General features: G+C 39.7%; 2 protein-coding genes and 1 long non-coding RNA gene across 11 annotated transcripts; all 3 read left to right on the top strand.

Annotated features, from left to right (window-relative positions):
- The first annotated feature begins 20,441 nt into the window (after window positions 1-20,441).
- Window positions 20,442-34,806, top strand: cfhl3 (complement factor H like 3). Of its 4 annotated transcripts, none has more exons than XM_068216249.2 (13): window positions 20,442-20,590; window positions 20,694-20,861; window positions 20,961-21,066; window positions 21,180-21,256; window positions 24,819-25,001; window positions 29,063-29,245; window positions 29,325-29,498; window positions 29,597-29,772; window positions 29,861-30,053; window positions 30,167-30,346; window positions 32,600-32,779; window positions 32,863-33,045; window positions 33,135-34,806. In XM_068216249.2, the coding sequence occupies exons 1-13, from the start codon at window positions 20,521-20,523 to the stop codon at window positions 33,158-33,160; spliced, it is 1,899 nt and encodes a 632-aa protein (XP_068072350.1). In that variant the 5' UTR covers window positions 20,442-20,520; the 3' UTR covers window positions 33,161-34,806.
- Window positions 34,807-42,598: 7,792 nt separating this feature from the next.
- Window positions 42,599-50,510, top strand: LOC141380328 (uncharacterized). Of its 4 annotated transcripts, none has more exons than XR_012398196.1 (10): window positions 42,675-43,144; window positions 43,218-43,387; window positions 43,466-43,642; window positions 43,875-44,004; window positions 47,061-47,189; window positions 47,428-47,463; window positions 47,562-47,688; window positions 47,882-47,996; window positions 48,089-48,323; window positions 48,721-50,510. It is a non-coding gene; the product is annotated as an uncharacterized lncRNA (long non-coding RNA). The 4 variants fall into 4 exon arrangements; XR_012398197.1 differs by having other exon boundaries at window positions 42,988-43,144; window positions 43,247-43,387; XR_012398198.1 differs by lacking the exon at window positions 43,875-44,004 and having other exon boundaries at window positions 42,599-43,144.
- Window positions 50,511-53,309: 2,799 nt separating this feature from the next.
- On the top strand, window positions 53,310-67,593 carry cfhl2 (complement factor H like 2). Of its 3 annotated transcripts, NM_001007418.1 has the most exon segments (12): window positions 53,310-53,408; window positions 53,598-53,765; window positions 53,852-53,957; window positions 54,057-54,133; window positions 54,885-55,073; window positions 55,294-55,467; window positions 55,600-55,770; window positions 55,852-56,007; window positions 56,358-56,537; window positions 63,499-63,666; window positions 66,614-66,790; window positions 66,883-67,593. In NM_001007418.1, coding segments are annotated over 12 exon segments (1,821 nt in total). In that variant the 5' UTR covers window positions 53,310-53,338; the 3' UTR covers window positions 67,068-67,593.
- The last annotated feature ends 4,496 nt before the right edge of the window (window positions 67,594-72,089 follow it).

The following is a 72,089-nucleotide window of genomic DNA, read 5'->3' as shown; positions in this document are numbered from 1 at the left end:
CCTAAGAGAATATATATTATAATATATAATCCCTTAAACATTTAGTGTGGACAAGACATGGTTGGAAGCAGCTTTACAGAAAGTTATGTATTTAACAGATTTTGTTTTTAAATGGTAAGAAAAACAACTAACAAGGCAATTTAGAAACATTTTCAAATGATGGAAAAAGAGTTTAACATGTCTCCATGAAGAAAAATTTTGGAGAGCATATTTGATACAAGTTAAAATGCACACCTATAAATACACATTTGTTTATTGAAGTAAGTGTATTACAGAAAGGCATATTATTCAATTTTCAAGTTTTAAAAAAATAATTTTAAAGTTTTTTTTATTTCAAAATGTTCAGCAGGTTTTAGTGACCTTGCACTATTGTAAAAAACTTTCAGTTTATATATATGTAAAAAGGCCTAAACATGCAAGACCATACCAATATTTTGCTCTCCAACTAGCATGTCTGATTCCTCTGCATGTAAACTCATAAACAGACATCTGCGTCTGGATCCTGAAAACAGCCAGATTCACGAGTACCGATCGAGTCATAAAATGTGATTATCGGCCGATGCTGGCCGTTTTTTTTTTTTTTTTACCTTTTTTTTTTAGAATTCTGCTTTGAAGGATTCAAACTTAGTAACATATGTTCATTCTCATGCCATGTGGAGAAAAACAACAAAAAACATTCAACAACATCAGCTTCAGCTTCCAGTGAAGCGCAAGAAGCTCTATGGAAGATTCTTAAAGGATGATGATCATGAGCTTTCATGCACTGTTGTTAAACAAAAAACATGGAGACAAGACAAACACATTCTAAAATGCATGTGAAATTCCAGCGATTTACATGAAATCATTTGTATTAAATTAAAAACGAATGCAAAGCAGCAGCGATTTCGCTTGACTTCTGGCCCCCGCTGTAAATAAAAGTGCATCAATATGCTGCAAAGCTCCTGACCTCATGAATCTCTTTTCTGCAGGAGATAGAAGAGCGGTCAGGCATCTGCGCTGGTGCTTTAGCGCTGCCTCTACTGGGTCTTTTCATCTCACGCCATCGCTTTCTAAATTGCAGTGGCGATAATGGAAGCGGATATAGTCATTTTCAAATGGACTTGCACTTATCATTGATAGTTTCGTTTGCCAGGGATGTAACTTTTTGCGCATTGTCATTCACCTCACGCGTCACTCTGGTGGGCTCTTGATCGCTGGGCTGTGGGCCAGGTCATAGAGTGATTTAAGGTTTCTTTCATAGTTTAAGAACTGCTGGTACATTGGCTTTTAGTGTGCCGAGTGCCGCTGGAGGTCATCCGTGAGAAGCCCGTGCTGAGGTATTTATGCCAGCTAACACGTCATTAGAAATGCACTCCACACGGATGAACTTTGATAGATGGTTTTAATAAGCAATGAGCCACTCAAGGCCGTGCATTACAATGAATTTTACCACAGTTTAAGGTTGTTGAAAACCCCCTTAATCATGGTAAAAATCAATGTAACATACGGGTTCAAGTGCCTTATGGCTTTCATTAGACAGAAGCGATGGCAGCATGATAAAAGACAGCGATGTTCAATAAACCATTAAAAGAACTAATAATGCCAGTAAAGAAGGTTTGGCCTGATCATTTGTTGTCGCAACTAGGCTGCTTTCAGTTGCCAAGCAACGTATTATCGTGGCACATTAATATAGATGTCAGCTGATGAGCTCAAGAGTTGTGTGTCTATCAGTTATTTTACTATGATTATGAACACAGTACATTCACACATGACAAAGTTTTATTAAAATAGCAAAGTTTTTCTTACCGTAATTATTAAAATGAGTTTTTGCACAAACAAACACAATACTGTAAGTAAATAAATAAAGAAATAAAATGGTGGCACGGTGGCTCTGTGGTTAGCACTGTCACCTCACAGCAAGAAGGTTTCTGGTTCAAGTTTCACCTGGGCCAGTTGGCATTTCTGTGTGGAGTTTGCATGTTCTCCCGGTACTCACGTGGGTTTCCTCCGGGTGCTCTGGTTTCCCCCACAGTCCAAAGACATGCGGTACAGGTGAATTGAATAAACTAAATTGGCTGTAGTGTGTGAATGAGTGTGTATTGATGTTTCTCAGTACTGGGTTGTGACTGAAAGGGCATCCGCTGCAGAAAACATATACTGGTTCATTCTGCTGTGGCAACCCCTGATGAATAAAGGGACTAAGCCGGAGGAAAATGAATGAATAAAAACATAAACAAAATAAATAAACTGCACACTAAAAAATGTGGTTATTTCAACCCAATTCTGGGTGTAATACAGACTGAAACAACTGCTGAATAAATGAAGGGTCTTGCATTTTTTGGGTTAGTCCATATTTTGCCCAGTTTGAGTTTTCAAAACCCAACATTTCTTATGCTGTGTTCACACCAGATGTGGCACGAACTAATAAATAAATAATGCTATTTATGCATAAATAGTCACTTGAACATTTTGAGTTTAAATTTACTTTAAATTCACATTTAAATTTGTCAAATTCACTTCACAATAGACGCAGATTCGCACCATGGGCAGGGCTTTTGTCTACCCAGTGACTCTAGCTTCATTGCTAAATGGCTAACATGGATTTTAGAGAGACAATAGCTGTGTTTATGTGCTTTAGGAATGTTAAAAAAACAGCATAGATTAGTTTAGCTTTGTGTTCACTAAATCCTGATTTCAGAAGTATACCCAGGGCATCTACTGTGTAAAACATATGCTGGATAAGTTGGCAGTTAATTCCGCTGTGGTGACCCCTGATGAATAAAGGGACTAAGTCAAAGTAAAATTATATATACATATATTTTGCAGAGATGGGCTGCGGCTGGAAAGGCATCCGCTGCACAAAAACGTGCTGGATGAGTTGGTGGTTCATTCCGCTGTTGCCAACCCACCCCAGATTATTAAAGGGACTAAACTGCTGAATTAATTGATGGACTTAAATCTAAACATATTAGTCCAAATTTTGCCCAATTTGGGTTAACTGAGCATTAATTGTGCAAATAAAACAAACATAACAAAATAAAAAAGGACACAAGTAAACAAAACACAAAGCAATCAAATATTATACAAATTGAATCTTTTAAAAAGTAAATAAAATCTAATTATTAGCGTTTACAAATTTCATGTTTATTTTTTAACACACATGACGTGTTCAGTTATTGTATATGTATATATGGCTTTAATGATGTAGGTGCAAAGTCTAAAGCGCATAGCGCAAAAATTAGGGGATGTCTGAATCCACTTTTGCTATTTTAAGGACGGAAAATATGGTTTGCGCCCTGATGCATGGTCTAACCGGGTTGTGTTTATTTTTCTAATGAGTTATGGGTGAATTTTGAGAATAAGGTGCATTAAACCAATCAGAGTCTCATTTCACATTAACTTTAAGTCAGTTGCGTTGCGCCATGGCACATTTGCTATTTACATGGCGGACATTGTATGTTGAAGAAAAGAATGCTTAAAACAGTTAAACAGACCATGTGCAGCATGAGGATAATGAATAAGCCTCCTCCATTCAGCCTCTTTACTTTCTCTTTGTTTTACTTTTACTCTTTACTTTTCTCCTTTACTTTCATGGAGTAAGGAAACGGTGTTGTACTCATTCCACTGAAGACATCTATTAGTCTACATATTTAATTTTGTTTGTAAAGCGCAATAATTTGTTTTAAAAACTATTTCTAAATTCAGTTCTAACTTCATGGTGAAGCAGTGGCGCAGTAGGTAGTGCTGTCGCCTCACAGCAAGAAGGTTGCTGGATCGCTGGTTTGAACCTCGGCTCAGTTGGCGTTTCTGTGTGGAGTTTGCATGTTCTCCCTGCCTTTGCGTGGGTTTCCTCTGGGTGCTTCGGTTTCCCCCACTGTCCAAAGACATGTGGTACAGGTGAATTGGGTAGGCTAAATTGTCCATAGTGTATGTGTGTGTGTGTGTGTGTGAATGTGTGTGTGGATGTTTCCCAGAGATGGATTGCGGCTGGAAGGGCATCCGCTGTGTAAAAACTTGCTGGAAAAGTTGGTGGTTCATTCCGCTGTGGCGACCCCGGGTTAATAAAGGGAATAAGCCGACAAGAATGAAAAATGAATGAATTCTAACTTTAGCATAAGTAATGCGCTCTGCTCTGGACTTTAGACCTGCTTTTAGTTGGTCAATGGTGCTGTCTTTTTCAGTTCTTCAAAAATGTGCCTTGACACACCTCCTTTTCAGACCAGTACACCCATGAGTTCACAAAGTGCCCTTATTGTGTAGGGTGTAGGATAGGGCCCATAATCTTTATTTGCACCCAAAAATAATGGAAAATGATTTGCCTTGACAAGTCAACTCATACATTTTTATTATTTTAACAAGCTTTATGAGCTTTCAGCAGTACACCAAATGTCAGATACCGCTCTATATGTGCTCAATTCCAAAGTTAGATCATTTCAGCACTACTTGAAGGCAGCGCACGGCCATCAAGCCTAAGAAAGTTTTAGAGAGATTCAGGTAGAGCTGATAAAAATGCGAACAGACCTCCGGATGGCAGATCCAGGAGAAGAGCTTGGCTTTAAAGAGAGCAATAAACAAAAAAAAAAGTGAGTCCGTGGCTGACAGCTCTGAGTAGGTACATCTTGAGATGAAGTTTTTGTCATGCCACAGACTATAAAGCTCCAGAGACGAGAAGCCCAATGAACTGCTCAGCAGGCCAGCATCACGTTCAAAGCGTAGTTATCTCACTAGTGCTCTGAAACATGCTGTAAGCGGACACACAGCTGTCATCTGCTCTGACAGTAATCCCTTATAAGAGCCACTACGTGCGTGTGTATCAGGAGCTACATGTGTCAAATAGTACAAACTCCCACTGCGTGTGTTTACGTGGCTGCAGATTGTGGACTTCACCATCATTTGAGGAATTAAACCAGCAAACTATTTTAATGACAGGAGGACTTGTACTAGATTTGAGTTGACAAATATTACACCTGCAGAGTCGAGCAACTTACTATTGATGTTAATGGAGAATGCAGCTCATGTTTGTGAATTACTGGCAGACCAGAGAAGTGAAAGTTCCTGAGTGCTTCTTCATGCATTAATAGATGTGATGTGTTAATACTATAAAAATAACCATTGGACAATGTTGTCACTGCGATGTTCTAGGATTGGATATCAAAAAAATAAAAATAAATAAATAAATAAATAAATAACAAGTACCAAGGACCAATGTTAGGGTAACTAACAGTTGCTTAGGATTTTAATAACCTATAAATAATCATTACATTCTGTAGAAATCATCAGATTCTTTTTAAAAAATAACTAAATCACTTGTTCGGGGTGCTTTCACACCTGTGGTTTGGTTCATTTGCTTTGGTCTAATTATACATCGTTGCATTCTCTGCGGTCTTAGATTCTTTTCACACCACACTGTTTGCTCTGGTCTGAACCAGATGAAACAAACCAAAATGCAGTCATGTGACAACATCTACATCACTCATTGGGCAGATGTGTCATTGAACACATTTTCTAAACTGCTTTTTTAATTGGTTAGAATTAACGTGCTAGAATTATATAGTTTGAGGATAATTTCCAGATGCAGCGTGAAATAATGCCCTGCAAATGGACAAGGAGCATCACAAGTCACTCCTGTTGCTAAAGCACAGTAAACAAATACCTGCCCTTATCCTATGAAGTGCAGCTGAACATTCTCCCCTTGTTCGCGTGGGTTTTCTCCGCGTGCTCCGGTTTACCCCACAGTCCAAGGACATGCAGTACTGGTGAATTGAATAAGCTACATTGGCCATAGTGTATGTGTGTGAATGAGTGTGTATGGATGTTTCCCAGTACTGGGTTGCAGCTGGAAGGGCATCCACTGTGCTGGATAAGTTGGCGGTTCATTTCGCTATAGCGACCCCTGATGAATAAAGGAACTAAGACAAAGAAAAATGAATGAATAAATGAATGTTTCAAGACAAGATTGAGTCTCACTGACTTTACACAAACAATATTTAAGACGTTTAAGCACACTGTGTGATTATTTCACTCCAGAATAAGCTGCAAAAAGACATATAATTTATACTGAAATAATGACAACAAATACATTAAACATATTTTTATTTATATTTCTTGCTTGCTGACACCAATAAGCATTATAATTATAAGCATTCTCAAGAAAAAAACAGAGAAAGGATGAAAACATGACCTTGTTATATAATATACAACTGACTAATAATTAAGTAGAATAAAACACTAACAAAATCTATTAAAACTTCATCAAGAAGAGTTTACTGCAATGTAAAATGAATATAGACACGATTAAGCTACTGTAACACTGGGTCACGCTGCCACAACCAGTGGAGTATCATTATACTACGTTCTTTTGTTGCAGTGCACACATGTCATAAAAACATTTGGGCCATGTGTTCAGGAAATGCGTCATGAGAAATGGAAATCCCAGAGAGGAATTGTAACTGTGTATAGACTGTGGAGTCTTTCTATGGTATATTAACCTGTATGTTTTGTTAATTTGCACAGGCTTCATAGGACTTTCATAAAAAGCAGTGTACTCAGAAGTACCAAAGGTATACCTGTCAACCCTCCCGTTTTTCCCGGGATTCTCCCGTATTTTGCAGTTCTATCCTGCTAACATCCCGTAAAGGTATTTTCCCATATTTCAGTTTTCACTGAAGGGTGGCAAATAAACATTAAAGAGCTGAGCCCTCCTATACACAACCCATACCGCCGAACCACCAGGGGTCACCCTTACTCTTAATTGTGAGTCTGTTCTGTGCTTTCGCTTTGTTTAGGCATGGCAACACTTTGAAATAAACATAAAAACGGCGCCATTCCCTTCCTTTTCATTACAGGTGCCGTCTCCCCTTCATATGCAATGCTCAAAACAGTCATATAACGGTGCATGAGTCTCAGCTGACACGGTGAATAGGGATAAACAGACGCTGCTTCCTAATTGGATTCTGTACATGCGATTTGAAGCGGAGCAAAAGTCAGGGTTTTGGATGCGTGTTTAAACAGACATACACATGACTAATAATAATAATAATAATATTTAAAGATGTCGATCTTGGTGGGGTTTGTTTTCCAAACACAAGTAATTTTGTCCTAAAAGAGCATAAAAAGTTAGGAAAGCAATCGAATGCTTTCATTATAACGTTAGATGTGTGCATTTTTAAAGTGACACCTCTGTTATTTAATGTAACGAAAACAAAAATCTATATAATTCATTCGTTGCTCTTTAATCAGAAGTGTGAGCCATACAGTAAAGAAACAGCTCATGAGATTTGATAACTTGATTATATTACATTATAACAGCTATTAATTTTAATAAGCTGAACTGTTTACCTGAATATTTGCTGCTAATGTATACAGAACTGTTTATTCTTTCTTTGTAAATATTAATAAAACATATTACTGACCACTTAACTGTTTATTTACAATGAAACAGCTCCAAATGAGCATATTTAGTAATTTGGGGATTTTTTAAAGGGGGGTCGGGGGAATCCCTTATTATGGTGGGCATATCCCTTATTTTCACATACTAATGTTGACAGGTATGACCAAAGGTCTCAGTGCATTGTTTAAAGCATGTTTACTGCTTTTCTCCTGTTACTTGTCTAAAGTTCAGCCATGTTTAGTTGCAACTGGTGTGTCATTTTTCCTGCATTGAGAATCAAAGGTTAAAACATCAGCAGAGACCAATTCAACACCGCGGGATGCAACAAGAGGATGGAAGGTGTTGTTTTCAGACTCGAGATCTGTGGCGTGTCAAATGGCTGTCTATAAGATCTGTCAAAATTTAGCAGATGGAAAGGTCTGAGGCTCTGTCATTGGAGAAGGTGTAACAGCCTCTTCTTGGATCAAGAGTGGCTTTTATAACCAATCACAGTGCAGGCTTGATGTCCATTGACTTTCTGTCAGAATTGTGCGACATTCAGTCACTGTTTGTAGAGACCATAGAAACAAAGAGCTAGTGTTGTTTGCTGTATCCTGTCGCAAAATTGTCTGACTAAACAGCAATTTTTTCTACTGTTATCTCAAAAAATACATAGATCCAAAACTATTTATGATTCTTGAAATGACACAACAGTTTGAAGAAATAATTGTTTAATAAATACTTATTAGACTGCAAACCTTAACATTGCAGTCAAATATATTAGCTCTGGAGTTAACAGATGACTGTTACCAAATATTCTATTCAATTCATGTTTATTTCTATAGCGCTTTTACAATGTAGATTGTGTCAAAGCCCCTTAACATACAAGTTTTAGTAAAGTCCAGATTTCAAAGTTAAAGTTCTGTGAACAGAGTGAATATTGTGGTTAGATATAGCCTAAAAAAATTGCATTTCACAATAGGACAATATAGACTAGTACCAGTCCGTGGATCTATTGGTACCAGGTGGCACAAGAAATCATCAATTATTTCTGTTTTATTTATTATCTGAATCTAAACAATCTTTTATACTGAAAAATCTTTCACACATTTCGGTAGTCAATGTTTTGTCAGCTTGTCATCCTCTTAAGAAAACAGTTGATGGTTGCCTAGCAATCTACGTTTACATACACACACCACACTATTCCATGGTAAAATGAAAAAAGCACTGACCAGTACATGGTGATAAAAATGTTGGGAGTGCTCTCGCCGACATGCTGGAAGTTTCACCAAAACACATTTTTCAAAGAGGGACTACTTTTATAAATAAACTGCATGTTTCCAATCTAAACAACTACATCTCTAAATACATTATGTGGTCCAACAGTCGCAGTATTTGTCATATATAAAAAGTTTAGTCCTCTGTTTGTCACTCACTGTGGACGGAGTGATACACTCAAATGAAGAGGCTGAAAGAGATCTGAAACTGGCAGAATATAGCAGTACTAAATTATTATAATCTATTCTTGTTTATTAGACTCAAGTCAATCTTGTGTAATTCTAGCATGCTACTTATTTTTACTCATCTTTTAATAAAAATAATAATAAAAGAACATATTTTTAACATTTTAAACAAGTAGTTGTAACTAATAGTGTAGGACTAGTACTAGGTAATAATATCTATAATTACTATTAGCATTAGGGCTGCACGATTAATCGAAAAAAAAAAAAGTATTTTACATTATATTAACTTAAATAGTATTATATATTAAAAACCAGTCACTATATAAATTAGTACTATAGTCTAATGAATAAGCATCTTTTAAAACCAAGCAAGAATAAGCAGTAGTAAGAATAAGCAGTAGTAACTAACAATAAGAAGTACCTAATGGAAAATGCAGTAGTATCCAAAAATAGGTGCTTGTAGAAAAAAAAAAATAGATATTAGTACAGGTTATAAAATAAATATTAAAATGACTTCACATAAAAATGTGTGTAAACGAAGCTGTCATGGCAAGACAGAAAGATACAGTTCAGCTAACAGGTGCTGTTGATCTTATGTTCCTGAATGTCACTGGAATTATTAGAAGAAAACGCTTTCGATTAAGCCAAATACACTTTCAATGCCCACAAACTGGGCTATTTTCACAGGATTTCTCTTTTCTTTTACCCGTCAAGCACTTTTAACCCAGAGGCAGGAAGTGATGGGAAAATTGTGGAATGCAAATGGACTGAATTGAACTGCTGTTTTAATGGTTGGTTAGAGCTTTAAAAATAGCTAAAATTGTGGTGAAGCTTTCGACACACAGCACAGAGAAAAATCAGAGGCCAGGCTGCTTTATTACTCCACATCCGTGAGAACAATTTGATCACATCGAGCTCAGTAGGTTGATTGAGGAGTTTTTAGTAAACCCAAATGAATACAATTTCCTTTTAACGTGACCCAATAATTGAGTTTAATAGCACAGAAAGGAAAAAAAAATGAGAGGGAAAGAAAGAAAATCACATTTTATTATTACCTTATGCATCAGCAATCAAATATGAATTTGAAAGAAGCCAGGCTCGCAAGTTTGAAGCAATCTTTCATTTTGATTCATCTCTATTTCCAAGACATTTGCTGCATATTTAATGCATGTCCTCATTCTGAATGAGGAGAATAGCTAATCAGGATATGAATATTTAATTCCTTCAGTTTATTCACCTTGAATTCTAATTTACAGGGCATGGGAAGACGCCCAGATGTGTAATAATTTATAGGATTCCCAATTTGTATGTTTCATGTTTGGGTCGGGATTTAAAAAAAAAAGAGGAAAAACAACAATAAGAAAGCTATCAGGATACGTTTGTGCAAAACAGCCAGGTTACGAGCAGCTTTCCTCATGCACCTGCTGTTTCCATGGTGATTGTGATTGGGTAGGTAGCGGGTAGTTAGCACTAGACCCAATCAGGGTGTATTGGCGGGGAGGGCTGCAGGAAGACAGTTAGCCAACACGCGGATGACACTTCGATAAATCAAACGGCCGGCAATCAGAAAACGATCTGGAACTAATTGCTCTTGGTGAGGAAGAGACATGGAGAATCAATGATTTCCAGCAGCGGATGCAAAACGCCTTGTTAGATCTAAGTGGGGTTAGCTTCGCATGATTCATATGACTTCATCATAAACTTAGATTGAGTTAATGATGAAGAGCATAGAAACCATCATGATTAAAATTATATGGTAGAAAAAACAGGCCAAGACTGTTTGAAATGTAAGAAAGGGTGAAAATAATTGCTTTCAATTCACTACTGTTTGGCTACTTAAAATTAAGGATAGCCATTAACATGATCAAAGTAAGACAGCTTCATTTGTTCCCTCTTCATTAAAATTCAGTTGATTTTCGATGCAGCATTACTTTTACTTTCCTTATGATTATAATTATTTTACTTTCCTTATAAAAATCTTTGGCAAAATACTTTGTAGGCACGTGTGGTTGCTTGTGCTAGCGTCCCACGAGTTAACAAATATGTGTTGCACATTTAGGGGTCGATCACCCTGAACGCGCTTTTACACTGATCCTTTTTATGTCACTAGGCAACGACTGAATGAATCTTCAAAAGTGTCATCTTGACAACACAAACACTGCTGTCACCTCAACAGAAACCCCACCTCTGCCTTCATTTAATTGAAGAATGAAAAAGATGCGACTGACGTAACACTTTTTCTGCTCAAGGTTGACTTTTATTTCAACTGCGAGCGAACAGCATGCAACGGCAAAAACGCGAGGTGCACAGGGTAGAGATCTGCGCGATCTGATCTGAATCCCACTCCCGCCTGCACCTGCCAGGTTTTTGTCCGAACCCGACCGCAGCCGCTTATATTCAGCATTCGTTGTCCCACTGCCTTTATTCAGAAATGTATTCCTGCACCGAAAGAAATCTGGTCGGGTCCCGCGGGAATCCAGAGCATAGTACAGGGCGCATAAACAGCACGCAAAACACTTGCAGCCGTTAGTAACCCATTCAAAAGATGCGCCTCTCAATGCAAAAATCGTGTTCGCTATGATCGGCTCTTATGCAGCCAAATTTTTCAAAAATATATTAAATTATATTTTTAACCATTGAACTGATAATGGTTAAAATGCACAATTTCAGTTAATGGTTAATCAATTTTTTGAGCATCCCTAATATATATATATATATATATATATATATATATATATATATATATATATATATATATATATATATATATTATCGCTGTCAAAATTAGTGCGTTAACGCATGCGATTAATTTTAAATAATTAACGCACAAAAAAAAATTAACGCAGTTGCATATTTTTTTTAACTCCTGTTGTGGTGGACGTGTGTTTAACATGCAAGAAATGTGGATAAGACCAAGGAAGCACTTTTTGAAGGCAATTTCAGTATAAAACAATTAGTCGCATCACCAGGCTCTCCCAAGTTTCATGCAATTTCGGGTGTTTCATTTTTAACTTTCGACTTCTGTTGTAAGTTCATACCGCATGGCGAGCAGAAAGAAAATCCTCCGCATTTCGTGACTTGGTGTTCCTTTAAGGTAATAAAATCACTGCTTAGGCTACACGGTAGAATTTTATTAAACATATAATCTTAATCATTTTAAAATCAGAGTATTGGTGTCTTATGTGAATGTATTTAGAAAGTCTCTGGTGAAGACGCGAGCTGTCAAAGACAGGGCATTACTCTGCCTTTCAGCATGAGCCCTCCAAGTTTAGCGTGTTTCCTCATTAAACGTAACGAAAGCGTGTGCTTCGCGTTGTTGTGTCAGAATCCTTGTGAAATACAGTAATACTTTTAGGACGCTTAGTTTAAGCAAATTTGTTGAACGTGATCATGCGTGTTGAATCTGAGGGGAGTCGCTCCAGTATGGAAGGCCGTTGGGGCCAAAACGTCTGCAGCGCGTTGTGTGTGTGTCTGTGTCAGGCCCATTGAGGGGTGTCAGGGGTGGAGTGAGCGACGTATCTGAGTAGGGGCGTGTGTAGGACGGTGGGGGTGAGTTGCGCGCGACATAGGCTACATAGGCTACCTGAAGAGCTAGGAGGGATGCGGGGGAGAGGGGTGGCAATGTATTTAACGACCGGTTTGCGAGAAATTATCATTCATTTGCGGGCATTTGGGAGTCTCTGTGCACTTGCGGGATACTCTTAGTCTTAGCAACTGGATGAATGTAAAGGAGGATTAAGCACAATTGTTTCTACTCTATAACTAATGTTCTCAACTCACAGCAATAAAAATTTACAATGAGTGCAACTGTTTGTATTCAATAGTTTATATTTATAATTTTTCATTTTCCATATCTGCAATTCCTGTATTTTGGCATTTTTCTGCAGTCCACTTAGAATCCAACATGGAAATCAATGTTTTCTTTATTGGCATTGATTGTTTTGAAATTTAAATGTCATTAACATGCCAGTGTTTTAATTTCTTTAATAAATACGGCTGTCAAGCCAGGATCTTGATGGTTTATTGTGGGTATGTTGTTTACATGAAAAAAATCTGTGTTACAACAAAAATTCTATTAAACAATTATATTTTGAATTTTAATTCCTATAAAAATTATATTTTGAATTTAAATAGTTTTTGTCTTGCATTTACATTAATTTTACATTTGAAAAGCCAAAATTACTAGTTTCAGTATTTTAAATGCGATTAATCGCGATAAATTTTTTTTAAAAATGTGCGATTAATTAGTAATTTTTTTTAATCGATTGACAGCACTAATATATATATATATATATATATATATATATATATATATATATATATATATATATATATATATATATATATATATATATATATATATATATATATATATTAAACACAATTTATTTTCATGCATATGTATTGTAAAAATGCTTGGTTTCACACAGTTCCTTCAAGTTGTCCCAACACAAATCAATTTACAAGTTAATCTTTTTTACAAATGTATGTGGATTGACCATAAAACAATTAAGTTGTCCCAAAATTGTGTTATTTTAACTCATTTTAAATACTGTAAGTAGTTTGATCAAGTAGCAAATGTAATTTATGCTAGTAGTCTACACTGTAAAAAGTAATTAGTTACTTAAAGTGAGTAAAACAAATTGCCTTTAAAGCAACAAGTTGACTATACAAAAATAATGTAAGTAAACCTATTGTAACTTGGAACTGTTAAGCTGACTTAATTTTTTAGAATTATGCTTATTGTACTTACTTTTTAAAGTCAACTAATCCTTTTTTACAATGATAAACTATTTTAGCACGTCTTTTTAAAAAATATTTACTGCAGTTATTACAATATAACATATTTGGTGCTTCATTAAGTCTATCAAATCTACAATTATAGCCTGTATTGAATTTAGAAGAAATACTGGAGTCTGGAAGAGCGGATTTATTTTAGGTACAATCATTTTGCTAGACACAGAAAAGCTGAAAAAAAAAAAAAAACTAATATAATAAATGTGTATTTGGAAAAAGAGATTAGCTTACTTTTATTTTAAAAAAGGGAATGAAACTTGCATAATAATAAAAATTATTAAAAAGTCAACTTAACATTTCCAAGTTACAAATAGTTTACTTACATTATTTTTGTAAAGTCATGTTTACAAGTTCACTTGTTTCTTTTAAGGCAATTTGTTTACTAGCTTTAAGTAACTAAGTACTTTTTACAGTGTACAACGTTTTTATGCTTGTCTTAGATTTTGAAGGGCCACCGTAGAGTTCATATAATCCTATAAATAATATTAATAAAAATATTAAAAATAACAAAACATACTTGTAACATTTTAAATAAGTAGTTGTAAGTAATACAGAGAAAATAAAAAGTATGTATATTATATATTTTTTTCTTTTTTTATTATTAAATTTAAGAAAATGGATTTAACTAAACAGGATTTAATTAAAGCTTTCTGTGTGCTTTTATATTTATAATAAACAGGTTTTAATCTAAACCTCCTGATTTCAGAGTTATGGGTAAACAGAGGATTTCAGAGGAATTCTGATTTATGTTATTATCATACTTTTCAGAACAAATGCGATAAATAAAAAGAAGAGTCCATTTTTGCTTCCAAAGCTGAAATGTTGTTACTTTCAAAACAACAACAAAAAAAGTTTTTCCAATATCAAACAAAAAAAGAATAAAAAAACACACCATTATTCCTACTAATAATGTGTATATTCATTCATTTTCTTTTCGGCTTAGTCCCTTTATTAATCCAGGGTCGCCACAGTGAAATGAGCCGCCAACATATCCAGCATATGTTTAATGCAGCAGATGCCCTTTCAGCTGCAACCCATCACTGGGAAACACCCACACACTCTCATTCACATACATACACTACGAACCATCAAATTATTAAAGCTTCCTTCATCCTCAGATCTCTTCTCTTATTAACCCCAAATATTCTGTTCAAAGCCTATGCAGTAATCGCAGAATGTAAAAATAACTCCTGTGGAAGTGGACAAGCTCATCCCATGTGCAAAATCAGACGGCAGCGAGGCGCCTCTCAGCACAGAGAGACCACTGACCCACGGTGGGCTCTGATATCACTTTAATGACAAGCTTCCATGTCAACAGCGCTGGAGAGCTCTTGACTGCGAGGGTGACTAAGAGATGGCCTCAAGGCCTGTGTTATTCATTTATCTAAATGAACGGAGGATGCATCGCGCTCTATGAATTTGCATTCCTGCCTCTCTCTCGCTGTTCATTAACAGCTGATGAATGCAGCTGTGTACCAAAAAGCTTTGTTAAAGTTCTTTAGCGAACACTTTCTGGCTTTCATTTTCTCTCTGCTTCTCCTCTCTGCCATCTAATGTAGGTCATCTGTCAACCACCCACCCATTATTCTCTGTTACCTTTACGGCAGACAGTGAAGTGGGAGTTTTCAGTTCGCCTCCGGCCAAAAGAAACCTTTAGACCGGGCCTGACTCCGAGGACCACTGTAGCCCAAACAGCGTGCAAAAACCTCCCACGTCCACGCTTGTCTGGACATTGATGGAGTCATTAATCTTGCCACGCATTTAGCATTTGGCCGCACTGTGCATTACTCTGCCTGTTTTTGAGTGCAGTGATCTGAAGTCAGAGAAAAATGCAAAACGTTGGAGGAAAATGTTGTTTGAAACCGTAAATAGATTTTTTTTTTCTGTTTTAAAGTAGGACAAAAATTTATTTATTTACTAAAAATTAAGTTTCTTTAATCTGCTTGTTAAGTTGTAATGTGTAGAATATTATTTCAAGCCTTTACTACTTTGAAATGAGAAACCTCAGTATCTGTCTGTTCAGTCAAATCCAGTGTTGGGAAAAAAATGAAGCTGCTTTTAAAAATAAGTAAATAAATTTTTTAAAAATATATATAAAATAATGTTATTTTGTTTGTGTGTGTGTGTGTGTGTGTGTGTGTGTGTGTGTGTGTGTGTGTGTGTGTGTGTTTGTAAAATGAAACTTAAAATGCTAATATATAACTTGTTATACCCAACAGTGGTCAAATCACACATTAAAAGTGAATTTTTTTACACAATCAAGACTGCCAGATTTTAATATGTTAACCATTTATAGAAGATCTGTACTTAGGCATGAATATAAACGGTTATTTTCTAATTTTTAATAACTCTACTGAGGACTGTGAGCATATACAGTAAATCATTACTGTCAACCCTCCCGTTTTCCTGGGATTCTGCATTTTACAGTTATGTCCCACTATCACCCCATAAAGGTATTTTCCCATATTTCTTTAATATTTTAAATGCTCTTAAATGTGAATCTGTTCTGTGCTTTATTTTTATTTAGACATGAAAACACTTCAAAATAAATATTAAAACGGCGCAATTCCCTTCCTTTCCATTACAGGCGCCGTTGTTCCTCATATGTAATCCTTAAATCAGTCATGTAGCAGTGCGTGACTGTCAGACGTGCTCCATATTACTAAATAGACGATGTTTCTCAAATGAATTCTGTACACACCGTTTGAAGCGCAGCAAAAGTTTGGGTTTTGGGTGCATGTCTGAACAGACATAGACACATAATTAATAATAATAACATCTAAAGATGTGATGTACTGGCAGAGTGGGTAGCACATTCGCCTCACTGCAAGGTCATTGGTTCGAGCTTCGGTGAATTACAGGTGAATTGGGTAAGCTAAAAATTGTCCATACTGTATGTGTGTGAATGAGTGTGTGTGGATATTTCCCAGTAATGGGTTGCAGCTGGAAGGGTATACGCTGCATAAAACATGTGCTGGATAAGTTGGTGGTTCATTCTGTGGTGGTGATCCTAGAATAATAAAGGGACTAAGCCGAAAAGAAAATTAATGAATAAATAAATAACAATAATAACAATAAGGTGACGCAGTGGTGCAGTAGGTAGTGCTGTCGCCTCATAGCAAGAAAGTTGCTGGTTCGAGCCTCGGCTGGGTCAGTTGGCGTTTCTGTGTGGAGTTTGCATGTTCTTCCTGCATTCACGTGGGTTGCCTCCGGGTGCTCGGTTTCCCCCACAGTCCAAAGACATGCGCTAGGTGAATTGGGTTGGCTAAAAATATTTGTAGTGTATGAGTGTGAATGAGTGTGTATGGATGTTTCCCAGAGATGGGTTGCAGCCGGAAAGGCATCCGCTGCGTAAAACATATGCTGGATAAGTTGGCGGTTCATTCCGCTGTGGCGACCCCAGATTAATAAAGTGTCTAAGCCGACAAGAAAATGAATGAATGAATAATATTAATAGTAATAATAAAAATAATAGTAATAATAATAATAAAGCATATTACCGACTGGTGACCAATGTTTACAGTTATGCAGTAAATGATGTTTGTTTTTAGTATCTGATCCAGAAACTGTGACGTTAGATTTAATAGAAAGACTTTTAAAGTAAACACAATATCAAGTCTTCAGTTAGTCTGTGTGTAACATATCTTTTTGGGAGATTTTACAAGCCATTGGCACATCTACTAAAGAATACAAACACATTCACAATCAATTTGAATAAACTGAGAAACGTTTTGTGGCATGCTACTTCCTAAGGCAAAAATATTGTTCTGGCATCTTGAAAACGGATTTCAAGGGTCATTCCTGCCTTCTAGTGGCGGATATAAAGTACTACAAAAAGAGTGAGAGATTTTGTGGTCCTTCATGACATGAATGTATTCATCATTAGTGCCTTAAACTAACATTTTGATCTTGTATGCATGCATGTATTTATTTTATTATTAAAACAACAATTCACAGCTTATGTTTAAGCCTTTTTATTTTTGTTTTTCAAACATTTAACTATATTTATTTTGGTAGAAAACCAAAGGAGAAACTTATTTTTTTTGAAGGCTTACAGGCATCAGATTACGTAAAAATAATAATGTGTGTGTGTGTGTGGGTGTGTGTGTGTGTGTGTGTGTGTTTGTCATGCTACAAATTATTATCTCAGGCATTGTGGAAAAAAATAACTAAGAATACTGACTAAATGGTGGGTTATACTGTTTTATTTATTCAATGTACATTTTTATTCATATTTGTCAAACCAATTTAAATTTTACATTGCATCTAATGTTGATACACCTAAGAGACATTTTTTTCCAAAAACATTTTAAAAACAACACTAATAATGTAACACATACATCCATAAATATGACCACATGCTGGAGCTGTGTCCCCATGAATTCCTAACTAAATGATTTCCTTGTGCCAGCCGGTGATGCAAGAAGTGTGTTGTTTATTTAAGTGCAGAGTTCAACACTAGGGATTTTTTTTCTACTGGCCCGATTATGGAAAAATTTTTGTAAACATAGACTTTTTATTCAGCGATACTACTAAAAGTCCAATTGATGTATCTAAGTTTGAAAAAAAAAACAAAAAAAACCTTGAAACCAGAAGTTTACATACACTCTAAAGAAAGGAACATAACCATTTATAAATATAACCATTTTAAATATCTGATGGTAAATCATACTAAACATTTACTATTTTAGGTTTGTTAGGATTACCTAAATGATTTACATTTGCTAAATGCCAGAACAATGAGACTTTTCTTTTGAGAATTTTGTGTTCATTTCTAGTCAGTCAAAAGTTTACATATAATTCCTTGGTATATTTTTTTTTACCTTTGCTTTTAAACTGTATAACTTTGGTCAAACGTTTCCTTCCACAAGCTGCTCACAATAGTTTGAAAGAATTTTGGCCCATTCCTCCTGACAGAACTGGTGTAACTGAGTCAGCTTTGTTGGCTGTGTTGCTCACACAAGTTTTTTCAACTCTGCCCACACATTTTTATAGGATTGAAATCAGCGATTTGTGATGGCCACTCCAAAACATTCACTCTGTTGTCCTTAATGCACATTTTAACTAATTTAGCAGTACGCTTAGGGTCATGGTCTCTGTTTGGAAGACCCATTTGTGGCCAAGTTTTAATTTCCTGGCTGATGTCTTGAGATGTTGCTTCAGTATTTCTACATAATGCTCTTTCTTCATGATGCTATCTATGCTGTAAGGTGGATCAGTTCCTCATGCAGCAAAACAACCCTATACAACATGATGCTGCCGCCCCCATACTTCACAGTTGGGATGGTGTTCCTAGGCTTGTAAGCTTTCCCCTTTCATGAGAAATAACAGATGAACTGAGACTGCAGTCAGAACATTAAGCAGATCAATGTTGATCATTCTTTTCAGGTGTCAATGCAGAAATGAACAGAACAACAGGCCTAATACAAAAAGATTATTAGATTAAAATACGGAAAAATTATCAGATAGTAAATTCTGTCAATTTTCCTAATGGATAAACAGCACTCGTTAATATTTTACCATGCTTTCACCTTTTTATTCGACATGAAACACACATTTACTGGTAGGAATGAAATCCCACCCTACTCATCATTCTCTCTTCATATAGCAGCATACACTGTAAAACTCATGAAGTTAAGGTAAATCAAACCATTTGAGGAAACCAATTGCAACAAACTACTTAAGTTCAAAAACTAATCCTAATGTGTTCTGTGAACATAATCCATTCGAACTTAATTCATTTGATCCATTACTGAGCAATTTGAGTACAGTAAAACCCATTAAGTTAAGTTAACTTAAACCGATTGAGGAAACCTATTGCTACAAACCATTTCAGATAAAAAAAAACTAATCTATATGAGTACTGTAAACTCCATTTAAGTTGAAGTACTGAGGTATTTAATTAACTCATTACCTTCAACACTGAGTCCAAAACTCTTTTCAAATGAGTAGAAATAACTTTGTCAATTTTGAGTTATCTATACACTCATTTCATTTGATACTAGTTGACTGTTGGGTTTTACAGTGTGGCTATTACATAGACATAATAAACTGTAATATAGCCTGGTTGGTTAGTTTGTTGAATCGTTTTGCTTTCGCACTACAATCGATCCGCTCCAGAGTTTGTTTCAATCGAGCCGAGACCACCTCATTCAGGCAACCTCAGACCGATTGATTTGACGCCGATCCGAGCGCAATTGCGGGATTCACATATGCCAAATTAACTGTGCTAACTGTGCAAACGAGACAGGTTCCGAAACAAACGTCTTGGTATAAAAGTACTCCAAGACTGTATTTGCACACAATTGCCAAACAGTTAATTAAATTTTTGTAAAAAGGCACCACTGCTCAGATCAGGCCAGTAACCATCCTATCTACTGTTCTGAGGATCTCGCACGCTGGCCCTGGCCCATCAGGCAGTCCTTATTGTTGAGCCCTGAAGTGTAAGATAAGAAGGACTACTCATTTATTAAAACATGTTTATTTTTTATTTTTTTATTTTACATGTATTCATTAATTTTATTTATTTATTTATTGCATGGAAGGATGCATTGTGTACCCCTTACAATACATTTTAGAGCCTGTACCAAACATTGTGTATCAAAAAGACAAAAAAAGAAAAAGTAAAAGTAAAAAAATAAAAAAACTACATTTATTTGGGAAATAATGCATATATAAAATAATGCATCTTGTGTGAAAAGAAAAAAAAAGAAAAAAAAAAGGTTGAATCAAGACCTTTGCCTTTTTTTTAGGGGCCTAGCGATATATAACAAATGTGAAACCAAATAAAACATTTTCGGGAAATATCATCATGCACAGTAAAGACCTTTTTTGACATTTGTTAATGTTTAACCATTTGATCAACAAGCACCAGAAAACAAAACCTACCGTCATTTGTGAAATGCAATCAAAATGCAAGCTCCTGTACAAATCCACATTTTTTTCTGTTTCCTATTTTCTGTTACCTTCGTACAATGTCAAGGTGAGTTAATTAATTTGCATACTGAGTATTGTCGTAGTATATGTACATTTGAAAAGTGGTTTTAAAGATTGTTGACTAGCGCATTTGTGTGTGTGCGACTCAGAATGTCTTCGAGAGGGAATTACATATGAAAACATAACACCAGTTGAGAAGGCATCATACGATGATGGTGAAACAGTGAAATTGAACTGCATGACAGGTTATTTTGGCTTTTATAAGTTGAAGTGTAACAAAGGACAATGGCAGACCTTTATTGCACGAAGTTGCTCAAGTAAGAAAATGTTCCACATTGCACTTGATTTAAATTTTAATTGTAGTTTTTTTTTTTTGTTTTTTTACTAAAAGAGTAAAACTTGTTTGATTGCTACAGAGAAAAAATGTGGTCATCCTGGGGAAACACCAAATGGTTACTTTAAACTAATAGAGGGAAAAGATTATGTTTACGGAGCAACAGTGGAGTATACTTGCAAGAAAGGGTAACTGAACAACAGTGTGTTTTCTACTTAATAATGTACAGATCTCTCCCGATTGAGTTGATCCTACTTGTACTGTACTTACAATTGTTAAAAAAAAAATTCTATGTTCATAGGTATGAAATGGCAAGCAGAAACAATCGTCGTCACTGTAGAATTAAAGGATGGGATAATTCCATCCCTGTCTGTGAGGGTAGGCTTCTTGAAAGTCTGTTTCCATTTGATTCCTAAAGGTGCTGTAAGCGATTTTTATGCTGTGGTACACAATAAAACAACTTTACTCTCTGTAAGGTATCATTTAAGTAACTGTTCTGAAAAACTACATGATCTCTGTGACAGACCTAGACCATGTAAATTGTCCGCAGACCACTGCCAGAATTGTTGTCTAATCAACCACAAGGCTTTTTGAGGCACTTTCTGGTTGTCAATCATTGCGCACATTCACAGCAGGCACTTTATATCCTATGGGAAATTGGATGATGAGAGCGTGATAGATCAACTTGCAGTATGTTTGGATGCCAAATTGTTCACGTCAACAATAGGCATGAATGTTCCAAAGTGTTTGGAACCAGATGCAGAGCATAATGTGCTCCTGTTTAGCTTGACGTAAATATAGCCAACATATGGTGAATGTAACAGGTCAATTAGTAGGTTCTGTGCAGTTAAACATCTCTGTTCTGACCTTGAATGTGTATTAGTGACAGACAACAGAGGATGCAGTATTTAGTGTCCTTTAGTGCCATGTTGAATTCTAATATCAGTGGAGCTAGAAGAATGAAGGTTATATTGGTGCCGTGAGGTGGATGGAAGTGAGATTTAGAATGGGTGAGAGTAACAGAGGTCAATTAGTAGGATCTGTGCAGGTAAACATCACTTCCCTGGCCTCAAAAGTGTAGTAGTGATGGACCACGCAGGCTGCATTTTTTAGTGTCATTGTGGATGTGCCCTGCCACCTATGCCAAAAAAAAAAAAAAAAAGTGACATGCTGAATTCTGATATCTGTGGAGCAAATAGAACGAGGGTTATACTGGTGACGTGACCCGGTTGGAAATGAGATTTAGAAAAGGTGAGAGTAACAGAGGTCAGTTAGTAGGATCTAGGTATTTAATAAACACCACTATTATTGTTGGTGCCATGACCCAGAGAGGAGAAAGATTTAGGTAGATAGAGTGTGACAGAGGTCAATTGGTAGGATCTGTGCAGATAAGCATCACTTCCCTGACCTCAAATGTGCATTAGAGACCGACAACAGAGGCTGCAGTTTTTAGTGTCATTGTGGATGTGCCCTGCCACCTATACCAAAAAAGTGACATGCTGAATTCTGATATCTGTGGAGCAAGAAGCATGAGGGTTATACTGCTGCCGTAACCTGGATGGAAATAAGGTTTAGAAAAGGTGAGAGCAACAGAGGTCAGTTAGTAGGATCTAGTTAGTTAGTAAACACCATTATTATTATTGGTGCCGTCACCTAGATAGGAGAAAGATTTAGCTAGGTTGAGTGTAACAGAAGTCAATTGGTAGGATCTGTGCAGATAAGCATCCCTTCCCTGACCTTAAATGTGTAATAAAGACGGACAACAGAGGCTGCAGTCTTCATTGTCCTTGTTGATGTGCTCTGCCTCCTATGTCAAAAAAAAAAAAAAAAAAAACATGTTGAGATCTGAAGAGGCTAGTAGAACGAGGGATATACTGGTGCTGTTATGGAAGTGAAGTTTAAAAATGGTAAGAGTAACAGAGGTCAGTTGGTAGGATCTAATTAGTAAGTAAACACCATTTTTATTGGTGCCGTGACCAAGATGGGAGAGAGATTTAGGCAGCTGGAATGTAACAAATGTCAATTAGTAGGATCTTTAAATGTGTATTAGTGATGGACAACAGAGGCAGCATTCTTTATCGTCATTGTTGATGTGCCCTGCCTCCTATGCTAAAAAAGTGAAATGCTGAATTCTGATATCTGTGGAGCAAGAAGAACGAGGGTAATATTGGTGCCATGACCCAGATGAAAATGAGGTTTGGATGGGGTGAGGGAGGCCAGTTAGATGTTTGTATTTAGTAAGTAAACACCATTATTAATGGTGCTGTGACCCGGTTAAGAAAGGGTGAGAGTAACAGTTCAGATAGTATGATCTAGTTAGTAAGTAAACAATTTTGTTGGTGCCATGACCCGGATAAGAGGGAGATTTAGGTAGATTGAGTGTAACAGAGGACAATTAGTAGGATCTGTGTAGGTAAACTACTTTCCTGGCCTCAAAGGTGTAGTTGTGACGGACAACAGAGGTTGCATTCTTTAGTGTCATTATTTGATGTGCCCTGCCTCCTATGCCAAAAAAGTGACATGCAGAATTCTGATATCTGTCAAGCAAGAAGAACGAGGGTTATGTTGGTGCCATGACCCAGATGAAAATGAGGTTTGGATGGGGTGAGAGAGGCCAGTTAGAAGTTTGTAATTAGTAAGTAAACACCATTATTATTGGTGCTGTGACCTGGATAAGATAGAGATTTAGGTAGGATGAATGTGACACAGGTAAATTAGGTTCTTTGCAGGTAAACATTACTCCCCTGGCCTCAAAGGTATAGTAGTGACGGACAACAGAGTTTGCAGTCTTTAGTGTCATTATTGATGTGCCCTGCCTCCTACGCTAAAAAAAAGTAACATGCTGAATTCTGATATCTGCGGAGCTAGAAGAACGAGTGCTATATTGGTGCCATGACCCAAATGGAAGTGAGGTTTTGATAGGGTGAAAAAGGCCAGTTAGAAGTTTCTAATTAGTAAGTAAACACCAACATTTTTGGTGCCGTGACCCAGATGAGAGAGGAATTTGGGTTGGTTGAGTGTAATAGAGGTCAATTATTAGGATCTGTGGAGGTAAGCATTACTTCCCTGGCCTCAAGGGAGTAGTGGTAACAGAGTACAGAAGTTGTAATATTTAATGTCATTGTTTATGTGCCCTGCCACCTATGCCAAAAATTACATATTGAACTCTGAATGCAATGTAGCTAGTATAACAAGTGTTATCCAGATAGATGTGAGGTTTACGTGAGGTGAGTGTAACAGAAGTCAGTTAGTGGGACCTAGTTTGTAGATGTCTTTGTTGATGTGCCCTATCTCCAATGCCTAAAACAATTTGAACAATACTTAGAGTGGAGCCTAAGGGATGATTTAGATGGGAGTGGTTTGGACAGAGGTTTAAATTGTGTAACCAACATCTAGGTAGTGTTTATAGCCTTGCTTTCAGCAAACATTGGGGTTGTAGCAAAAAGGAGTTAATCTTCTATTGCATTTTATAGTGGGTCTTTGACACTGACCAAAGTTCTAATGTCAATATGAAATCTAATGTCACTTACAGCACCAAAGGGGTTGCCAGGTTTCCCAATTAACATTGTAGAACATTAGCAGCATGTCAATTGTATTAAATCTATTTAAATTTGAACTGGTTTCCTAAATAAGTACATTCCGTTTATCTTGCCCCTCCTCATAGTCTAATTCTTCCAATAGTAGATTCATGAAGTCTTCATCCAAGGGACTTGCATGCAGTCATATATTGATAATAGCACACTTAAGAGAGAATTAGTAATACAAAAACAAATAAATAAATAAATAAATAAATAAATGAAATGGCATCAGTGAACCATTTTGTAGTGAGTGGTCTACATGCTGGTTTGGGAAACAGGCATTGCTCCAATTTCAAAATAATGTTTGACGTAAAGTGACTAATCAGAACTAATCAGTCTAAATCAGTTTATTTATTTCCTAGAAGTGAGATGCCCTGTGATTCACACCGATGGGACTGTGACTGCATTGGGCAACACAGTTGAAGGAGCTTATGGTGATGTTATTCACTTTCAGTGTGTCTCTTCCAACAAAAGTCTATACGGAAATAACATCATTCATTGTATGGAGAATGGCAACTGGAGCGGGCCTGTACCACAATGCATAGGTTTATATCACAGTATTCAGATCACATTTCATGCAGATATTAATTTTACACCTACCTTTATTAGGCACACCCACTGTTGCTTTTAATATGGGCCCTAATGCTATATGTCATAGATTAAAATAGGTGCTAAAAAACTTCCCTCTGACATTTTCATCCACATTGCTGCAGATTTGACAAGTGAACATCTCTCTATCTCTCATGTTCTATCGGTCTGAGATCTAAGGCCATATGGGGATAGTAAGCTTACCGGCAAGTGTAGAAAACTAGTTTTAAATTATTTGAACTTTGTTATATGGTGCATTATCCTGCTCGAAGGTACACTGAGATCTTAAAGGGATAGTCAGCAACAATACACAGGTAGGCAATTTCTAAAAAATGCTCGACTGGTACTAAGATGCTACATGTGTGCCAAGAAAAAGTTTCCCACAGCATTAAGCTGCCACCACCAGTCTGGCAAGAGGCACCCATGCATTATGATGTAATATTGTATATTTATATAGCGCATTTATTGCGCATTTATTGTGTATGGCCATACACCCAAAGTGCTTCACAATCATTAGGAAGGGGGTCTCTCAACACCACCACCAGTGTGCAGCATGAAGATGGATTATGCGAAGGCAGCCACAGGACAACAGCGCCCGTGCGCTCACCACACCAGCTATTGGAGGAGTGGAGAGACAGCAATAGAGCCAATATAGTGGATGGGGATGATTTTATGATTGGCATCCTGGCCAAGTCTGCCCACTGGCCTCTGTCCATCATGGCCTCCTAACCCTCCCCATGGCATATCATCACTCTGTCTCCTCTCCACCAATCAGCTGGTGTGTGTTGTGCGGTCTGGTGCAAAAATGGCTGCCGTCGCGTTATCCAGGTGGATGCTGCACACTGGTGGTGGATGAGGAGATTCCCCCCCATTGTGTAAAGTGCTTTGGGTGCCCAGAAAAGCGCTATATAAATGTAAGGAATTATCATTATTATTATTATTGTGAGGCCATGATGGGTAAAGGCTTATGGAGGGAATTTATCCACGACACCGGGGTTACACGAAGCGGCAACCTCCCGCTCTCCCTCGGGAGGCCAATACGAAAGTAACTGAAACCGCAATTCATCAAAATTCCGCTAGTCCTGGCTCCATAATAAAGCAAAGTTTAATTGAGCCCACTTTTAGAATGGCCATCTTTACAGCAGAAAAAAGGTCTTTACAGCCTGGTACAAAGAACGATTTTGGTTCATACAGCTAATATTACCCTTCATGACAACTGTGAGGTGGGTGAATTTTTTTTAACTCATCAGTTTCCTTTATATTAGGTTATATTAAGTTTGCATAATTAGGGTGTGGCCACTTGCTTGACAGCTAGGTCTCGCTGGTCGCCGTCACTTCACCTCAGCTGACTCCGGCAGATTAGCCACTGATTTCGGCATATTCATCATATTTTTGTGTTGTTTTATGTGGCTTTACACAGTCGGTTGCCTTTTGGGATTATTTCCTACAATTATCAGAGGATATAGGATGCTGTGTGAACTTAATTGTGCTCACAAACCATTCACGTAGCCTCCGTTTCCATGTGAGTAAATTTATATACTTGTAAACCATCTCTATAAATGTATTTGTTTTATTTAAGATCCTTTATCATTTTTAATGTTCTATAGAGCTGTAATGCACTCTAGAATCTGACAGATTGATTAGATGTGGGCTGTAGAACAGTCATCTGAAGCGTTATCATACAGTGTTAAGCTGAATTTCATCAATAGTCCTGCTTAAACTAACACAGACTATATCTATATATGTTTGGAAGTAATTTGCGTTTTTCTTCTGTAGGTAAACGTCATAAGAACAGAATCAGTGGCTCAGTGTGGTACTACAGTGTTTTTAAAAGTCTAAACACTTTATTGATATAGTGTACAGCCAAGCACATGTGGTCAGAACACAAACGAGGCGCAGGTGATGAAGTATTAAGTGTTTTCCCAAAGTAAAGTGTGTCTAAGCCAGGTCCAAGCAAAATGCCAGCAGGAGTCTATAGCTCAGCTCACCCTCCGCCTCTATGCCCTTGTTTGTTATCCCGCCGTGAGTGTGATGATGCGCGAACAAAATGGCGCCTATTTGTGGCTTCTTTTGCGCTCTTCAAAAACCAATGGGTGACGTCAAGGACACTACGTCCATATATTTTACAGTCTATGGGTTACACTCTGGTGCCATGGGATTTTTAATGACCACAGAAAGTCAGGACCTCAGTTTAACATCTCATCTGAAAGATGGCGCTCACTTTACTGGGGCATTAGGACTGAAGCCTGATTTATACTTCTGCGTCAAGTGACCAGCGTAACCCACGGCGCAGGCAATGCGCGTGGCTGTGCATTTATACTTCTGCGCGCTGTCTCTGTTGGTCTACATTAACACTTCTGAAACGCTAGTTGGCTGGGAGGTGTAAATGTTCCTCTGTATCAAGTTTCTTCGCTGCTTTTTTGTTTTTCCTAAACACTTCCGGGATGTACAAGTGGCTCAAACTCGCTCATTTTGAGGCAGGAACTGGCAGACGTGCAGCAACTGTAACTATGAGGTAAACACAAAACAAAACTTTCCATCCGGAGCTCCTTCACGGGACTCCACACTTGTAAACAATCGCTACATTGGGTTCGCGCCATTCGCGCGGCTCTCGGTCCCGCCCCGACTCGTCAGCACTACCAAGCTGACCAATAACAGATCTTGCGCTAGGCGTTGTTGCGACGTGTAGTCACATTTTTTTAGAGGTGCACGTCAGTGACGGCGACAGCCACGGCGAAGGGCTATGCGTCAGCGCCGTAGCATACGCTGGTGTTTGACGCAGAAGTATAAATCAGCCTTTACACAGACCACAGGTTGCACGCCCCCTGTTGGCCTTACTAACACCACTTCCAACAGCAACCTAGATTTCTCGCACCTCTCTTAACCTAATTATTTTCTTACTCTGTGTAAACTTCAGCAAATTATCTTCACCATGTGTTCATGCTCTGAGCCAGGGCCATGTGATTGGCTGATTAGATATTTAAAGCAACAAGTCATTGAACAGGGGTACCTAATAAATTGGGGCTAGTAAGCATGCATACCTGAATTTTTACACAATCACAATCATACAGTATAGACATGCTTTCTGTACGATACACAGACTCTTCTAAGTTTAGCTCCTGTTGTTTTAATTTGGGAGCAAAGCAGGTGCCTACTGAAATATATATATATATATATATATATATATATATATATATATATATATATATATATATATATATATACATATATATATATATATATATATATATATATATATATATATATATATATATATATATATATACAGTTGAAGTCAGAATTATTAGCCCCCCCTAAATTATTAGACCGCTTGTTTATTTTTTTCCCCAATTTCTGTTTAACGGAGAGAAGTTTTTTTTCAACACATTTCTAAACACAATAATTCTAATAGCTTATTTCTAATAACTGATTTATTTTATCTTTACTATGATCTGTAAATAATATTTTACTAGATATTTTTCAAGACACTTCTATACAGCTTAAAGTGACATTTAAAGGCTTAACTAGGTTAATTAAGTTAAGTCGGCAGGTTAGGGGAATTAGGCAAGTTATTGTATAACAGTGGTTTGTTCTGTAGATTATCGAGAAAAAATATAGCTTAAAGGGGCTAATAATTTTGTCCCTAAAATGGTTCATAAAAATTCAAAACTGCTTTTATTCTAGCCGAAATAAAACAAATAAGACTTTCTTCAGAAGAAAAAAAAACGAAGGGGGCTAAAAATTCTGAATTCAACTATATATATATATATATATATATATATATATATATATATATATATATATATATATATATATATATATATATATAATATTATTATTATTATTATTTTTATTTTTTTAACTATGGATCAGGTATTATGTTGCATGTGTGCAAATATAGTATTTCAGTCTGAATATGCAGCATTAATAAAATATCTTATTTCACTTTTTTTTTTTTTTTTTTGCCAATTTTTTATCTTAGTCTTAACTTAATGTATGCACTGTTTTGTCTTCACAGTAACCTGTCAGCTTGATATAACTGAAACTGGAGTGATAAAACCCATTCCAGAGGGGAAAACCGTTTTCAAAGCTGGAGAAAGTGTGAGACTTATCTGCTCTGACATAAACTCACAGTTTTTCAGACAGGAAACATTTACATGCACAAATAATGGGAAGTGGGATCATAAACCAACCTGTAAAGGTTAGATTGTAGAAAAACACTTCAGGTTTTATTGCTGAATTCATTGTCTATTACCAAAAACATATCAATCTTGTTTCAGAGATTAAATGCGAAGTTCCACATGGCCAGAACGTGTATATCCCGAATTTTTATTTCACCGGAGATCTACTGCTTGGAGCAAAAAAATCCTACAGTTGTGATACTGGATACCGTACAATGTCAGAAGAAGCAACATGCACACGAGATGGATGGTCACCAAAACCACTGTGTGCTGGTGTGTTCTGCTGTTAAAATCATCACTTCTACCATAACATAAATCTAAATCACATCAAAATGCTTTCAATGATTATGTTCATCCCTGTTGTTTTCTAGAAATGATGTGTGACCCACCAAGACTCCCAAATGCAGATATTGTTGGGGGCCAGAAACGAAACTACAGAATCTCTTCAACAATCGAGTATAAATGTCGTCCAGGATTTGAACCAGAAGAGCTTGTCCGAATCACCTGTGATTTCCAGGGCCAATGGACAGACATACAGCAATGCAGTGGAAAGTTGACACATATATGATAAATCTTAACTTAAAATGTTATATATGTATGGCATAGACAAAATAAATATTCTGTTTTTATACCCAGATGGTACCTGTCAGGAGCAAGAACTCAAAAAAGTAAAAATTTTGTTTGGATATCCCACCTTCACTTCTCCTTATGAACCTGGACATGTTTTAGTTTTTCAATGCACAGATGACAACATGAGGTTTTACGGTCACCGTGCAATTGAGTGCCAGCCAGATGGGAAGTGGAACTACCCATATCCACAATGTGGAGGTAAAGACATGTTCCACCTGCAGCATTTATTAATTGTAATAATTTACTGCATTATCAACATTTGACATGTACGTGCCATGATAATTTGCAATATTTTTTGATTGTTCCCCTAGGGAATGTTCAGTGTTCCCAACCAATAAAAAACATGCAATATGTGACAGTGGCAGATATGAAAACTATATACAGCAACTTGGAGATTCTGAGATACACGTGTAATGAACCATACAATCAAATTCCGGATGGTGCTTTGTTGTGTCAAAATGGGCAATGGAATGGAACGTTTGACTGCAGAAGTGAGTTGCTACAAAGGCTTACATTTGTATTTAATTACCCCAAAATAATCCTCACAAAATTTTTAATGATTTAAACCTGAATTGTGGATGTACATTATTGACTGAATCAGGGTATATGCAGGAATCCTGAAGGAAATTTCAATACCTTTTTAAGACTTTTTAAAGACCCTCTGAGAATATTTTAAGACCTCATCACCACTTCAGGTTCTAATCAGTATCAAATCTTTAACTTAATAAACAGTTGTTAATAAACAGTTGTAGTTAAATAAATCAATGGAGCACAACCATGCAACAAAACTCAGATAAGCTCGGAAGAAACAAAGCTTGAAAGAATAAATTACGCAGTTGTTTTTAGTGACAGGCTTCAGTCACTGTTTAAACTCATCATTCTCCAACCAGGAGTACACAAACTTACATTTTCCCATTTTGCCGTTGATTTCGCTCAGTGGTTTCCCTACATGTGGAGAGCGTCACATCAACTTCCTGTGTTTGTAGCAAATGACATGACATCACGTGGATTGAGCATGCCATTGGTAATTTTAGCAGAAAAATAAATATATTGAAGGCAATGCAGGGGCGCAGTAGGTAGTGTTGTCGCCTCACAGTAAGAGGGTCGCTGGTTCGAGCCTCGACTGAGTCAGACGCCGTTTCTGAGTGGAGTTTGCATGTTATCCCTGTGTTCGCGTGGGTATCCTCCTGGGTGCTCCGGTTTCCCCCACAGTCTAAAGACATGCGGTGCAAGTGAATTGGATAAGCTAAATTGTCCGTAATGTATGAGTGTTAATGAGTTTGGGTCACTGTTTCCCAGAGATGGTTTGCGGCTGGAAGGTCATCCACTGCATAAAATGTGCTGGATAAGTTGGAGTTTCATTCCGCTGTGGTGAGCCAGGATTATTAAAGGGACTTAGCCAAAAAGAAAATAAATGAATGAATAAATATATTTAAGCTTTTATGGAGTCAAACACTTTGGACAACGCTTGAACTAAATTCAAGACCTCTTAAAAACGCGATTAAGACTTAAGATCCTGCAGAAACCTTGTAAATAGTCAACTCTTTACAATAGCGATAATATTCATAATATTTGTATAATCAGATAATTAACTGTCATATAGCTCTATAATTTATTTTCATAATATTAATAACAATATTAATAATTCCTTACATTTATATAGCTGCACACTCAAAGCGCTTTACAAATTGTTGGGGGGAATCTCCTCATCCACCACAAGTGTGCATTTTGGGATGATTAGGCGGTCATAATGGTCAGAGGCCAGTGGGCAAATTTGGTGAAGACGCCAGGGTTCTTTCCGAAGGATTTTTAATGACCACAGAGACCTCAGTTTAAATCTGAAAGACAGCGCTCACTGAGCAGTATAGAGTCCCCATCTATATACTCGGGCGATAGAACCCACACAGACCACAGGTTGAACCCCTGCTAGTATCACTAACTCCACTTACGGCAGCAACCTACTGTAGCTTTCCCATGTAGTCTCCCATCCAGGTACTGACCAGGCACTATGGGTGCCAAATTCAATGTTTTTTCGATGCACCGTGATGCAGCTGCGGATAATTCGGTATCGGTTCAGTAATAATCATAACCGGTTATTATGTAGTGACGTCATTTCTCAAATGCGCTGTCGCGATAGCTTACTATGGTGAGGGATGCAAGCGCGAGTATTTAAAATGCTCCAACAACTACTTAAAAATGCAAAAGCTGTGCACAATTTCACTGTGTGTGTTTGCTGGACAGTCTTTCACTGACACAGCAGAAGCACTGTTTCACTGCGATTGTGAGAATGAAAGTAAACTGAAAGTAAACTCCATTTCTCTCTCTTTCTCTCAACGTGGCCCATTTGACCTGCTGGCGTGACTTTTTCTCTCTTCTCGGCTGTTACAGCGCTACTTTTGCCCCCACCTACCCAATATAAAACTGTCAATTCACCCAGATATCGAATTGAAGCAAATCGATGGCATGATATTTGCAAATTGCAACCTTCCTCTAGGTAAATTGCAACACTTCTATCGGGCACAGACCTGCTTAGCTTCAGTGGGTGACCATGTGAGCGTTTCAGAGAGCTAGCTGATGGCATATTTCAAATATTTTTTGTGGATTTAAATTTAACTAGAATTCTAGCTAGAACATCAATAAAGATTGACTTGTTTGAAAGTGTTGTGAATAAATGCACATGTTGATGAAGTCTACAGGATGTTGCAACGTAAATGAAAATGTGTCTAATGCAATCATTTGTTTAGGTCAGACCTGTCCACCACCTCCGTACATTAAAAATGGAGATTACAGCACCATCAGTAAAACTGCTGATAATGTGATCACTGCAGTTTCTTACACCTGCCAGTCTTTCTTTGTGCTTGACAAGCAGCAGGAGAATTATAAGTGTGTGAATGGCATATGGGAAACTCCCCCAAAATGTCTGAGTGAGTCTCTCCATCATATTTTGTAAATGTTTCGTCCTTTGTTTTGTTTTACATTGAATCAATGGATGTTTTTTCTCATATAGAACCTTGTGAAATTGATAAGATTGTGGAGAAGTACAATCTACAGCTTCCTAAGGAAAAGGTCTATATAAAGCATGCAGACACATATAGACTTAACTGTACAGATGGATGGAATACAGGAAGTGAGATGAAAGCGTATGTGGACGTGTCTTGTTCTAATGGGAATCTACAGTTTGACCAAAGTTGTGAGTATTCAGAATTTGTTCTCCGGATCTGAAATAGACATTTTGGTGATGTGTACATTTATTTATGATTCATCTGGTTGTTTCTTTAGGCGATACACAAAATAAATTAAAGTAAACTGGAGTGGTAATTAAGGTAAAGTAAGCCAGTCCTACATTATGAATGATTTGAAAATGGCCCAGTATTTCATTTCAGATTTCAAATTTGTTAGCTCTGTATTTTAACGCTGTAAAGCATGACTAATGTCAGCTTCAAACAGGGTGATGACCACACGTGTACATGTACTGATGGATAATAAAAATGTTCCATGGCCCAGAAATGTTTCCTCCATGTAATTATGTGTTTTTCCAAATCACCTGTGTTCAAGTTTGGGCAATTCCTCAGTATCTAATGTTAAAAAAAAAAAGTTCATTGTATATCCTAATTCAAATTTCTAACAATTCTAATTTTATAACTTAAAGAATTTGTAGGAATTGTAATCAGATCTTAAAGAGAATGTAATTTGTGAAAATGACATTGCATAGCGTCCATCTATCTAGTTTTACAAATTCAAAATCTTAGCTATTGACATCAGACAAAAGAGCCAATGTGTGAATTTGTGTGCAGCTTCTCATCCTGTATGGTTTCGAGTGTGTTCACAGCTGATGAACACTTGGTGGTGCAGTTGCTTCAGGAAGTCTATAAGGCCACCAACCAACAGGCCTAAACTGTTTCCCAAAGGCATTAAGAGATGATCATACAGTAGATACCAGGGCTGTCATGATACCATACATTTAGGCCACATTACTTTGATGAAGTATCACAATACCAAGTAGTATCACGATACTGTATTAATTCATAACTCAAATCAATAAAATAAAGCAAATTGTCAGAAATACTATAATACATATAATACTTAAATGAACACCTTTTATTTGTTTTTGTACAGGCATTCTCTGTTTTATTTGTATATACCCTGACTGTTATATTGTTATTGCAATAATAAATAAATAAATATTGTAAATCATTGACCAAACCATATGATCTGTCATGACTGCAGAAAACTACGACCCTTCTGAATAGACGATTTCGTTTCCAACTCTGCCCCACCTGTGCGCGGATAATCTCACTGACCGCCAGCTGCAGCCGTGGCTCACGTCGAATGCATTTAAAAATAGAACGTTTTTGTGTGAGGAAAGAAAAGAATCAGCCTTAAGAGAAAGAAAAACGATCGCGCATGTGTGCTGTGAGACCTAACCTGCGAGACCATGCATCGGGCCCATGGGAGATGTGCACATGCTATGGTTTAACAAAATCGCAGTCTACCATTTCATTGAATCCAATCTAGGTTCAGTTTTTTGGTGTGGAAGTTTTTGACACTCGTCACTTCACCTCAAATAGTACACTATGCAGAACCCAAAAAGTTAAGGTAACTCAAACCATTCGAGGAAAAAAAACTCATCCTAATGAGTACTGTGAACTTGCTCTATTTAAGTAAAAGAAGCAATTTGAGCACAGTAAAATCAATAAATGACAAGAACTCAAACCAACTGAGTACTGTAAAACCCAATAAGTTAAGCCAAGTCAAACCCTTTGAGTTAAAAAGAAAACAATCTGTATGAGTACTTACTCCATTTAAGTTGAAGTAATGGGGTATTTAATTAACTCATCACCTTCAACACTGAGTTCAAAACTCTTTTCAAATGAGTAGAATAAACTTTCAGCCAGTTTTGAGTTAACTACACTAATTTTTTATTTGATTAAGTTGACTGTTGGGTTTTACATTTTTCTTTCTCTCTTTAATGGAAATATAAAAAAAATAAAAAATAAATAAAAAATAAAAACAGCACTACTTAAACTAGCTACTCCAGATCACACAGACTATGTATCAGCGCAAACGAGAGCAAATGGATTTTGCTAGACCAGTCTTTTACTTGGTCACTAAACAAAAAGTTTATTGCAGAGCTCTCTGAGATGAGTCAAAAAAGTTAAAGTCAAATAAAACACTGTATCAGGTTAAATGTATCTCCTTCCACAAAATATCAACTCTTATAATTTTATTATTATTAATATTAACACCAGTGGAAACTATTGGCAGAAATGTGAAATAGTGGAATATTCATGTTAAATCTTTCTTGTTGTTAATGCATCATTAAAATAAATCTATATAAATATTTTCAAAAATGGTTGTGAGGTTGTTTTACTTGATAAATGCTCCTTCTGTCTTTGTTAATGAATCATAATTGAATTAACATCTATCACAACTCAAGCTCCTGCTACTCTCAACTTTTAATAAATCTGATCAATAATAACCATATCTTTTTATATTTCCTTTAAGCCTTTCTGTATTTTCAACCATTCATATCTATAAGAAGATCGATAAAAACTTGGCCTTTAGATTGTCTCCCTTGGCTTCTTTTTAGGTAAACTCAAAAAAAACAAAAGTTTGCTTAAAAATCCTTGGCGTACATATAGTAATATACTTCCCAAAGCTTGAACATGCGAACTGATGAACTCATGATATCAATTCATTCTGAGGAACTCTGCTGACAACATCAGATAAAAAATTTGTTCCTTTTTTTTAAATGCATGGTCACGGAGTGATCTGGTATAAAGGAATCCTTCCGATTCTGGTAAATGATTAACTTTTTCATCCCTCATTTTACAAACTGTGTTCTGTTGCTTCGTGTTCTGGGGCCGGGCTAGATACTTCGCTCGAATCTCAACTCCTCTTTGTTTCCTGATAAGGGGAATAACTCGAGTTGGGGTATCTCCTCAAGCTCAGACCCCTCCCCCCGGACAGCACGCCAAATACGCCTTGTACTTAAGTGTGAACTCGTGAATGTTCCATGATTACCAGATTAAGGCGAAGCAGGTAGTGCTGTCGCCTCACAGCAAGAAGGTCGCTGGGTCGCTGGTTCGAGCCTCGGCTCAGTTGGCATTTCTGCGTCAAGTGTGCATGTTCTCGCTGCATTCGCGTGGGTTTCCTTCGGGTGCTCCGGTTTCCCCCACAGTCCAAAGACATGCGGTACAGGTGAATTGGGTAGGCTAAATTTTCCTTAGTGTATAAGTGTGTATGTGATTGTGTGTGGATGTTTCACAGAGATGGGTTGTGGCTGGAAGGGCATCCGCTGCGTAAAAAAAACGTGCTGGATAAGTTGGCGGTTCATTCCACTGTTGCGACCCCGGATTAATAAAGGAATAAGCCAACAAAAAAATTAATGAATGAAGGATTACCAGATTCAAAACTATGTAGTGCTCTAAAACCGAGGTTCTGCGTAGCCAAAGACAAGGCCTAGATAATCATCAACGAGCGAAACAACTGCATTCTGACAGTGAACTGCCCCTGTACGGCTTACGTGTACATGTAACTTACATATTTGTATTTCATTCTAAGAAATCGGTGTCCGCAGTTTAATTCACCATATTTAACTGTTTTTGTTAAAATCATTGCTGCAATCAAAAACGAGTATTGTGTATGATTCAGCATAGTGTGAACTTACCTGATATGAAATGAGAACGTTCGAGGTTACTAAAGTAACCCTTCGTTCCCCGAGGAGGGGAACGGAAGCACTATAAGTGGATTTGATTGTAAAATCCACGCATTGGGAGGTTCGGTTCAGAAGCTACTCGTCTGAAAGAGTATTGAACGGGCCAATTAAGAATGAATTGGCAGCGCAAGCCTGCGCAGGTGAGCGGCATAAGCAATCAACTGAGTATATAAGCTCACCTGGCGCCAGCAGACGCTATCCTTTTTAAGCTGAAGAGACTTTCAACAGCTAAGGGACAGTCATTATGGCGACGGAGTATAGTGCTTCCGTTCCCCTCCTCGGGGAACAAAGGGTTACTTTAGTAACCTCGAACGTTCCCCTTCGGGGGGAACTTCAGCACTATAAGTGGATTTGATTGTAAAATCCACGCATTGGGAGCCCATTGAAAGCGCCATAATGACTGCACCTTACCAACACCCCCGATGAGGAGATAGTCAAGCAAGCGTGACGCACCCACATCATGGGGGGCGCGGTCCTCCAACGTGTCCCTGGCCCTAATTTATCCTACTTCAACAGAAGTTTTACGGATTTATATATATTTTTTGGGAAGTCGTGAGCATCTAGATAATTCTAGGAAAATACGACAGTACGTTGGGAAGCGTGCAATCCCGATAGGGAGGACGCTGCGGAGGCCATCCGTTACCCAAGGGGGGATAGATGGCAGAATTTACATATGGACTAGCCCTAAAAAGGGGGAGTACACATAGCAAAAGAGTGGTTAGCGGGGAGGGAAGACACGGGTCCGCCCAGGGGGGGGACTTAACCGTGGCGGAATAAGCATATGGGATCGCCTAGTGGGGATCACGCATAGCAGGCACCTTTACCCAAAACGCGGGCTGACCAGCGGGCAGACCTACAACGTAGTGGGCCAGCAAGTGACTCCTCCGCTGAGTCAGTGCTGGGGGCCACGGAGGAATCTGCAGGGCTCACCTGATGGGGAACTTTACTGACAGATAAAAAGGCGCACGTATCTCCGTGTTAGGGAAAATGGCGCAGCAAGCGTGTTTCAACACCCTACCGAATTGTTTCCTCAATCACCAAGGGTTACCTAATACCCTTGAGGAAACCGGCTCCACTCGCAGATTGTAAAACCTTGCAAATGTGTTGGGTGTCACATAGCCCGCAGCTCTACAGATGTCTGTTAGAGGGGCGCCGCGTGCGCGCGCTCGAGAGGATGCGAAGCTCCGAGTGGAGTGCGCACGCACTCTCGGGGGACGCGGCTCATCTCGGCTCTGATAGTGAAAGAAAGGCATCCACAATCTAGTGGGAACTTATTTCGGTACGGCACTTCCCTGCTGCCGACCGCTATAACAGACGAAGAGCTGCTCAGATGATCTAAACTCTGAGTGCGGTCCGGATAATACGCAAAACGTGAACTGGACAATAAAGAAGGGCTGGGTCTGCCTCCTCCGAGGGCAGCGCTTGCAGGCTCACTACCTCGTATTAAAACGGAGTGGTAGGAACCTTGGGCACATATCGCGGGCGGGGTCTCAGGACGTGAGAGAAGCCAGCCCAATTACAGGCACGAGTCACTGACCGAAAAATGCCTCCGGGTCCCTGACCCTCTAATCGATATCAACGCGACCAGCAGAGCTGTCTTCAGGGACAGAAAGATACTGAGTCGAGGATCGAAGGGATCTGACGCGGCTTGTGTAGCGAGGGCGAGATCCTAAGAGGGCATGAGAGGGGGCGGGGTGGATTAATTCGCTTAACGCCCCTGAGGAACCGGATGATGAGATTATGCGTTCCCACGGTGCCGCCAGCCACCGCGTTATGAGAGCGGAGATGGCAGCCACGTAACCTTGAGTGTGGAGGGCGACAGCCTGCTCTCCAACTTCTCTCGGCGTAAAGAAAGCACAACGCTGATCTGGCAAATTACGGGGGTCTTCTCAGCGAGAGACACACCATTCAGTGAATAGACTCCACGTCAGGGCATAGGCGCGCTCGGGGAGGGGGCTCTAGCCCGAGTGACGGTATTAGCCACCGCAATCGGAGGTTACCTAAGTCTTCCTCGCGTCTAAAAATCTCTTCAAAGATCGGCGAGGGTGCCAGGTGGTGCCCTGTCCCTGAGAGAGTAGGTGCTCTCTCGAAGGGACTGCCAGGGGAGGGCTATTGCGAGGGAGAGCTCTGACATCCAGGTCCGGTTGAGCCAGAGGGGCGCAACCAGCAACCTGTTCCTCGTCCTCCCTGACCTTGCACAGTAACTGCGCGAGCAGGCTCACTGGGGGAAACGCGTATTTGCGCGTGCCCCGAGGCCAGCTGTAAGCCAGTGCATCCGTGCCGAGAGCACTCGGTCAGGGAACGAACAACTGGCAATGAGCGATCTCGGGGGAAGCAACAGATCGATCTGGGCTTCCCCGAATCGCGCCCATATCAGCTGAACAGACTCGGGGTGGAGTCTCCATTCTCCAGGACGCAAGGCTGCCGTGAGAGCGCATCGGCTGCACGGTTGAGCTTGCCTGAATATGAATGGCGTGCAGCGATTTCAGCCGCGGATGACTCCAGAGGAGCAGACGGCGGGCGAGCTGAGACATGCGGCGAGAGCGCATACCCCCTATACGGCTGATATACGCCACCGCCGCCGTACTGTCCGTCCTGACCAGCACGTGTTGCCGCTCCAGCACCGGAAAAAAACGGTGGAGAGCGAGGAACACTGCCAACAGCTCCAGGCGATATGCCAATGCAACTGGGTACCTTTCCATAGGGTCCGTAGCCGCATACCCGCAACGCACAGCCCCCCAGCCCGTGTTGGAAGCGTCTGCTGAAACGACAACAAGACTGGACGCCTGTTCTAGAGACACCCAGGCCTGTAGGAACGAGGGGTCGCTCCAAGGGCTGAGGACGCGGCGACACAGCGCAGTAACAGAGACTCGGTGTGCGCGCGCGTGCCATGCGCGTCTGGGGACTCGATCGTGATCAGCCAGTGCTGAAGTGGTCTCATATAGAATAATCCGAGCGGCATGAAGCGGCTGCGGATGCCATATGCCCCAGGAGCCTCTGAAATAGTTTCAGTGGGACCACTGTTTTACTGTCGAGCTCTCTCAGACAGTACAGCATCAGCTGAGCGCGCTCTCCGGAGAGGCGCGCTGCCATGGTGACCGAGTCCAACTCCAGCCCGAGAGAAGAGATCCTCTGCACGGGGGCGAGTTTGCTCTTTTCTCGGTTGACCTGAAACCCCCACAGGTGGAAGTGCCAGAGCACTTTGTCTCTGTGCATAATCAACTGCTCCGAGAGAGGGCAAAATCAGCCAGTCGTAAAGAAATCGAGTATGCAGATACCCGCGAGCCGAAGGGGCGCTGAGGCACCCTCCGCGGGCTTGGTGAGGACCCGCGGAGACAGAGAGAGCCCGAAGGGGAGGGCTTTGTATTGCCAAGCTCGACCTTCAAACGCAAACCGCAGAAACTGTCGGTGGCGAGGAAGAGTGGAGACATGGAAATACGCGTCCATCAGGTCTAATGCTGCAGACCAACCCAGAGGACGAACGCACCGGAGGATGCGCTTCTGCGTGAGCATTCTGAACGGCAGCTTGTGCAGGCAGCGGTTCAAAACGCGCAGATCTAGGATTGGCCGTGACCCACCGCTCTTTTTGGGCACGATGAAGTGTGGGCTGTAAAACCCGCTCTCCATCTCGGCTGGAGGGAGCGGCTCGATTGCATCCTTCGCCAGGAGGACAGCAATCTCCTCTCGCAAGACAGGGGCGGACAGGGGGCTGACCCTGGTGAATACACACCCGTGACTTGGGGGGCCGTTTCGCGAACTGAATCGCATAGCCGAGTCTGATTGTGCGTATGAGCCACCGCGAAGAGCTGGCCCGCGCAAACCAGGCAGGCAGAGCTCTCGCTAATGGACCCATCGCTACAATCGCTGACGTACCAGCAGTGGGGCAGCGCGGAGTGGGTGTGCTGATCCGGGAAGCTCGCGGGTCCCACGGAAAAGCTGGAGGTGAGATATTTGCTCTCACTCCAAACCCGAGCTCCAGAGGGGAGGCTCGAGGGGTGGGAGAAAGGAGACCGTCCTCCCAGCGCTCGTGAGCCACTGGCGAAACGCACCAAATCTGCAAGCTAGAAAGCATAGCGTCCCAGACTGGCAGATTTCGGGCTGTCACATCTGGGGAAGTGAAAAGTGCCCTTTCATAATGTTTTCATGGCAGTAAAAAGTGCCGTTGGAAATGGGGCCCCGCCCTCCAGCGGGGAAAGAGCAAGTTCCCTCTTCTCCAGATGGCCTGTCCCAGGGGCGCTTCGCGGTCCGTTGCCGGACTTAGCGGCGTTCTGGGCAGGGGGGCTGCCTGCTTCCGAGGTGCCCGACGCGCTCGCTTCGCCGGAGGCGTGTGCGGGGGCGGAGCAGCTCTCGTAGGCGGGCGCCTTCGGCGAGGAGCAGGTATGAATGGCACGGCGGGCGGAGCGGGCTACGGACCGCCGATAAGACATCACCCACCAACTGCTCTCTCACCGCCTTGAATTCCTGGGTGAATTCACAGACAGTGTCACCGAACCTGGCTGGGGATATGGGGAAGTCAAGAAAGCGGACTTTGTCGACTTTGCGCATATCAGCCAGGGGTGGCGCTCCTGGACCACTAATGTGGACATCGTCCTCCCCAACGCACACGCAGCGGACTCAGTAGTCCGAAGAGCTAAGTCGGCGGCGGTGCGAAGCTCGTAAGCCTGGGTTGGACCCACCCTCGTGCAGCTCGGCCAGCGCCTGCGCTTGGTAGCCGCATGCAAGGCAGAAGCAGCCTGGCCCGCAGCTATGTAAGCTCTAGCTCCGAGGGAGGTAGATAACTTACAGGCTTTGGATGGGAGACGAGGCGGACCCCGCCAAGAAGAGGCGCCGCGCGGATTTACCGCCATCGCGCACTCAACCTGAGGAATCGCCACATACCCCCTGGCTGTTTCACCGTCAAGAGTGGTTAGGGTGGAGGAACACGCAGCACGAGCAGAAAAAAGTGCTTTACAAGACCGCGTGAGCCTACTGTGCACCTCCGGGAAGAAGGGAACGCCCCTCTAGTCGGTCCGGCCGCGGAGCTGGGGGATAAACCATCTCCAACCCACGGCCGAAGCAGCCCGGGAAAGCACGGCTAACATGTCCGTTTCAGGATCCGTAGTGACAGCGCTCACCAGCCCGAAGAGGGCGAGCGGGTCTGGATCATCATCGGACAATGAAAGCCCACCCTCCGATGCCGCGGTGGACATCTGGTCTCCGGTGTCATCGGGCATAAGGGCTACCATCTGTTAGACGGATCGCTTCCCCCGCCCGAAGCTTGGATGGAGCGCTTAGAGGAGCGGGAGGTCCGCGGGCCCGTGGGCGACGGATTATCTCTCGCTGAAACCCTCAGATCTGCCCGAGTGCCCGCTGCAGAGCAGGGGACAACTGGGGTGGTTCGCACTTTTGCAAAGGCTAACCGCGATCTTGCGCAACAGTCATGGCATCGCAATGACGACATGAACTGTCCGCGAGCAGCGCATTAACATGCTGGACCCCCAGACATGTAACGCAGTGCCCGCGCCCATCATCCGAGGACAGGAAACCACCGCATCCAGAAACGCACAGTCGGAGCGCCGTCCTGATAAGGACGTGCTGCACGACTGTGTTGCTCTTTCTGTGAAGTTTGCAACTTTATACGCACCGCTCTGGAGGACCGGACCCAAAGAACGCCAGGCAAGGGAGAAACCCAGCTCGACCGTCTGCCACTGCGTGTACACACTCTGGACCGGGAGAATGCTCTCGTTCGCTCAGAATCGCTGGTCACAGCAGGAGGAACCCTCATCGACTCGATCAGAAAGTCTCTGAAGCGAAAAGGATAGCGTCTGCTGGCGCCAGGTGAGCTTATATACTCAGTTGATTGCTTATGCCGCTCACCTGCGCAGGCTTGCGCTGCCAATTCATTCTTAATTGGCCCGTTCAATACTCTTTCAGACGAGTAGCTTCTGAACCGAACCTCCCAATGCGTGGATTTTACAATCAAATCCACTTATAGTGCTGAAGTTCCCCCTGAAGGGGAACTATAGAGTACAGCATTTTCAATTAGGTCCTTACTCCATTCAGCTCTTCCGATCACTGTTAGCTAAAGACGTCTGCGGTTGGCATTAAAAGCAGTGTGGTGTACGATAAAATATAAGATTTCTATTTTTACTCTTTCAATTTTAGCATTCTACTGCATAACACGACATGTTTGCTTTTGCAACTGGCCTTTTTTTGCAACCGCTATGTGCGGTTGAACCCATGTTATTTCATGTGTAATGTAGTTTGGTAATTCACCTATACAATTTATCATATATTTTTTTGCACTTAGTAAACTATTTAATAAACACACGGCATTTAAATCAATTTTTTCAGACTTAATTTGTTTGACTTAGTTTGATTAGCATAATTACATCTTTTGCAGCTGAAATTTGTAAGTTTACATCAATCTATTAGGTGGAAAGGGTCGTCCCAGAAGGAAAAACTATTTTCAGAGCTGGAGAAAGTGTGACAGTCGCCTGCACTGAAAAAACTTGGTTTAGTTCAAAAGAAACCAGCAAAACATTTACATGTCAAGATGATGGGCAGTGGGACTCTTATCCTGGTTGTGAAGGTAAGATTAGAGAAACATTTCTGGATTTGGTTATTTACTGCATGTGTTTAAAAGATCTCAAATCTTGTTTCAGTGATTACATGTGAATCTCCACCTATACAGCATGTATCCACCTACTTTTGGAGGACGATGAAACTGGAAGAAACAAAATATCTTATAACTGTGATTCTGGTTATTATAAGAAGGCAGAAGTGGGCACATGGACACGAGATGGACTGACACGAAAACCCCTGTATATCCCCGGTATATCCTGCTGTTAAACCTCACAATTTGTTCAAAGGATTCTTCAGCAAATTTGACTTACTATGATTTGTTTGACAGAAATCGTCTGTGCAGCTCCTGATCTGCCAAATGCAAAAATCACAAGAGGTCTAAAATCAAAGTACAAACTCAATTCAGCAATACAATATCAATGTCCCCCAGGATTTGAACCACATGGCACTGTACAAATCACCTGTTTGTCCTCGGGTCAATGGTCAGACATACAGCAATGCACTGGTATGTTGTAGTGTTTTCAACTTTTTTGTCTCTAGGCCTGCTGTTAAATCTAACAATAATATTGAAAAGAACTTTGCTGCTCACATCATATCAATTTTATGATCATGTTTCTTATTTGATTTATGTATATATATATATATATATATATATATATATATATATATATATATATATATATATATATATATATTTTTTTTTTTTTTTTTTTTTTTTTTAATTATATGTGAGCCAGCCTCCAAAACCAGCCTACAAAGTCTTTTCAGTAATCGAGTATAAATGTCAGCCTGAATTTGAACCAGAGGAGCTTGTACGAATCACCTGTAATCATCAGGGCCAATGGACAGGCATACAGCAATGTACTGGTATGTTACAGTAAAGCACATATACAAAAAATGGTATAAGAGTAACCCTAAATACAGTTGAAGTCAGAATTATTAGCCCCCCTTTAATTTCTTTTTTGATATTTCCAAAATGATGTTTAACAGAGCAAGGAAATGTTCACAGTATGGCTGATAATATATTTTTTCTAGAGAAAGTATTATTTGTTTTATTTCAGCTAGAACAGTAATAGAAGTAGTTTTCAATTTTTTTAAAATCCATTTTAAAGTCAAAATTATTAGCCCCTTTAAGCTATATATTTTTTTTGATAGTCAACAGAGCAAACCATTGTTATACAAGAACTTGTCTAATTACCCTAACCTGCCTAGTTAGCCTAATTAACCTAGTTAAGCCTTTAAATGACACTTTAAGCTGTATAGAAGTGTCTTGAAAAATATCTAGTCAAATATTATTTACTGTCACCAGGGCAAAGATAAAATAAATCAGTTATTAGAGATGACTTATTAAAACGATTATGTTAAGAAATGTGTTGAAAATATTCTCTCTGCTAAACAGAAATGGGGGAAACAGGGGGGCTTATAATTCTGACTTCAACTGTGTATAATGATCTGTTTTCAGAACCAATGCCATCACTTTATATGAGTTAAATACACAAAATAATTTACTTTCAAATCATTGAAAGTAAAGGGACAAAGCCGAAAAGAATGAATGAATGAATTATTGACATTTTTTGGTATTGCCATTTAAATGTTTTATACACACAAAGTCATTTTTGATCAGTTAACATTATTTTTGAGTGATGTAAATGACTGCTGCTTGAACAATCCTCCTCACGCACAATGTCTAAAACCCACTTTATACTTCTGTATTCTTCATTTTGTCAACATTTCCAAAACAATGAAACAGTCCCAGTGTTATGCTGATTGGCCACTTTTCCATCTATTACATTTATTCAATGTATTATTATTGCCTGCATTATTGATTCAATTGATTTCTAAGCGCTTCTTTCAATTGTGATCAGTTCATTTGAAAAACAAATGGGATTTTTTTAAAACTTGTTATTATTAAATGGGTAGTTTCAACTCATTGGTGTTCTCTACAGTGCTGTTTACCTCATCTTTGGAGACTTCCAGATGGATCTCATAACCATAAGATAAAGAGTGTGTGGTTTTAACAAGATGTGATCGAATTTTACATGCACTTAGAACAAATACGGAGTAACACACTGAAATGCTTAAATGTCAGTCAGTCAGCACTCAGCAGTGATGATCACTATTTTCATATTTTAGTCTTCTGAATCATTTTAGTTTTAGTCTAGTTTTAGTCAACTAAATTTCATAAGATTTTAGTCGACTAAATCTACTAGAGATTTAGTTGACTAAAATATATTTGGTTTAATTTAAGTTTAATTTAATTAAATATTGTGTACATTAATGTATTGTCTTATTAAAATAAGGAATATAGCTTTTCCTTTTTTAACATTAAGACCAAAAATTAGATATGCATTGTTTATTTACATCATAAGTAATATTGTATGTAAAATCGTGTGTCTGCAATCAATCCACATGTAAGAACAGTAGTCATCTGAATATGCAGTATTGTGCAATTATTTAACAAAACATTTATTTTAACATGATAAACTAATAGTTTTTTTACCCAGTCTGTTGAGTGTCAAGCGACATTGTCAAGCCATTAAATCTTGAAAGGGCTTAAAATAGTTTAACTCAACTTCGCAATGTCAGTATAAGGCATTAGTGTACTGCAGTGTATAGCTTTACTGTTGTAGTTTGTGTTACAGTACGGTGCTTAGCTATAGCACTGATTAAACAAGTAGAGTACTGACATGACTGGCAAATGATAATGCTCTCGCACTCGCGAGAGAAATTTGAAATATGAAAAAGTGCACACAGTGGCCTCTCGTGGATTTGCGAACACAAAATCTGCAAAAATACGTAGCTCCTGGGATGAATTTCGCGGTCTCTACTTACTCAGAATGAGCCTGGGTTGAAATTAACACTGCTTGTTTACTCACCTCCAAATCTACAATCAATGTTTAAGGGAAAAATATTTAACTATTAAATATTTAATAATGTGAAATTTTAGTGAAATAGTATGCTGTAGTTAAAGCAAGGTTGTCAAAACTAGGGATAGTTGACCCAAAATTATTAATTACCTCATTTATTATCCATTTTTACACTATGAGTTTCTTTCTTGTGTTGAAAAAAAAAATGTAATGCTGGTTGCTGGCACCCATTGATCTCAAGACTAAGTAATACAAAAATAACTATGGAAGTAAATGGATGCCAGCAGCCAGCATTCTTCAGAATATCTTATTTGGTGTTCAACAGAAGAAAGAAACTCAAATAGTTTAGTTAAAGATGGAGCCAAACTCTACAGGTCAGTGGCCCTTCATGAACATTTTGGACAGATGAAAAATAATACAAAAATCACAACATTGTTAAAATGTCAATGAGATTAAAACAAAGGACTGTTCTGACTTTTTCAGGCAGCATACATCAGACAATTAAATTTTGTCTCACTTGTTAGTTTAAGGGTGTTGTGTTGGATTCAAATTTGACATTTGATATTCAGGAAAATGCAGTGGTGGAAAGAGTACTAAAAAAAATCATACTTAAGCAAAAGCACCCCTACTTGCCAAAAGATACAAGTGCAAGTAAAGTAAAAGTATCTGTTGTAAATACTACTTAAAGTATGAGTCTCAAGAGTAGCGACTATTTTACTCTATACCCTGGAAATGAAAAATATAACTTGGATCAATATCAATTTCTTGTGAGTTTGATTATTTGTTATTCATAGACTATAAATTTAAAATGTAAGCTTGATCTAATGAGAAATTTGTGTAACCTAACGGGCAAAAATCTAGCTGTGACAAAAGTTAAAGCTTAGGTTTTGCTTTGAACTTAAAAAGCTACGAGTGTCCAGCAGTTGGCGCTGCAAACCAAGCTTGTCCAGCACTGATAAATACAATTTGTATATGTGTTTGAAAACGTAACATTCTGTAGTGCATTTACATTTAGTCATTGTTTAATGTAATTTGGTGTTTTTATTTATCATACAGTTGGCATCCTTCATCGTTCAGCTGTTGGGACATTACTGCCCGCTGTTGAGACGTTCTTGCTAGTTGCATAAAATCGCAAGGAAGCAGTGCTCGTGCCCGAGTCTGTGCACGCGTGGGAGGCCAGTCACGGTGAATATTATTAAAACCTTTAAAAAGCCAAACAAATTTTAACAATCCATAGATGAAAGATCAGGTCTTATTTATAAAAGACACAAAAATGCAGGCTAAATGTATTGTGAAATATTAAACCTTTAAGTATATATATATATATATATATATATATATATATATATATATATATATACACATTGTGCTAAATAAGTTTAAAATAAATATTTTAATGTGTATTTTATTTTTCCCCAAACAGCCTGGAAACTGACCTGCATCATAAAACTTGTGCTTGGTATGTATCATTGTTTAAAAAACCATACAAACTGTATTGTGGTTAGTAAAATGAAATGAATATTATAAAAGACTTCAAGATTGTATTTATCATTACAGAAAAGTGTCATGGGACCCATATTAAGTTCCCAACTTTGGTCTGCAGGACACAAGTAGCTTTGAAGAAGAAGAAAAGAAAAACACGTGCCAATCCATAATTGTTTGACATCATCTTCAAGCACACCTGGTAAAGTATTGTATTTTATAACATGCATATTTCAGGCTTGTTGGTTGTTGTGTACTGAAATAATGTATTTATCACAAAAATAATCTATTACTTACTACTGCTGTTTTAATACAGTGAGAATATTAAGGTAGCTGCTTAATAAAAAGTCCTGCAGAGAAGAAATATGTATTGAAAGGTGTAAATTTGCCTACAGGATACCTTGTTGCAATGTCTTCAAAACAAATGTAAAAATGAAAGGATTTCAGTGGTGAGCTCATAATGATGGGATCAAAAGGAAGTGAACTGGACTCTGAGGGACTTAACACAAGGCAAGTTCATTTCAATACATTTTATGTCAAGATTAATTCTGTGATTTAAATTCACATTTACACACTCTACAAATGCTGTCTTCCTACCTCAGATTGTGATGGACCTAGTATGTGACACAAATAAGTCCAGAACCAAATGAAACACTATTTTCCAGAGTACAGATTATGGAGGGGTCTGCAAAACTAATGGAGCATTTTTTTCTTCTTGGAGTGCCACAGCTTGTGAGTAACCAAACACTGTTACATTGTGTGCCAAATAGATATGAAAAATCTGTGTATGACATTTTAAAGCTCATTTGGTAAAGCAATGCATTAGCAATGCCAAATGTGTTCCAGGTCTCACATATTAATAAATCTATAGATTAAACACAATCTAAGTCCCTTTGGATAAAAGTATCTGCCAAATATGATGTATGTTATTTGATATACAGTTATTTTGTTTTGTTCTTATTCTAATTTTATTGTTTTATTTAATGTACATACTGAATTGAGGTCACTCAGAAATGTCAATTTCATTAAATTCTGTAACAAATGAAATGCAGATTAAATAGAAAATATATTACAGCTGTCTACACTGTATTTCTGTATTTTTGATGACTTTAAAGTATACCCCTCCCCCACACACACACACACACACACTTTAATTGTATTAATTATAACTGTATTTCTATTTGACTTATGTTCATTGTTTAAAAGTACTCAGCATTGAAATATTGTTTTACAGAAATCCAAAGGTCCTAACAGCTCTCCTGATTCCGTCAAGGCTTGAAGTGTCAGCTTTACGATAGACAACACTCACTCACTATCCTTTGGCTCCCTTATTTATCAGAGGCACCACAGTAAAATGAATTAGCAACTACTCTTCACTTTCCAGCTGCAACCCAGCACTGGGAAACACCCATACACTCTCTCATACACCTTCACACATTCACTCACTATGGCCAATTCACCAATACCGTACGCATGCCTTTGGACTGTGAGGGCAACCGGAGCACCCAGAGGAAACCCACACAAACACTGGGAGAACTTGTAAACTTCACACAGAAACACCAACTGACCCAGTCAGGAATCAGAACCTTCTTGCTGTGATGTGACAGTTCTAACCAGGGAGCCACTGTGCAACCCATGGACAAACTATTTACGTTATAAGAGAGGCCGGCAAACATGGACATGCTATAGGTTGTGGAATGGCTGTTCTCAGTGTTTTGTCTAATCATTTTGCAAAGTATTGTGTGCCATTAAGCACGTTGTTCAATAACTTTTATTGAAAATTATGGATAAACATGGATTTTGCCATGACCAATACATACATGTACCGTCAACTTGTTGAAATTGTAGTGTTATTTAATAGATGTTTGTGTATTGTTTCTGTCTGCATTGTAATACTTTTTTTTTCATTTTAGAGATGTTTGAAAGTTAAGTTTAGTATTTGTTTAATCAGTAAACAAGCTTACAAATTTTTAATAAAAAGTGAAATCATTAGAATTAGATTGTTGAATGCCATTACGCTGTTAATTGTGTTTACTAATTAAATAACAAAATGTAAAATGTTTAGAGGTTGATCTTATACAAGGTACGCAGAGGTGCTATTTTATATATTATTTAGAAAATTTTTAGTGAAGTAAATTTAAACAATTTGAATTTTCTGCATTGGTCTTATTTATTATTCAATAATAAATAACATTAATTCAATAAAGTAAAGAACCCTCAAATGGTTCTAAATAGAACCATGTAACTTGAATTTAAAGAACCAATTAGGGTTCTATTTAATGAACCCTTAAAATGGTTCTATTTAGAACCTTTTTGGGGTTCCATATATGAAGCGCTTGATAGAACCATTTTTGGTTCTATATAGAACTATTTCTTTTAAGAGTGAAAGAACCAATTAGGGTTCTATTTAATGAACCCTTAAAATGGTTCTATTTAGAACATTTTTGGGGTTCCATAAATGAAGCGCTTGATAGAACCATTTTTGGTTCTATATAGAACCGTTTTTTTAAGAGTGTAAGGCCATCTAGTAGACAACAACAATTTGAGCAGAGCAAATTCACAGGTAAGTTCATAATGGTCATTTTACAATGGCAGTTACAGATCTATTTTGCAACAGCTACTATAGCAGTATCTAGAAGCTTGAAGGAGTTGCAAATCTTCATTCTCGGTAATATCTAATTTAGATAATCAAGAAGAAAATTAAACAATTAAAAGAAAACTGTATAACAAAATTAAGCTGCAGAGTTCAACGTCGAACACAGCAATTATTTTGTCAACTGCTCATGGTTTCCTGTTCATAGGTTACTCAAATATGACTCGATTCAATTCATCTTTATAGCGCTTTTACAATGTATATTGTGTCAAAGTAGCTTAACATTGTAGTTCAGTTTAGCTCAGTTCAGTGTGGTTTAATTTTCCCTGCTGGAAGGTGAAACACTGAAGAGCAAATCCACAAGCTCCACAAGTCCAGGACCATGCAAGCCAGTGGCAACAGTGGCAAGGAACAAACTTCACCAATTGACGAAAGAGAAGGAAAAAAACCTTGAGTGAAACCAGGCTCAGTTGAGCCCGACCATTTCTTCTGTGGCCAAACTTCTTGTGCAGAGCTGCAGTCTAGGTGCCGGAGAACGATGGACGTCGATCGTGGAGAAGCTGCAGGTGGAAGGGTCATTGGCTGGTGTAGAGGCTGGCCCTTCAGGATCAATGCCAAGACTAATCTTTCACTGGGGTCTTGCAGGAACTAGGTATACTTGAAACACCCAGGCAGATGTCTTGAGGCAAGTAAGAGATAAACCCTGCAAGGACACCGGCCCTCCTGGACCGAGATTGGTGACCCCTGCTGTAGAGGATTTGGATAAAAAAAAAAAAAAACAATTGTGTTTTATGTGTATGCTAATGCAAAGAGATGTGTCTTTAATCTAGATTTAAACTGACAGTCTGTGTCTGCTTCCCAAACTGTGCTATGAAGGCTGTTCCCGAGTTTAGGTGCCAGATATGAGAAAGATCTACCACCTACAGTGTGTAGCAAGTACGATTGATTTGTCGCGATAGCGTATTTTTCAATGTGGGCCAATTGGTCAGAAGAGAAAGAACGGCTACTGGAGAGAGAAAAGCAGCACAGCAGGTGAGTGAATAATCAGACACAGTCAGTTTTTTCCTTCAATATAGTTTATATAATTAGAAATATGTTATGAGTTTGTGAATTTCTGTCCAATAAGCATAAGTATTTATGTATATATAGGTTCGATTATAAATTATAATAATGAAAAGTAAATAGTTTTCTCTTTTTTTCTTTACACAGATGAACGTGAAGTCAATATACAGTTAAAACAAAGTTGTGATCAAGACAGTTGAGAAATTTCAAACACTTGTACAAAATAAAAATAAAAATCTTAGAAAGCTACAACACTGTGTTACCCTTTGTATAAAACAAAGTAAAGAAGGCAATAAATTTGTGATAAAAAATACTCTGTACTCTGAAAATAAAGAAATAAATCAATAATAATTATACCAACTCTACTCAAATGCAGGCTATAATTCAATATTCACACTTTTAACTCAATAAATCATTAATGTGCTCAAATAAATCACCTCTCTGTTCAAAGAATCAATACACGGTTCAAATGAATCACCTCCCTGTTCAAAAGATCGTTACTCTGTTCAAATGAATCGTTCGCTACCCAAAAGATTCGGTTTGCTGTCCAAAAGATTTGTTTCGCTTTTAGATGATTCGTTCCACCGTTTGCCGTTCACAGTTCAATACCAAGGATTTCGTGAAAGAGAACTGTTGATTCTCTTAGCTCAGTTCCAGTAAAGGTTTTCCGTTGAGGATTTTAGGAAAAGTAAGAAGGAAAACCGGAAGGTCGCGATGAGTCCGAGTCTCGTTTCTCCAAACAATCAAAAGAACTCTCCTACCAGTCCGGTGGCACAAACACACAGTCTAACAGGAGAGTCGGTTCCGTGGGTGGCTCGCCGTAAGTTTCTCCTCGAGTCCAACGTGAATTAGGGACTCATCACAGATGCTTCGACACACACAAAAAACCCAGCCAAGGAAATCACTCAAAATCAAAGCGAAAACCCAGGAAAACTCCAGGTGGCACTCGTGTGCAGATTTCACTCTCATATACAAATGACGCTTTTTCTCTCAATCCTTAATCAAAAATATATTACATAAATCATTGCAGCATCTTATTAATGGTAAAATTGCACAGTTAATACGAGTTTAGAACATTAAAAGATATAAATCTAATAATTTTCTACTGATAATACAATAACAACTTACTTCTCTCACTCCCTTGCAAACACTGAATCACCATAGCAACAGTAAACACAAACTAACAGACAAGAGAGATTTGTTATTGTTTGTAAAGTTGTTCTGCTGCTATAGCAGAAGGCACGATGATGTCATTCTAAAGCACTACTCCCTTGAATGCTGTATAATACTCTTTTATAAATTATTTATACAAATAAATAATTTTAATGTATATTATTTAATCAAGTATTCTGCCAGTGTTTTTTCTCATATTTATAAGGGTATTTCTATTTTTTCTATTGCTGTGTACTACCAACTAGTAACCTGGGTTATCCGGGTTACAAGTGGATTTTGCTATTCTGGGAAAAATCAGTTATCCAGACTTAATTGAGCGTTGTGGACATGACGGGCTGTAATACACCAGGAGCTCCCTCAAATACTGGGGAGATAAGCAGTTCAAGGCATTGTAGGTAGTCAATACAATTTTAAAAATTATACGATATTTAATAGGGAGCCAATGCAATGATGAAAGAACTGAAGTAATTTGATCATGTTCCTTTGTTCTAGAAAGCACTCTAGCGGCTGCATTTTGAACTAGCTGAAATTTGTAAATTATGCCAACAGGGCAACCACCTAGTAACACATTACAACTGTCTAGCCAAGAGGTCATGTAAGCATGAATAAGCTTTTCTGCATCAGACATTGATAGCATATGTCTTGGCAACATTTTTAAGACGTAAAAATGCAGTTTTACAGATGCTTGAAATCTGGCCTTCAAACGAAAGGTTGCTATCAAAAATCACCACCAAATTTTTGACTGAAGATGAGGACTGAACTAAGAATCCATTAAGGGTTGGACAGTGTTCTAGGTTTTTTTGTGTGTGATTCAAGAGATCTCAGTTTTCTATGATAATCTTTCTACGGTAATATGAATTGCTACAACATTTTTTTTTACAGGAAATATTGCCTGACCACAGAGAGCTGTGGTGTAAGACTGAACTTCTTTTGACTTTGGTAAATGATTAACTTGCTGATCTCCAGAATGACAAGAGGTTCAGGAACAGACCAACAAAAAAGCTACTTGTGAATTGAGCTCAAAATGAATGTTCCTGCAAAACTCCTGGGCTTCGTTGTTTGGTTGTTGTGCTTGAATTGTGGCCAGTGTGAAGGTAAGTATAACTTTCAGTCCAGTTAATTAAAATTCTATTGATTTGAAATTGTTATATTTTGCACTTAAATACTTACAATCCTTCAATGTTATATTGTGTACTATAAATGCACTTTTCAAAATATTTTGTGTGTGCATGCATATGACAGTTAAATCTGTGTAAAGTGTAGTGTTTATTTGTGCCCTATAGATTGTCTTGGAACTGACATTAACTATGAAAATGTAGAACCAGTTTTAGAATGGTCATATCCTGATGGAAAAACAGTAAGAGTGACCTGCCAGACAGGGTATACTGGCATGTACAGATTAAGGTGTGAAGACGGAAAGTGGAGTGAAAACATTGCGCGACCATGTGCAAGTAAGACAAAAAATCAATGTGATCAAATCATTTTTTGGTGGCTTATAGAATGAATGACATTATGTAAACTCATTTGATTTTAATAGAGAAAAGGTGCAGTCATCCAGGGGAAGCAGCAAACGCTGATTTTAAACTTTTAGATGGGACGGAGTATGTATTTGGAACAACGGTGGTGTATACTTGCAAGAAAGGGTATTATGGTCTTATGCCTTTGTTTCTATTATATAACATCACTGTCATCCTCAGTTTAACATTCCTTGAAACTTCTAAAGAGTTAAAACATGTTGACAGGTATAAAATGAAAAGCAGAATCAATCACCGTACCTGCAGATCTCAAGGATGGGACAATGCCATCCCTGTGTGTGAAGGTTTGCTTTTTTTCCTCACTATTTTCTTTTGATTTTCTCAGTCATACACTTATGTTAGTCTCATAAACTACTAAAGAGAATTTACAGAATTATTTTAGATTTTTTACAGATTTTTAAATTTTGTCTAGCTGTGAAATGTCCAGCCATTCATATAGACAGAGATTTGATTGCATCGGGCAACACAAAGGAGGGGAAATATGGTGAAGTTATTCAATTTGAAAGTTAATCTCCTGTCAATAAGATAGATAGTAGATACATTCACAGACGTGGCTGGAGTGCTTCGCGTTCAAAGTGCATAGATTCATTCACTTTTGCTTTATTTGGTTAAGCATTTGTGCTTTATTCAATACAACTTACATTTTGTTGTTCTTGTATTTTTTCTTTGAACCCAGAGGTGACATGCACAACACCTCACATACCAAATGAAGAAGTTGACACATGTGGTTATATTGCTGAAAACTAAAAATTAGTTTGACTTTAGTCTGACTTTTACCTTTATGGCAGAGCTTGATGAATGCAGTCAGCACACCAATATTTGATTAAGTTGACAAAATGTAATAATATTTTATTTTTTTAACATTTCTGGCTGTTTATATAGCAATTGAACAAACACAATAGCTCTTAAAACATTTAAAATGTTTCTGAAATACTTATTTTTTTGTCAACAAATTGAACAGTTTGAACAGTTTAATTGAGGTTTTTTAATTTATTTATTATTTTTTTTCCATATAACTTTGTACTCCTTTTACAGCTGTAACTTGTGAGCTTACTTCAAACTATGAGGTGAAAAGGGTCGTCCCAGAGGGAAAAACTATTTTCAGAGCTGGAGAAAGATTGACAATCACCTGCACTGAAAAAACCTGGTTTAGATCCAAAGAAACCATCAAAACATTTGCATGTCAAGATGATGGGACGTGGGACTCTAATCCTGGTTGTGAAGGTAAGATTATTTAAGAACACTTCTGGATTTGGTTATGACATTACTGGATGCTATTAAAAGATCTCAAATCATGTTTCAGTGATTACATGTGAACCTCCACATAACCAGCATTTGTCCACCAACTTTTGGAGGACATTGTGGTGGTGGTGGATGTTGTGGTGTTTTCAACATTTTTGTTTCTCATTTGCAAAAATAAATTCAAATTAGTACTGTTTTACAGGAATGTGTGCAAGACCTGATATCCCAAATGCAAAAATTATAGGAGATCTAAGACAAAGTTACAGCACTAATTCAACAATACGATATAAATGTAATCCGGGATTTGAACCTGAAGAAACTGTCCAAATCACTTGTGATCACCAAGCTCAATGGACAGGTTTACAGCAGTGCACTGGTTTGTAAGATTGCTGCCATTAATTCCACTGAAAGCCAAAATAACTTCTTCATTATTCAAACAAATAATTGTAGATTGCTTAAAACATTTTAAATAAGAGATCTGAAGTGTCTTGAAACTGTTTTATTGCAGCAAAGCAAGAAGTGTGCCCTGATGTACATGTGAAAAATGGGTTTAGTCAACCCCTAAACAAAACAGTAATCTTTTACGCCTGCAACAAGGGTTACAAACCATTCAATGGAGAATGGTGGAGTTCAGTGACGTGTGTTAAAGGCTCTTGGTCTGATGTTCCTCTGTGCATCCGTGAGTTTGATTAATCTCAGTCTCAGGTGTGAAATAGTTGATAATGTATTCAAAAGTGTTTTCTGTCATCTTTCATTACAGGGAAGGAAGAATGTGGTGCTTTCCCCAGTGTTCAGAATGGAAAACTTAAACTTAAAGATCAAGAAACCGCTGAAATTGATTGTGATCCAGGATTCATATCAAGTACACCTTCTATAAAATGCAACAATGGTACATGGGAAACACCAACCTGTAACGGTGAGCTTCTTTAACTGTTATTAAATGTTTGTGAGAAATGAAACCAGTATACAGTGAGCAGAACAACAGCATTTATGTACAAGCTTAAGCTCAGTTTTTTTTTGGAGTTTGTGAAATTTTACACACTTATTTACATACAAAACTTCTGAATAAATTTCTATGTCCAGTTGTCTCTCTTGAATGTTTTCTTAGACTGTTGTTAGACATATTTAGCAAGTAGTTATTACATTACTAACATTTATAGCATACATTTGTACAATTTGTTCTTATTAATATTTAATATTTAGTACTTAGTAATATTAAACTCAGCTTTTTTGGTCTAGTTGTGAGTTCTTATTTTCGTTTTTTAGAGGGTGTGAGATGTGGCATTCCTCCATATGTGGATAATTCAGTCATTATTTCTAAACCTGAAGTTGTTTATATACATGGATCAAGTGTTACATACACATGCCGAAGCCCGTTTGTAATGATTGGGAAAAGTACAGTTTTCTGCAGCAATGGAAAATGGGAAGAAACACCAACATGTGAAGGTGAGATTCTGGTTAATGGTTCATTCAGAACTTTGTTCTAGACAAAGCAAACATATCAGAAATACCTTGATAACCGAAGTCACAGCTTATCTCTAAATATTCCGTCACTTTAGATTTATAAGATTCTTTCTGACATTTTTGTCAAAATTGAGTTATTGATAAATTCTTATTAAATTACCACTTATTTATATTATTGGATGTTTTTTATAAGTTGTTTACATTTTAAGACTTTTTATCTAAAAAAAGGGGAATGGAAATGCTATAGGTGGATTTGATTGTAGAAAATCCACGTATGGGAGGATTCAGTTCAGAAGCCGCTTGTCTGAAAGTGTATTGAACGGGCCAATGAAAGCCAATGAATTGGCAGCGTAAGCTTGCGCAGGTGTGCTTCATTGCTAATTATCCCAGCATATAAGCACACATGGAGCGAGCAAACGCCATCCTTTTAGGCTGAAGAGACTTGCTAACAGCTAAAGGACAGTCATTGTGGCAATGAAGGGTTACTTCTGTAACCTGAGCGTTCCCCTTTGGGTGAGGAACTTCAATGCTATAGGTGGATTTGATTGTAGAAAATCCACGTATGGGAAGACTATGGAAAACGCCATAATGTCTGCACCTTACCAACGCCTCCAATGAGAGGATAGTCAAGCAAGCGTGACGCACCCACATCATGGGAGGCGCGGTCCTCCAACGTGTCCCTGGCCCTAACTTATCCCACTTCAAAGGAAGTTTTACGTATTAGGTATATTTTTTGGGAGTCGCTAGCGTCTAGATAATTCTAGGAAATACGACAGTATGTTGGGAAGCGTGCAATCCCGGTAGGGAGGACGCTGCGGAGACCATCTTCACCCAATGGGGGAGACAAAATGGCAATTACATATGGACTAGCCCTAAGAAGGGGGAGTGCGCATAAGAAGGTGGTTAGCGGATAGGGAAGGCACGGGTCCACCCAAGAGGGGGGACTGAACCGTGGCGGAAGGCATATGGGATCGCCTAGTGGGGATCGCACATAGCAGGCACCTATACCAGCAGGTCAGCACATAGCAGGTCTGACCTATAACGTAGTGGGCCAGCAAGTGACTCCTCTGCTGAGTCAGTGCCGGGGGCCACGGAGGAAACTGCAGAGCTCACATGACGGGGAACATACTGACAGACAAGGAGGCACACATTTCTCGGTGTTAGGGAAAAATGGCACCGCAATCGTGTTACAACACCCCACCGAGTTGTTTCCTCAATCACCAAGGGTTACCTAATACCTTTGAGGAAACCGGCTCCACTCGCAGATTGTAAAACCTAGCAAATGTGTTGGGTATCGCCCAGCCCAGAGGATGCAACGCTCGAGTGGAGTGCGCACGGACTCCCGGAGGACACGGCTTGCCTCTGCTCAAATAAGCACATGAAATGGCCTCCACAATCCAGTGGGATAATCTTTGTTTGGATACGGCACTTCCCTGCTGCCGACCTGCATAACAGACAAAGAGCTGCTCAGATGATCTAAAGTACTGAGTATGGTCCACATAGATGCGCAGAGTGCGAACTGGACAAAGTAAAGAAAGGGCTGGGTCTGCCTCCTCCGGGGGCAGCGCTTGCAGGGTTACTACCTGGTCTCTAAAGGGAGTGGTAGGAACCTTGGGCACACAACCCGGGCGGGGTCTCAGGATAACGTAAGAATAATCCGGCCCGAATTTCAGGCACGAGTCACTGACCGAAAATGCCTCCAGGTCCCCGACCCTCTTATTGGAGGCCAACGTGACCAGCAGAGCTGTCTTCAGGGGACAGAAATCTTAAGGATACTGATTCGAGTGGCTCAAAGGGAGCAGGCTTGTGAGAACGAGGGCGAGATCCCAAGAGGGCATGAGAAGGAGGCGAGTTGGATTAATTCGCCTAGCGCCTCTGAGGAACCGGATGATGAGGTTGTGCTTTCCCACGGTGCCGCCAGCTACCGCATCATGATGAGCGGAGATGGCAGCCACGTAAACCTTGAGAGTGGAGGGCGACAGCCTGCTCTCCTGCTTAGTCTTGGCATTGATCCTGAAGGGCCAGCCTCTACACCAGCCAATGACCCTTCCCCCTGCAGCTTCTCCACGATGGACGTCCAGCGTTCTCCGGCACCTAGACTGCAGCTCTGCACAAGAAGGAAAGGGAGCACAACACTGATCTGGCAGGTTCGAGGGTCTTCTCTGCGAGAGACACACCATTCAGTGAATAGACTCCACTTCAGGGCGTAGGCCCGCCTCGTGGAGGGGGCTCTAGCCTGAGTGATGGTATCAACCACCACAGATGGTAGGTTACCTAAGTCTTCCTCACGGCTAGGGACCACACGTGGAGGTTCCAGAGATCAGGGCGAGGGTGCCAGATGGTGCCCTGTCCCTGAGAGAGTAGGTGAGAGAGGGCGAGCTCTGATATCCAGGTCCGGTTGGGCCAGAGGGGCGCAACTAGCAGGACCTGCTCGTCGTCCTTCCTAACCTTGCACAGTAACTGGGCGAGCAGGCTCACTGGGGGAAACGCATACTTGCGTATGCCCCGAGGCCAGCTGTGGGCCAGTGCATCCATGCTGAGAGAGCCCTCTGTCAGGGAAAAGAACAACTGGCAATGAGCATTCTCGGGGGAAGCAAACAGAATGATCTGGGCCTTCCTGAAACGCGCCCATATCAGCTGGACAGACTCGGGGTGGAGTCTTCATTCTCCAGTGTGAATTTGCTGTCATGAGAGCACATCGACTGCACGGTTAAGCATACCTGGGATGTGAATGGTGCGCATCGATTTCAGCTCCTGAGGAGCAGACGGCAGGCAAGCTGAGACATGCGGCGAAAACGCATACCTCCCATACGGCTGATATACGCTGCCGCCGACGTACTGTCCGTCCTGACCAGCACGTGTTGCTGCTCCAACACCGGAAAAAAGCAGTGGACGAAGGAACACTGCCAATAGCTCTAGGCGATTGAAATGCCAATGCAATTGGGCACCTTTCCATAGGCCCGCAGCTGCATGCCCGCGACACACGGCTCCCCAGCCCGTGTTAGAAGCATCTGTTGAGACAACAACATGACTGGACGCCTGTCCCAGAAGCACACCGGCCTGCAGGAACGAGGGGTCGTTCCAAGGGCTGAGGGTGCGGCGACACAGCGCAGTGACAGAGACTCGGTGTGTGCCCGCATGCCATGCGCGTCTTGGGACTCGATCGTGAAGCCAGTGCTGAAGTGGTCTCATATGGAGCAATCCGAGCGGCGTGACGGCTGCAGCGGATGCCATATACCCCAGGAGCCTCTGAAAGTATTTCAGTGAGACCACGAGCTCCCTTAGACAGACCTGCGGAGACAGACAGAGCCCAAAGGGGAGGACCTTGTATTGCCACGCTTGACCTTCGAAAGCAAACTGCAGAAACTGGTGGTGGCGCGGAAGAATGGAGACATGAAAATACGCGTCCTTCAGGTCTATGGCTGCAAACCAATACCGAGGACTGACGCATCGGAGGATGTGCTTCTGCGTAAGCATTTTGAACGGCAGCTTGTGTAGAGAGCGGTTCAAAACGCACAGATCTAGGATTGGCTGTGACCCACCGCTCTTTTTGGGTACAATGAAGTACAGGCTGTAAAACCTGCTCTCCATCTCAGCTGGAGGGACCGGCCTGATTGCACCCTTCGCCAGGAGGGCAGCAATCTCCTTTCGCAAGATAGGGGCAGACAGGGGGTTGACCCTGGTGAAATACACACCCGTGAACTTGGGGAGCCGTTTCGCGAACTGAATCGCATAGCCGAGTCTGATTCTGCGTATGAGCCACCGCGAGGGGCTGGCCCACGCAAACCAGGCAGGCAGAGCCTTCGCTAATTGAGTCATTGCTACAACCGCTAATGTAACAGTGGTGGGGCAGCACGGAGTGTGTGTGCTGATCCAGGGTCCTGCGGAAGAGCTGGAGAAGAGCGATTCGCTCTGGCTCCGCACCCTGACTCCGGAGAGGGGGCTCGAGGGCTGGGGGAAAGGAGATCGTCCCCCCAGCGCTCGTGAGCCACTGGCGGAGCATGTAGACCCTGTGAGCTGGGAAGCAGCGCGTCCCAGACTAGCAGGGTTCATGCTGTCACATCCGGGAAGGGGAAAAGTGCTCTTTCATTAAAATTTTGGTGGCACTGAAAAGAACCGTTGGAATATGGGCCCCGCCCTCCAGCGGGGAAAGAGCAAGTTTCCTCCTCTCCGGATGGCCTGTCTCGGGGACGCTTCGTGGTCCGTTTACCGGACTTAACGTCACCCTGGGCAGCAGATATGGGTGGTACGGCGGGCAGAGCGGGCTTACGGTCCCGCCGATAGATGACATTACCCATCGCATCAGACTGCTCTCTCACCGCCTTGATTTCCTGGGTGAATTCACAGACGGTGTCGCCGAACAGGCCAGCTTGAGATATGGGGGAGTCAAGAAAGCGGACTTTGACGACTTCGCACATATCAGCCAAGTTTAGCCAGAGGTTGAGCTCCTGGACCAATAATGTGGACATCGTCCTCCCCAACGCACACGCAGCGGACTTAATGGTCCGAAGAGCATAGTCAGATGCGTGTGAAGCTCACAAACCTGGGTTGGAGCCATCCTCGTGCAGCTCGGTCAGCGCCTGCGCTTGGTAGTGCTGGTAGGTGGCCATCACATGCAAGGCGGAAGCAGCCTGGCCCGCAGCCTTGTAAGCTCTAGCTCGGAGGGAGGCAGATAACTTACAGGCTTTGGACGGGAGACGAGGCGGACCCCGCCAAGAAGAGGTGCCACACGGACAAAGATTGACCTCAATCGCGCGCTCGACCTGAGGAATCGACACATAGCCCCTGGCCGTCAAGAGTGGTGAGGGCGGAGTGACACGCAGCACAGGCAGAGAAAAGTGCCCTCCAAGACTGCGTGAGCCTACTGTGCACCTCCGGGCAGAAGGGGACGAGAGGCTTCGATGGCTTTGCCCTCTGGTCCTCTATGTAGCACCCATCTAGTCGGTCTGGCAGCAAAGCTGGGGGATAAACCATCTCCAAACCACGGACGAAGCAGCCCGGGAAAGCACGGCTAACATGTCCATTTCAGGATCCGTTTTGACAGCGCTCACCTGCCCAAGGGGGGCGAGCGGGCCTGGATTCCATTTCGACAATAAAAGCCCACCCTCCGATGCAGCAGTGGATGTCTGGTCCCCGGTGTCATCGAACGTAAGGGCTACCATCTGTTTAGACGGACCACTTCCTCCGTTGAAGATTGGATGGAGCGCTTGGAGGAGCGGGAGGTCCGCGGGCCCGGAGGCGATGGATTATCTCCCACTGGAATCTTCAGATCTGCCCGAGTGCCCGCTACAGTGCAGGGGACAGCTGGGGTGGTTCGCCCTTTTGCAAAGGCTAGCCGCGATCTTAACTGTGCAACAGTCATGGCATTGCAATGACAACATGAACTGCCCGCGAGCAGCGCATTAACATGTTGGACCCCCAGGCATGCAACGCAGTGCCCATGCCCATCATCCGGGGACAGGAAACCACTGCATCCAGAAATGCACAGTCGGAGCACCATCCTGAAAAGGACGTGCTGCACGACTGTGTTGCTCTGTTTGTGAGTTGCAACTTTATATGCACCGCTCTGGAAGACCGGACCCAAAGAACGCCAGGCACGGCGGAAACCCAGCTCGACCAACTACCGCTGTGTGTACACACTCTGGACCGGGACAATGCTCACATTCGCTCGAAATCACTGGATCACAGCAAGTGGAACCCTCATCGACTCTCTCAGAAGGCTGTAATACTCTCTGAAGCGAAAAGGATGGAGTTTCCTTGCTTCCCCTGTGCTTAAATGCGGAGCTAATTGGCAATAAGGCACACGTGCGCAAGCTTAAACTGCCAATTCATTGGCATTTCTTTGGCCCGTTGTATACTCTTTCAGACGATTGGCATTTGGAAACGAAATCCCCATTCGTGGATTAATGAATAAATCCACCAATAGCATTGAAGTTCCCCATGCGAAGGGGAAGCAGTATTCCTACCAGTGCTTGGACGACATGTACTGTACAGTGGCAGTCGAACTGGGTTCCTTTCCCATGCGTTTTGCTGGACTATGCTCTCATGTCCTTCAAGTCTGCTGCCCGGGGAGGACAATGGGCACCCTTGTAATGTCACCCTTGGCTAACAGGCAGATATGCGCCATGCCACCAAAAAACTCTTTCTTGGCACACCCACATCTCAGGTAAGCCTACTCGACGACACTTTCATAGAGTTTGCCCAGGAGTCCTCAGTGGTGAGAGATGAGCCGTGCGTGAGGGAGCAGGTCATCTCTTGGTGGGTTCGGAAAACTACTCCTCCACTGAACCTGTTCACGCTGGCTGTTCCATGCCAACAGCACTTTTCCTATAGCTCCAAGACGCTCTGCCGTCACAGCCCTTTCCGAGTTCCTGTGGCTAGTGAATGCGCCAAGCCCCCCCAAAGGAAGTTGATGCTCCCGTCACAGGTCGCCGTTAAGTCTGATAAAGAGCTGAGCTCTGCTAATAAAGCACTTTTCTCTTACGTTTGGTTTTGAAACACTATTGGTTGGGTTTAAGATAGGATTTAGATCAGTGGTTTACTGGTCTGTATAACAAACCCACCTTCTCTGGACATATTGATGCACTTGTATCTGAAAACATATCCCAAGTAATATATTTTAGATAAGCAAAAATGTAGACAGTGCCTTCTAGTGGATTTGTCATCTGAAACATGCAACAAAACATACCAAGAGCAACATATTTTACATGCTAAACTAAATACAGGTATTGCTATTGAAAACATCAAAGATGATACTAAAATATAACTAAATATAATGGACGAATATAAATTCATCTAGCTAAATAGTATATATAATTCCATTCAGTTTCTCTCCACATATTTTTTTCCTAGGATAAGTTGTGCATATTTTTATTATAGATAACACAAAATGTATATATAACTATTTATGCATTTTTAATTGTGTCTTAACTTCATCCATTAGCAAGGTGTCTCAGGCCACTTGAGAATTATATGTCACTGGCAAATGATAAAGACACATACCAGGATAAAGAAATTCTAAACTACCAATGCTTGAAGCCGTATGATAAAATTCCAGAAGGAGAGTGGATCTGTGAAAACGGAAAATGGACTGGAGACTTTGTCTGCACAAGTGAGTCACTTAAAATGTTTTGGACATAAACTCTATGAATGTACTCACACAGCCAGAGGTCAAAAGAGTACCAACAATTTGTACAAAAGGTTTGATAATTTGTGCAGCCAAATGTTTTAATTCAGTCATAATTCAAATATTAACACAAAGCAGTGAAGGGGCAACACTCTAAAACGTCAAAATGTGAATTAAGCTTGTGGTCTTCAAGGTCAAACACGACCGCCATAGGAAATTAATGGGAAATAATCAAAATATGAACATTAAGAGAATATTTTGTTTGCACAATCAACAAATCTACCATGGTGCTGAAAAAAGTGCACATGAGTGAAGGGATGACACAGTGCGAAATACACACACATATACATCTTATGGAATCTTGTGGCAATTCAAAAGGTGGTTGAAGATCATGACTGTAACACATTAACACATAAATCAGATGCTTGTTTGTAGTATGTTGCAGTGGTATTATTTGCAGTCATGTTGCTGCTGTAGCTGGTAAATTCAAAGAAAACTCTCAAACCTCTTCGGGCCCTATTATACACTCGGCACAATAAGGCACAAAAAAACATGTTTGGCGCGATTTGTTTCTATTTTCAGAACAGCACAACCCTAATTTTTTTTGTTTTGCGCCACGTAATTTAAATAGCAAATCTATTTGCATCACTAAGTAGACTCATGGGTGTGCTGGTCTCATTTCATTATTGTTCATTTATTTGTTTGCTGGAAATTAGAACTGAATTTAGAAATAGTTTTGAAACAAATTTTGGTGTTTAATAAACGAAATTTCCGTTTCCTTATCTACGGAAGTAAAGGAGTAAAGTAAAGTGGAAAAGGAAAGAGGCTGAATGTAGGAGGCTCGTTCTTTATCCTAAATCTGATGGGCTATATAGCCTTTCACCTTACCCCTACAATTCCAAACTAAAGAAGAATTGGGAACCCCTGTCCCTTCAGGTAAACGTACGAAACAATAGGGGGAAGAGGAAGTGCTAAGGGCCTAAGGGGTAAAAAAAAGATTGGGCCTAACAATGATGAGCATGGTCAGCAGCAGGGATATTGTTCATTGTCACATTAAGAGCTGCATGGTTCAAATATATTACAACAAGTGCATTTTCATTCTGTTTATTTATTACACAACACAGACATCCTAAGTCTCTCCGAAATTCCGGTAGTCTCCCGCAAATGCATAGAGACTCCCGGATGCCAGCAGACAAATGATAATCTCCCAGAAATCACGCGTCTCTCGCCCGGTCCTTAAATAGTCTCCACCGCATCCCTCCTAGCTCTTCAGATACGTTGGGGGCAACTCAACCCCACCGTTCTTCAGCATGCTACTCACCCCCACCGCTTTTCAGGTACGTCGCGTGCAACTGACCCCCACTGCTCTTCAGGTACATCGCACGCAACTCACCCCCACCACTCTTCAGGTACATCATGCGCAGACGCCTCAACCGCTCATCAGATACGTCCCTCCACCGCTCTTCAGATAAGTTGTGCACACACGCCCCAACCTCTCATCAGATACGCCCCCCCCACCGCTCTTCAGATACGTCGCGCGCGGACACTCAGAGATTAAGTGCATGCACAGAACAGCATGAGTTCCCTTTCATGTTTTAAAAACAATGAACGAAGCACATTCCATGCTGCAAGTCACATAGCATGATTTTACTGATTGATGCTAAATTAAGCTTTGAGGAGAAATAAATGTGGATTTCTGTTGTATGACGCATATTCATTATTTTATCTTGATTAATTTATTTTTCATAATCATTGAAGACCAAAATCGAAGTCGGCATTGAATTTGGATTAATTGCCCCTGAACAGAAAGATCTGGCTATTATAATAATTATAATATTATAATAATTATAATAACGCCAATATTCTGTGCCCATGTTTTTTTCTTTCTATTCTTTTTCATGTTGCCATTTTATCTGACAGGCATGGTAGTTGATTAACATTGCGATTACATGAAAAATAATGAAAACGTGCTCTTATAGGTCTTAACGAAGACAGCAGGTACACAAAAAAGCTGGGCAGTATACAATTTAATCCTTTGCTGAAAGCTACAGAAGTGTATGAAATTGATATATTGTGTAGATGGATCATTATCAAATGTTAATCAATGTATAGTGGCTAAAGGAACTACTCAAAACAATTGTTTTTCTGTTCTTAAAGCTTGCACACAGTAAAATTAGTTTAGATGTGACTTGTGTAGTAGCAAAATAGCCAGTGAACTACCAGAAAACTTGAAGATGACAGGTGAGCTGGGCTAATTTAAATGCAAAGCCTAGAGACCCAGACAAACAATGAACTAATCTTTATAGAATTTCATAGATGCATTAAAGTTTTATCTTGTTGGAGATGACACAGTTTGCATACATTCATGAATTATATGTTAGAGAATCAATATGTAACATTTGAATTATATTAAACTTCCCATGACTGTACTTGAAGGCTATAGCGTCAATCTTTTTTGTTTTGTTTTTATTTCGAGTTACTCTCACATCCTGAATATTTCCCTCTCATGCATATTGCAGACCTTCAAGTCTGCTTCTGTCTGAAATTAGGCATTAGGCAACGTAATTTTTCCAGAAATTATTTACTATTTCCCTGAGGAGTGCACAAGTTTATAGGGGAGCACCACGGCTAATACGGAGAGCTTGTTGGACAGTAAGAAGTGGGGCAGGTTTTACGAAGTGTCACACAGTTCAGATATGAGGGCTTTTTAGTGGTCTGTTTATGCTCAGATCTTTATTTTTGCAACTGAAATAAATGCTGAAACAAACTGAAATGTTAGCTGGGTATGACAAATGGGTGAATTATGTGTAAAACACAATTTTCAAATGTTTTAATAGCATAAAGAATACATGTACACTAAATAGTCACAAAAATAAAGTGGGCTCTAATAAACATAAAATGGATTAAAATGTTTCTGTTGTAAATTGTTTAGGTGACATCTGCCCACCTCCTCCTTATATTGAAAATGGAAGTCATTTTAGTAGGAATCCAGATGATAAAATGCCTACTGAGGTATACTATGAATGCCAGGCTTACTATGTGCTGAGTGAGAGAAAGCAATATTACAGGTGTGAAAACGGGAGATGGAGAACCCCTCCGAAATGTCTGAGTGAGTCGTGCTTCTCCAGATGATTCTCTTGAAATACTCAAATCATGAAGTGAACTTAATGTTTCATCAGTTTTATTTTGTCTTTGTCACAGAGCCTTGTCAAATTACACAAGATATTCTTGAAGCACACAACATGAGACCCGATCAACAAACAGGCTATATAAAGCATGGTGACTATGTTGACTATTATTGCCAGCATAGATTGATTGTTAGGACAGGACACTACAAGAAAGCAACATGTTCTGATGGAAAGTTGGAAATTGAATCATGTGAATAGATGTGTTTGTGTATTATCAGATGTACAGGAATTAGCTGAGGTCATCAGATGTGCCTATGGCTAATCTACAGTCACATTTACCAACCTGATAATATTGAGGCTCATTTAATAGACCTGTTTTGTTGAGGTTTGATTTGATGACCCTGATGCAGGGTCAGTCTTTGACAGTCATTGCAGATGGTCACTCATCACTCTCAACTGTTTCAACTCTTCTCTGATTGTTGGCTATCTGATCTTCTCTGCTCTCTCGCTCTGTGCTTGATAATTGTTTAAAAGCTTGTCCCAAGCTTCATGTGCAAAGGCAAAAGCATACTCGTCATTGCCTTCTTGTGCATTGGCTAACATCAGTTCTGCCCGCAGTCTGTGTTTGAGTAATCCCATTCTGTAAAAGGCCCTGTGATCCTCTTCTGTTTCTGTTTCCTGGAGGGTTATTTTCTGTTTGGTTCAGTCCTGCAGCGCCCAGAAGAAAGCTGACTATACGAGTGCTTTATTTCTCTTTATTAATAAATACTATTTCTGTGATTTATCCCTTGTGTTTGGGTCTCTTTTAGAACACTGACACAGATATTTCTTAAAATCATCCTTTTCAATCCAACATGAATATCATTAAAGGATCATTACACTTAAGAATTTAAAATTCATCCAGAATGTTCATGTATTTATTTAGTTGAGAACAAATAAAAAAAAAATTGAAAACATTCCAGGATTTTTTAGAATTACTATATAGTGAATTTCAGTGGGGGCCAATGGGCTTAAGCAGGAAGGGTCTAAGCAGTCGCTTTGACTCATTGAATATTAGTCATTACATTTAATCAAAATTTCTGTTAATTGAACTTTCACTTCACAATCTAGCCATTCTTTGGTGTGCCATTATCAAAGTTAACGTGCTGCGTTAACGCGGGACTGTTTATCAGGTGATAAAAAAATATTATATTCTCAAAGTTGGGTTGGGAGCTGGGTCTATTCTACGCAAGCTATAATAACTTTCACCTTGATATTTTAGCGTGGATGTATACCTGACCGGTGAGCCTTCTGACAAAAAAAGTGCCCCTCTGAATCAAATCACCAGGATGCCCTTCTGGATCTTTCACTTACTTCGAAGACACTACTGACTACGCTTACAAGGATATCTATCTAGTTGTTTGCCTTAATAGACAGTGATACTTAAGGTGTTTACGTGAAGTGATTTCATGTAAGAGTTTCCTATAATTTTGGGTGACTTTAACTGCAGTTCAGAAGTTTCACTTTAACTCATGAACATTTTATTCATGCCCCCGTGACATACGTGAAAAGTCCTACATGACGGTAATAGTTGTTTAACTCAATAATGCCACTAATATATGCATACTTCACATGTCTTAGTTCTATTTCTTTTTAGTTCAGTTATGACTTTAGTCGGATTAAGGTAATCAAAAATCGCTGTTTTGAGCTTAGGTTGGCCTGCAGTTCAAAATTCATGTTTAACTAAATAAACTGTTAGTAAACACAAGTACATCTTATTGAACATCATTTATTTTCATTACCAATTATCATAGTAGAACAGTTTCTCAAGCAGTTTGTGTTGCATTTTGGAAACAGGAGATGAACCCCCTGGTCTAATGCGCCACCTGGCTTGAGAAACCCATTTTCAAAGACTTTTAGTCATTATATGGGTACCACACATATTCTGAATGCCTTCGGCAGAATTAATTTGAGCCATTTTAATCTACATTAATTTTGATTAATTCCAAGATTACAGTGAGATTAATCTGGATTTTAAAAAATTATCTATACCCACCTATAATAAATATATATGTATATATATATATATATATATATATATATATATATATATATATATATATATATATATATATATATATATATATATATATATATATATATATGAAGTCAGAGTTATTAGCCCCCCTGAATTATTAGCTCCCGTTTATTTTTGTTTAACGGAGAGAAGATTTTTTCAACATTTCTAAACATAATAGTTTTAATAACTCATTTCTAATAACTAATTTATTTTATCTTTACTATGCTGACAGTAAATGATATTTTACTACATATTTCTCAAGACACTTCTATACAGCTTAAAGTGACATTTAAAGGCTTAACTAGGTTATGTAATTTTGTCCTTAAAATGGTGTTTGAAAAATTAAAAACTGCTTTCTCCAGAAGAAAAAAATATTATCAGACATACTTTGAAAATGCCATTGCTCTGTTAAACTTTAAGAAAAATTCAAAGGGGGGATAATTATTCTGACTTCAAATGTATTTTGAGTGTTGTTTGCAATGCAGTAGACACATTTTGCATTAGCAGGTTAATGATTACTCTCTCTCTCTCTCTCTCTCTTTATATATATATATATATATATATATATATATATATATATATATATATATATATATATATATGATCATTATTTAATCAATAAGGGGATTTATAATAATTGACATCCCTGGTTGTCATTGTTACTTTTAATCAATTTAATGTGCGACTGTTGAATAAAACATTACTGAATCCGATTTTTTTTTTGTTATAATTTTTAAATGCTAAATTTGAATGGGATAAAAATTCTGTGATAATTAAACTTAGTAAAGCAAGCTTCGTAAGTAAAAGGAGGAAAAATTACAATAACATGCATCATCCTGTTACTCTGCATTTTTTAGTTTTCTCAATAAAGATCTGATGAGTCCTCAGATAAATGAAGGACAGACATGCTGCGGCTGGGGGAACACACACACACACACACACTTTAATACTTGATACTTCAATCTGCTCCTTCAATCACAGTAATAGTAAAAAAATAAAATAATTGGTGGTTATTTTTGATAACCATATTATTTAGAAGTGTGAGACTATACACTGGTCTCACAGTTTGGTTCAACTCGATATCTCAGTGCATCATGGTGCATTGACGATGCTTTCCTCACATAATTCGATTTTTTCTTCACAACACAAGATTTTTTTTTAATACACAAGTGAGTGTGCATGTTTCTTTACTTGGTATCCTGCAAATTGTGACACACTGTGATGCAGCAGCAAAGGCCACCTTTTCAGTTTTTTTCCACTAGGACGCACAAGGCACGATCACTTTTCCATTGTCAGGCCAGCACGATTGATTGAAGTTTTGACATATGTTACATACAGTCATGTGAAAAATTTAGGACACCCTATGAAAGCCTGGGCATCTTGTAAGATTTTCAAATATATGTTGTATGGAGCTAATATATGTTTAAATCTCAATTTTAACACTGCAGAAAATTAAGGTAACATAAAGCTAAAAACCTTTTCTAGATCTTTTGTAAAGGTAATTCTACAAAACTGCATATTCTAATTCAAAAAAAGTTGGACACTACACCTTATTAGCTAGTGTTACCCCCTTGAAATAACGTTCGAGGTTACAGAAGTAACCCTTCCTTCCCCGAGGAGGGGAACAGAAGTGCTATTAAGTGGATTTGATATTGAAAATTCACGTATGGGAAGGATTCGGTTCAGAATCCTCTTGTCTGAAAGAGTATTGAACGGGCCAATGAATGCAATGAATTGGCAGCGTAAGCTTGCACAGGTGTGCTTCATTGCCAATTATCCCAGCATATAAGCACACCTGGAGTGAGCAAACGCCATCCTTTTAAGCTGAAGAGACTTTCAAACAGCTAAGGGACAGTCATTATGGCGACGGAGTATAGCACTTCCATTCCCCTCCTCGGGGAACGAAGGGTTACTTCTGTAACCTCGAACGTTCCCCTTCGGTTGGGGAACTTCAGTGCTATTAAGTGGATTTGATATTGAAAATCCACGTATGGGAAGACTATGGAAAGCGCCATAATTACTGCACCTTACCAACGCCCCCGATGAGGAGATAGTCAAGCAAGTGTGACGCACCCACATCATGGGAGGCGCGGTCTTCCAACGTGTCCCTGGCCCTAATTTATCCTACTTCAACAGAAGTCTTACGGATTTAGATATTTTTTTTGGGAAGTCGTGAGCATCTAGATAATTCTAGGAAATCCGACAGTACGTTGGGAAGCGTGAAATCCCGATAGGGAGGACGCTGCGGAGGCCATCCGTTACCCAAAAGGGGAATAGATGGCAGAATTTACATATGGACTAGCCCTAAAATGGGGGAGTACGCATAGCAAAAAAGTGGTTAGCGGAGAGGGAAGACACGGGTCCACCCAGGGGGGGGGACTTAACCGTGGCGGAATAAGCATATGGGATCGCCTAGTGGGGATCACGCATAGCAGGAACCTATACCCAAAACGCGGGCTGACCAGCAGGCAGAACTACAACGTAGTGGGCCAGCAAGTGACTCCTTCGCTGAGTCAGTGCTGGGCGCCATAGAGGAATCTGCAGGGCTCACCTGACGGGGAACTTTACTGACAGATAAAAAGACCTCCGTGTTAGGGAGAATGGCGCAGCAAGCGTGTTTCAATACCCTACCGAATTGTTTCCTCAATCACCAAAGGGTTACCTAATACCCTTGAGGAAACCGACTTCACTCGCAGATTGTAAAAAACCTTGCGAATATGTTGGGTGTCACCCAGCCCGCAGCTGTACAGATGTCTGTTAGAGAGGCGCCGCGTGCGCGCGCGCTCGAGAGGATGCGAAGCTCCGAGTGGAGTTTGCACGCACTCTTGGGGGACGCGGCTCACCTCAGCTCTGATAAGCGAGAGAATGGCATCCACAAACCAGTGGGAAAACTTAATTCGGTACGGCACTTCCCTGCTGCCGACCGCCATAACAGACGAAGAGCTGCTCAGATGATCTAAACTCTGAGTGCTGTCCGGATAAAACGCAAGACGTGAACTGGATAATAAAGAAAGGGCTGTGTCTGCCTCCTCCGAGGGCAGCGCTTGCAGGCTCACTACCTGGTATTAAAACGGAGTGGTAGGAACCTTGGTCACATATCGCGGGCGGGGTCTCAATGTGAAAGAAAGCCAGCCCAATTACAGGCACAAGTCACTGACCGAAAAAATGCCTCCGGGTCCCAAACCCTCTAATCGATATCAACGCAACCAGCAGAGCTGTCT

This window comes from Danio rerio, chromosome 22 (genome assembly GCF_049306965.1).
Source record: "Danio rerio strain Tuebingen ecotype United States chromosome 22, GRCz12tu, whole genome shotgun sequence".
NCBI classification, from domain to species: domain Eukaryota; kingdom Metazoa; phylum Chordata; class Actinopteri; order Cypriniformes; family Danionidae; genus Danio; species Danio rerio.
The sequence above is the reverse complement of the archived record's forward strand: the minus strand, read 5'-3'. Positions and strand labels throughout refer to the sequence as shown.

Coding starts and splice junctions, on each gene's coding strand:
- cfhl3 (XM_068216249.2), top strand. CDS start 20,521: ATGCAAGCTCCTGTACAAATCCACATTTTTTTCTGTTTCCTATTTTCT. Junction 30,347..32,599: donor TGGAACGTTTGACTGCAGAA/GTGAGTTGCTAC, acceptor TCATTTGTTTAG/GTCAGACCTGTCCACCACCT. Junction 33,046..33,134: donor TCTACAGTTTGACCAAAGTT/GTGAGTATTCAG, acceptor TTGTTTCTTTAG/GCGATACACAAAATAAATTA.
- cfhl2 (XM_021469319.2), top strand. CDS start 53,339: ATGAATGTTCCTGCAAAACTCCTGGGCTTCGTTGTTTGGTTGTTGTGC. Junction 55,074..55,293: donor CTCTAATCCTGGTTGTGAAG/GTAAGATTATTT, acceptor ACTGTTTTACAG/GAATGTGTGCAAGACCTGAT. Junction 56,008..56,357: donor GGAAACACCAACCTGTAACG/GTGAGCTTCTTT, acceptor TTCGTTTTTTAG/AGGGTGTGAGATGTGGCATT.